Raw genomic sequence first — 72089 nt, forward strand, 5'->3', positions numbered from 1 at the left:
TGGCCTCACAATGGGCCTCATCACAGTATTTCTGTGCATTCAAATTGCCATTGATAAAATGCAAGTCTATTCATTGTCTGTAGCTTATGTCTGCCCATACCAGAACCCCAACACCACCACGAGGCACTCTGTTCACAACGTTGACATCAGCAAACCGCTCGCCCACACGACACCATACACGCTGTCTGCTGTTGTGAGGCGGTTGGACATACTGCCAAATTCTCTAAAATGACGTTGGAGGCAGATTATGGTAGAAAAATTAATATTAAATTCTCTGGCAACAGCTCTGGTGGATATTCCTGCAGTCAGCATGCCAATTGCACGCCCCCGCAAAACATGATCTGTGGCATTGTGTTGTGTGACAAAACCGCACATTTTGGTGGCCTTTTATTGGCCCCAGAACAAGGTGCACCTGTGTAATGATCATGCTGTTTAATCAGATTCTTGATATTCCACACCTGTCACGTGGATGGATTATCTTGGCAAAGGAGAAATTCTCCCTAACAGGGATGTAAACAAATTTATGCACAAAATTTGACATAAATAAGCGTTTTGTGGGTATGGAACATTTCTGGAATCTTTTATTTCACCTCATGAAACATGGGACCAATACTTTTCATTTTGGGTTTATATTTTTTGTTCGGTATAGTATATCGAATCATAGGCTATGTACAAAACTTGATGAGGTATCTTCAGCCAGGTAAGATTAATACACAGGACAAAATTGGTCATTTTCAAGAATTATGTGAAAATAGATGTTTATGTCTGTTCCAAGAATTGGGATCTATAAGTCCTGGTTAAAACATGGCCACTGCATTTAACTTGGTTTGGAAAGTACATTTAAGACATAATATGAAGAGGTAAGAAGATATGTTTACACACTAGACCTATGTATCAATCAGAATATGTAGCTATCCAGCCCCATTTCAATGTACCAGCTCGTCCCATCCCGCCCCCTTTGAATGTACCAGCTCGTCCCATTTGAATGTACCAGCTTGTCCCATCCCATCCCATTTGAATGTACCAGCTTGTCCCATCCCGCCCCATTTGAATGTACCAGCTTGTCCCATCCGCCCCATTTGAATGTACCAGCTTGTCCCATCCCATCCCATTTGAATGTACCAGCTTGTCCCATCCCGCCCCATTTGAATGTACCAGCTTGTCCCATCCCATCCCATTTGAATGTACCAGCTTGTCCCATCCCATCCCATTTGAATGTACCAGCTTGTCCCATCCCATCCCATTCGAATGTACCAGCTTGTCCCATCCCGCCCCATTTGAATGTACCAGCTTGTCCCATCCCGCCCCATTTGAATGTACCAGCTTGTCCCATCCCATCCCATTTGAATGTACCAGCTTGTCCCATCCCGCCCCATTTGAATGTACCAGCTTGTCCCATCCCATCCATTTGAATGTACCAGCTTGTCCCATCCCATCCCATTTGAATGTACCAGCTTGTCCCATCCCGTCCCATTTGAATGTAACTACCATTAGTGATACAAGCATATGTATTTTTGTTTGGAGTGATTTTACAAGCCTCGTCCTTTACCTTGTTCTCACCTGCAGAAACATACACACGTCGCCAGTCCACAAGACGCAGCACTATGAGTAGGGCTGGAGGAGTAGTACATTGGCCTGGCTGTAAGCTGTGAAACATACACATTTTGTATCTGAAAGCAATCGATCTTGTGGGTTAAAACCCACATACATTTTCCAACAGGACTTGTACAAATGGGTTAGCCATCGAAATCTACCTACAACTCTTGATGAAATGAAAGTTGACAGCAAAATATTTTCAATGAATAATAGCTACAAAGGATGTCACTCTAGACCTAAACTCGTATGCGTTTTTCCTACAGTCACATACAATAGCCTACATGTTTTGCAGGATGCCAGCTTTTTGTTGTTGCATTGGACAAGGTCTAGCTGTCTGTTCCCAATGGTTTATCCCTAATGTTGATGCTTCATTACAGTCAATGTGACTTTGATGAGAGTTATTTAAGGAGTCATCCAGCCCTGATTATGATTCAGTGTTGTTGACAGTTGTTCGTGAGTCCTGGCTGAATACTCAAATCAACAATTAGTCCTCATTTAGACACACACACACACAGACAGATCTGTGCTCTATCATCACATTTTCATTATTCATTTGCATCTCAAATATGCATCTACATTGTTGTCATTGCAGCTCCAGTAACGACACCTTCACAGTCCAGTGCCAACCTACAAGAGAAAATATATTTTAGCTCCATTCCACAGTTCTGTAATGTAACAAGCATTTCGCTACACCCGTAATAACATCTGCTAAACATGTGTATGTGACAATTCAAATTTGATTTGATTTAATGCTCCATTTCCTACCAAACACCCCCCTCTACTGGCTGACATTGGTACTGTTCATAATGAATGGAATTGATTGAAACTGTAGCAAAGACCGTACAGAATGGAGATAGGCAGAACATGCTTCTCCAATAGAAATCCCCGATCACGCTCGTAGGCGATGTCATGGCGACGTTGGCTATCTAAGCTCATGCGCAGACACACGTCATCGGGTCCAACGGTTGTCTCGTGCCGAACTGCGCATGTGCTGTCAAAATCAAATCAAATGTTATTAGTCACATGCACCGAATACAACAGTGAAATGCTTACTTACAAACCCCTAACCAACAATGCAGTTTAAAAAAATATGGATAAGAATAAGAGAAAAGTAACAAGTAATTAAAGAGCAGCAGTACAAATATAACAATATATACAGGGGGGTGCCGGTACAGAATCAATGTGCGGGGGCACCGGTTAGTTGAGGTAGTATGTACATGTAGGTAGAGTTAATTAAAGTGACTATGCATAGATGACAACAGAGAGTGGCAGTGGTGTGGAGAGGAAGGGGGGCAATGCAAATAGTCTGGGTAGCCATTTGACTAGATGTTCAGGAGTCTTATGGCTTGGGGGTAGAAGCTGTTTAGAAGCATCTTGGACCTAGACATGGCGCTCCAGTACAGTCTATGACTATGGTGGCTGAAGTCTGACAATTTTTAGGGCCTTCCCCTGACACCGCCTGGTATAGAGGCCTGGTATAGAGGAAGCTTGACCCCAGTGATGTACTAAGCCGTTCGCACTACCCTCTGTAGTGCCTTGCAGTCAGAGGCTGAGCAGCTGCCATACCAGGCAGTGATGCAACCAGACAGGATGCTCTTGATGGTGCAGCTGTAGAACCTTTTGAGGATCTGAGGACCCATGACAAATCTTTTCAGTCTCCTAAGGGGGAATAGGTTTTGTCGTGCCCTCTTCACGACTGTCATGGTGTGCTTGGACCATGCAAGTTTGTTGGTGATGTGGACACCAAGGTACTTGAAGCTCTCAACCTGTTCCACTGCAGCCCCGTCGATGAGAATGGGGGCGTGCTCGGTCCTCTTTTTCCTGCAGTCCTCAATCATCTCCTTTGTCTTGATCACGTTGAGGGAGAAGTTGTTGTCCTGGCACCACACGGCCAGGTCTCTGACCTCCTCCTTATAGGCTGTCTCGTCGTTGTCGGTGATCAGGCCTACCACTGTTGTGTCATCGGCAAATTTAATGATGGTGTTGGAGTCGTGCCTGGCCGTGCAGTCATGACTGAACAGGGAGTACAGGAGGGGGCTGAGCACGCACCCCTGAGGGGCCCCTGTGTTGAGGATCAGCATGGCGGATGTGTTGTTACCTACCCTTACTACAAAACAAATGCACTCCTGCGATATAAAGGGTGCGTTCGTAAATTCACTCTGGCTATTGACTCCGATTTCAGAGCCCTCTCGTCGGAGTGTGCCAGAGCGCAGAGTAACTGATGCATTTTACAAATGCAATACCCAGTTGAATTTCACCGGTGTCAGTAAACGTCGGCAAAAAAACATAATTCAATTGTTGCCAGCAGCACAGTTACAACAGCAGCACAGTCACCAACAATCTGGATAACATGAAAAAAGCCTAACCAGCTCTGCTAGGGCGAGTAAAATGGTCAGAGTGAGGTGTTATCTCATTTGTGTCTGGAAGTAGCTAGCAAGCTAGACAATTTTACCAAGTTAGTGTGGGTGCTGGACTGCCGTTGTGAGGTCAGAGCACTCAGATCAACCCTACTCCTCGGCCAGAGCGTCCAGTGAACCTCTGAATGCGAAACGCTCTGAATTTACAAATGGACAATCTGACAACACTCAATTTAAGAATGCCCAGAGTGCACTCCGAGCGCACTCTGGCACTCCAGAGTGAATTTACGAACACACCCAAAGTTGTTTTAGTTGAAAATGAAAACGTGTCAGTTTGTCACTTTCGCAAGGTTGGAGTAACATGAACAAAAATATAAACTTAACATGCAACAATTTCAAAGATTTTACTGTGTTACAGTTCCGATAAGGAAATCAGTCAATTCAAATAAATAAATTAGGCCCTAATCAATGGATTTCACATGACTGGGCAGGGGTGCAGCCACCCACTGGGGAGCCAGGCCCAGCCAATCAGAATTAGTTTTTCCCTACAAAAGGGATTTATTACAAACAGAAATACTCCCCAGTACCCTCCCCTCCCCCCATGAAATATGGGAAAAACTATTTCTAGGTTGCATTTATATTTTGGTTCAGTGTAGGTGGCACCTTTTAGATTTGGAGAAGATTTTAAACCTAAGGAATACATTTTTCACTTCTCTCATTGACTTCTCAAAACCCAAACTCCGGCTTGGTCTGCTTGGTTTATTTTGCAAGCGTTCCCAGAAGTCTCATGATGTTGCGCATCTGGGTTTAGAAGTTCTATGACTGTTGCCTACACTGCTCTTTGACAAATAATCTCAGCACACAGCTACCCATGGTCACAAGCCATTCATTCATTCATTCATTCATTCATTCATTCATTCATTCATTCATTCATTCATTCATTCATTCATCTCAAGCAGTCATTGTGCTTGACACAATGCATCACTGTTGGACAAGATCTAATAATATGAGACCCATTAGCAGTGACAGTTGAATAATTGAAGCCATAGCCTAATTTGATTCCATCGTAGGCTTTTTGGGAAAGCAAGTATTTATAATTGGTGTAAACAATACCTGGGTGAAAACAAAAAAACCCACACAGTCATTAAAAAACATGGAATCTCTCTCTTCCAAACAGGGAAGAATGGTAGCAGATATTTCACATTGGCTTCCTGGGGAGCAATGTGAACCAATGATGCCTCATCACCAAAGAGGAAGGATATTACATTACATGTAGTTTACTAGTCTAATTTTAAACTGCAAAGGAAAAAAAAAATCAATTTAATTTCTCAAGATATGCAGATTCACATAAATACCTCTCTCTCTCTCTCTCTCGTGATGAAATGAGTGGATGAGTAGCGTGCAAGAGAAGATAATTTAGGTCAGTGTAATGCTGTGCTGTGTGGATAGAGATAATTTAGGTCAGTGTAATGCTGTGCTGTGTGGATAGAGATAATTTAGGTCAGTGTAATGCTGTGCTGTGTGGATAGAGATAATTTAGGTCAGTGTAATGCTGTGCTGTGTGGATAGAGATAATTTAGGTCAGTGTAATGCTGTGCTGTGTGGATAGAGATCATTTAGGTCAGTGTAATGCTGTGCTGTGTGGATAGAGATAATTTAGGTTAGTGTAATGCTGTGCTGTGTGGATAGAGATAATTTAGGTCAGTGTAGTGCTGTACTGTGTGGATAGAGATAATAACCCATATAGCCAGCGACTGAAGTGTTTGGACTTCAGCATGCCTGTTTGGCCCTGTCCGGGGGCATCATTGGATGGGGCCACAGTGTCTCCTGACCCCTTCTGTCTCAGCCTCCAGTATTTATGCTGCAGTAGTTTATGTGTCGGGGGGCTAGGGTCAGTCTGTTATATCTGGAGTATTTCTCCTGTCTTATCTGGTGTCCTGTGTGAATTTAAGTATGCTCTCTCTAATTCTCTCTTTCTTTCTTTCTCTCTCTCTCTCTCGGAGGACCTGAGCCCTAGGACCATGCCTCAGGACTACCTGGCATGATGACTTCTTGCTGTCCCCAGTCCACCTGGCCGTGCTGCTGCTCCAGTTTCAACTGTTCTGCCTGCGGCTATGGAACCCTGACCTGTTCACCGGACGTGTTACCTGTCCCAGACCTACTGTTTTCAACTCTCTACAGACAGCAGGAGCGGTAGAGATACTCTCAATGATTGGCTATGAAAAGCCAACTGACATTTACTCCTGAGGTGCTGACCTGTTGCACCCTCGACAACTACTGTGATTATTATTATTTGACAATGCTGGTCATTTATGAACATTTGAACATCTTGGCCATGTTCTGTTATAATCTCCACCCGGCACAGCCAGAAGAGGACTGGCCACCCCTCATAGCCTGGTTCCTCTCTAGGTTTCTTCCTAGGTTTTGGCCTTTCTAGGGAATTTTTCCTAGCCACCGTGCTTCTACACCTGCATTGCTTGCTGTTTGGGGTTTTAGGCTGGGTTTCTGTACAGCACTTTGAGATATCAGCTGATGTAAGAAGGGCTATATAAATACATTTGATTTGATATTATTGCCTAGATAATATGAGAAAGACTGCCAGGCTGCTACACTGCCTTACCAACACACCACCAAGACTCAGCTGCCAGGCTGCTACACTGCCTTACCAACTCACCACCAAGACTCAGCTGCCAGGCTGCTACACTGCCTTACCAACTCACCACCAAGACTCAGCTGCCAGGCTGCTACACTGCCTTACCAACTCACCACCAAGACTCAGCTGCCAGGCTGCTACACTGCCTTACCAACTCACCACCAAGACTCAGCTGCCAGGCTGCTACACTGCCTTACCAACTCACCACCAAGACTCAGCTTTCAATTTAGAGAGGAGCTAAGAGGAGATAAGAGATTAGATGAGATAGTAGAGATACTGTCAATAACCTTAGATGTGATTTGTCTTAGCGATACAGGGTCTGGAATTGAAGTGAATCCACCAAAGCAATATTTTTACGTTTATGTACTTATTCAAATATGTCTGACATATTTGTTAGTTTAAGGATGAAATGTTTTGTACATTGTTTTTAACCACATTTCTTACCACTTCTTTGTTTGGAGGGCATTGTTGGCTTTTCCAGTCAGTTAGATTTAACCACAGATTTCAACAACAAGAGCTCTCAAATATTCCAAATGATAAAGTTGATGGAGCTTCTAGAATGTCTTACATCACTCTCAGCTGGAGACTCATATTGTCTTAGATTATTCATGCTGAACTGGCATGAAATTCAACCCCTCCTAAAAATCAGAAACTGGTAGAGTTGCACTAACAGGGAGGGAGGGAGGGAGAGAAAGGGGGAGAGAGAGAGAGAGGGAGAAAGATTACTATAAACATTAAAGTATAGCAGTGTGTTTGTTTGTACAGGAACAGCTTGGTTTAAAAACAGGAACTAAGGACTCTCTACGGAGGATTAATGGCATCTGTTGTTGTCATTAGTCAGCAGTCCAACTCACTCTGAAATGTTTCATCCATTTGGATGTTTGTTTCCAAATACATTATGAAATGGGTTGAATAAACACAACAAAATAGCCTACACTCACCCACATGTTGCCCAAGCCGAAGCCACAACAACACACAACAGCCATTTTCTACATGGGAAATGAAAATCTCACATTAAAAGAAAAAAAAAGCTTGCTGAAAGAATCAGCAACAGCAGTGGCACACAGTTTTCAATCCCTTCTGTTTGAATCCCACTCACTGAAGCTGCTCCCACCCTCCCCCCATGCGGCTGCTTAGCAACCCCTCTCCAGCACAATGCAGTGAATTATCATGTAGGGTAAAGCATGACCAGTGTTGGCTTCTTACATCCCAGAATCACCTTTATTCACCAAATACATTTGAATGTACAGTAATTTGACTTGGTGAAATTATCCACCAGTCAGGGAGAAAATCTCTCCACACTGACTCAAACAACCAATGTCCTATCAGAGAGACCAGGGATGAAGAGTTTATATTACTTCAAAAGATTTAACAGCTTTCACTGCTTTTTTCTATTGATCTACTGAAGAGAATACAGGCCTACTAAAGAGAATACAGGCCTACTAAAGAGAATACAGGCCTACTAAAGAGAATACAGGCCTACTAAAGAGATTACAGGCCTACTAAAGAGATTACAGGCCTACTAAAGAGAATACAGGGCTACTAAAGAGAATACAGGCCTACTAAAGAGAATACAGGCCTACTAAAGAGAATACAGGCCTACTAAAGAGAATACAGGCCTACTAAAGAGAATACAGGCCTACTAAAGAGAATACAGGCCTACTAAAGAGAATACAGGCCTACTAAAGAGAATACAGGCCTACTAAAGAGAATACAGGCCTACTAAAGAGAATACAGGCCTACTAAAGAGAATACAGGCATACTAAAGAGAATACAGGCCTACTAAAGAGAATACAGGCATACTAAAGAGAATACAGGCCTACTAAAGAGAATACAGGCCTACTAAAGAGAATACAGGCATACTAAAGAGAATACAGGCCTACTAAAGAGAATACAGGCCTACTAAAGAATACAGGCCTACTAAAGAGAATACAGGCATACTAAAGAGAATACAGGCCTACTAAAGAGAATACAGGCATACTAAAGAGATTACAGGCCTACTAAAGAGTACAGGCATACTAAAGAGAATACAGGCCTACTAAAGAGTACAGGCATACTAAAGAGAATACAGGCCTACTAAAGAGAATACAGGCCTACTAAAGAGAATACAGGCCTACTAAAGAGAATACAGGCCTACTAAAGAGTACAGGCCTACTAAAGAGAATACAGGCCTACTAAAGAGTACAGGCCTACTAAAGAATACAGGCCTACTAAAGAGAATACAGGCCTACTAAAGAGAATACAGGCCTACTAAAGAATACAGGCCTACTAAAGAATACAGGCCAACTAAAGAATACAGGCCTACTAAAGAGTACAGGCCTACTAAAGACTAAAAAACCAAGAGCATAGGCTACTATTTACAAGCATATGACTATATACGACTGAGAAACAATTGCCCATACAAGCCGTCCTTAAAAGAACAAACAAGATAATATGTTAACGTGCATTGCAATATAGGAGCTATTTAAAGATAGTTACTGTAACAAGTAGGCCTAAGTACTCACTCATGGCCACCATCATGGATTGTAAGCCAACGCATGCGCAGCCAATGGGCTACTCACTTATTCCAGTAGAGCACAACAGTATGAGTCAAAAGAACCTTATAAAACCTAGCGGTCAAACAGGGAAATGGTTCCAATCGGTTTTCCACTATTCATTTTTAGGGGATTTTAGAAACACATAAAATAAGGGCTGTGTTTCATGTATTCTTACCCTGGCGTGATGTTTTGATAACCATGTAAATCTCTCCAGGACAAGGTGATGTTTATCAATATATTCGCATACCCCCCCCCCCCCCAAAAAAATTAAATTCTAATTAGCTGCTAATGTGACTATCATAAAGAATGTCAAATGCCATGATGAGACTGAAGAATCGAGGCAAAGGTAAGAATCTCTAGATTAACTATCTAATGTTAGCTACATTTAGTAATTAATAAATTGGCTACATTTCTTAACATTTACAATTCTGTGAACTGTCTTGTGCAAGTTTCAAATGGACACAATACCTGTTAGCAAAGCTTGCAGGGATTTGTAGTTTTGCATGATGTCTACTTTGATGCTAATTAACATTTTCGAATCTGAGAGTAAATAGAGACAAATATATTGATAAAAATCACCTTGTCCGAGAGAGATTTACATGGTTATCAAAACGTAACGCCAGGGTAAGAATACATGAAACACAGCCCTTATTTTATGTGTTTTAAAAAAAATTCAATTTATGGGGGCAAACGATTGGAACCATTTCTCTGTTTGACCTCTAGGTTTTATGGGTATTATGACATCTCCACTGAGGGGTTCTATGGCCACTTGCAGCCGAACGGTACCTTTCCACGGTGTTGAAGTGACGCCCACTCACCCAGTCCAATCACTGTTCCATAGCGCAGCATAACCTCGCAGCTTGAAATAGCTGGTGATAGACAATGAAGACATTATTCATCAGCATAGATAAATCATGGGAAGCAACAAAACGGATAGTGGGGTTATTTAGTTTTTGCTAATTATATCATACACGTTTTTTAATTAGTCACCTGATATGTTTCAGCATATGGAAATCCCCAAATTAAATTCAAACTCAAATGTTATTATAGCCTATTAGGCTACTTTGCAGAGTGTTAATATATTTTCTATGGAATGTCATTCAGAATGTAGGCTACGCTACGTCGCACGTTTTCAAAAAATAATTTCCCTTTAAGATGATGATGTAAGACGTTACTTCCCATTATGTTTTTTTCCACGCACCGCTGGAAAAACATAATCGTAACCGTTTTCACTCCAGTGCCAGCCTGAGCGTTATTTCTGCTCTCTTCTCTGCACAGCAGTTTGGAGACGTGGAGATGGGAGCGCGCTGCACCGGCGTCCGGATTCCATCTTCACTTTCAGAAAAGAACAGCACGCGCACGGCAATTTCAGCACCGTCTCTGTGGACAGCGAACGTGCCATTGATTCTGGCAGATAAAGTTACACTGGATTGTTAAAAAACAAGGACAGGAGCTTGCCTTGCTGAATCAAAGAAGTTGGACATTTTTATCCAGAACGGAGTGAAGTGCAGAGGTGATCAATTATATTTTCGATTGATTATGGAATAATGGTGATTTCACTGTAGGATTATATTAATGGACTCACAGCAATGGATGTGTGTAAAAATATGCGTGCACTGCATGTGGTGACCGATTTAATTCAATAGAAGACATGCACATTCCATCCCATATAGATTGAAAACTTTTTGGGAACATCTGCGCGCCGCACCTTGACCGGGATTTGGTTTTATGCATGAACTAAAAATGGCACTGAGTGAGAATTGTAAAACCCAGCCGGCTAAAGAAACAGGGTCCGTGCAAAACCCGCCGTCTGATGTTATTGAACTAAACGTAGGAGGACAAGTATACTATACTCGTCTACATACTTTAACAAGCATCCCCAATTCTTTACTGGGACGGTTATTCTCCACCAAGAAGGGGTCCTCGTCGAACGACTTGGCGCGGGACCTCAGGGGACGTTATTTTATCGACAGAGATGGTTTTCTGTTCAGATATGTATTGGATTATTTGAGAGATAAGCAGGTCGTCCTACCCGATCACTTCCCGGAGAAAGGAAGGTTAAAACGGGAAGCAGAATACTTTGAACTGCCCAAACTGGTCAAACTGTTGGCGTCCGAGGAATCTAAACATTTTCAGGACGACCCGTTTCACAGTGATTTCGACGACGCGTCGCTCAGCAGCGACCAGAGGATATATTCCTCATACTCTCTGGACGGGAGATATGGATACATAACCGTCGGTTTCAAAGGCACGTGCGCGATTGACCCCAAATCCAAAAAAGTAGTACCCAGAATCTTCATCAGCGGAAGGATCGGCCTCGCCAAAGAGGTGTTTGGAAACACCCTGAATGAGAGCCTAGACGCAGACCGGGCTGGGGACAGGTACACCTCCCGGTTCTTCCTCCGGTTCTGTCACCTGGAGCGGGCCTTTGACATGCTGTCAGAGAGCGGGTTCCACATCGTTGCCTGTAACTCGTTGCTCACCGCCTCTTCCATCAGCCATTACGCACCTGAGAAAGTATGGTCCAATTTCACGCAGTACGTCTTCTACCGTAAGTGATAGCTTATTTCTCACATAAAACACTCAAAACCTTATTTAATAGTGTCGTTTAGGTTAGACCACCTGGTTGACGCCATGTCACAATAGATTGTTTAAGTGGATTATTTAGGTTAGGCCACCTGGTTGATGCCATGTCACAATAGATTGTTTAAGTGGATTTAGTAAAGAGAATAGTGAAGTAGGTTATACTATGGATGTCTGATAGACTCACTAGGAGAGATATAGGTTGGATTAGGCCTATATGGTTCCCTTTGCTATCATTCCTGCACCTTGTTTAAAATAGCTTTTAAAGTTTGATTATATACACTGAGTGTACAGAACATTAGGAACACCTTCCTAATATTGAGTTGCACCCCGTTTTGCTCTCAGAACAGCCTCAATTCATCGGGTCATGGACTCTACAAGGTGTCAAAAGCGTTCCACAGGGATCCTGGCCCATGTTGACTCCAATGCTTCCCACAGTTGTGTCAAATTGGCTGGTAGTGGATCTATACTACGAATAGCTGGCTCCATCTCATCCCACAACCACTCAGTTGTATTGCGATCTGATGACTGGGCAGGCCACTGCAGTATGTGTTCATGGAACTATTCCTGGACAATCCTAGCCTTGTGGCATGGAGCTTTATCCTGCTGAAAATAATCATCTATTTGCAGATGGATACACTGTTGCCATGAAGGGATGCATCTGATTGGCAATGATGTTCAGATATGTGGCATTCAAACGTTGCTCCATTTTTCTTATCAAGGGGCCCAATATGTGCCATGAAAACACACCCCACACCATCCTGTAATGTTGACACATGGCAGATGCATGTGTTTTTCTCCGTACCCTAGTCCTCCCCATCAGCGTGAAACAGCAGGGACCGGGATTCATCAGAACAGTAAATGTTTCTCAAATGATAAAATGTTCGTTCCTTAGCCCACTTTAACCGTATTTTCTAGAATTTTGCTGAAAGAAGTGGAGCTCTGTAAGGTCGTGGGCTGCCAAGCCCCGTTCGTGTCAGTGTACGACGAGTTGTGCATTCTTTTATGGGTCTTTGTGCACCAATGTTGTACTGGACTGTCAGTTGACTAATTGTAGACAGTCTGCTGCTCTGCACAATTCGTGCCACCCTCCTAAGTCCTCTTTTATCAATGAACCATTTTCGACCACTGGCCAGCTGTTGGCTGTATGTCCTATGGGTGGAAGAACATTCTGGATACACACAGGAAACTTTTGAGCGTGAAAAACCCAGCAGCGTTGCAGTTCTTGACACAAACCGGTGCGCCTGACACCGACTACCATACCCCCCGTTCAAAGGCTCCTCCTATATGTTTCGCCATCTTGAATGGCACACATACACAATCCATGTCTCAATTGCTTCAAGGCTTAAAAATCCTTCTTTAACCCGTCTCCTCCCCTTCATCTACACTGATTGAAGTGGATTTAACAAGTGACATCAATAAGGGATCATAGCTTTCACCTGGATTCACCTGGTCAGTCTGTCATGGAAAGAGCAGGTGTTCTTAATGTTTTGTACACTCAGTGTAAGTGCACTATGTTATACTGGGATGTAACCAATCAGAGATCAATCCCCAGCCGCCTGCATGAGGGAAGAAGACTTAGAACACTGATTTAAAGCACCAGGCATCACTTCAAGTCTCAGGCAAGGTACAGAGCACGCAAGCCTATTCTACAAACCTCTGATTTAAAGCACCAGGCATCGCTTCAAGTTTCAGGCAAGGTACAGACCACGCAAGCCTATTCTACAAACCTCTGATTTAAAGCACCAGGCATCGCTTCAAGTTTCAGGCAAGGTACAGACCACGCAAGCCTATTCTACAAACCTCTGATTTAAAGCACCAGGCATCGCTTCAAGTTTCAGGCAAGGTACAGACCACGCAAGCCTATTCTACAAACCTCTGATTTAAAGCACCAGGCATCGCTTCAAGTTTCAGGCAAGGTACAGACCACGCAAGCCTATTCTACAAACCTCCTCTGCCACACACACACAGACATCATTTCACATCCTTTCCCTACTTGGTCTTAGCCAGACATTTGTGCCGTTTAGCTGAAGGAGGAAAGACAGTTTGGCCACTAACGACTGACTACCTACCTTCATTAGTAACTAATTTGGCTCATCCCTCGCTTTCTCTCTCCTCATCCCTCGCTTTCACCTGCGGAGAGAGGAGGGAGATGTTGCACCATATGGCCAATTAAAATACACCTTGTTCGCCATTCCAAATGGTTCCCCTCGGATTCCTGAATGAGATTCAGTTGGCAGGTCAAGCTTGGGGGTTGGGGGGCTTTAAGGAGGTGGAGTAACCGCAGCAAAGGATAACACATGGTTGGCTAATGATTTGCCTATGGAGTCGTTAATATAATACTAATATAATAGGTGGGTGGAGATTGGGAACACGGTGTGGGTGATCACTGATGTCCTCTATCCTCATTGACAGGCGCTTCTCCTGGACAGAGACAGATAGAGACAGACCGACAGAGACAGACAGAGAGACAGACCGACAGAGACAGACAGAGACAGAGACAGACAGACAGAGACAGAGACAGACAGACAGAGACAGAGATAGACCGACAGAGACAGACAGAGACAGACAGAGACAGACAGAGACAGACAGACAGAGACAGACAGACAGAGACAGACAGAGACAGAGAGACAGAGAACAGCGGTCTACCTCTCTCTCTTCCTCTCCCTCTGTCCAGGAAAAGGAGACTGAGAAGGAAATGGATGAGGCAGAATGATGAAGACTAGGTCAAAAGAGAGAGAGAGGTAGAGAGAGAGAGAGAGAGAAAAACACTGAGGAAGAACACTAGCGAGGGAGTGAGATGTTTCAGTCTTTGATTCTAATAAGGACTCTGGTGAACAGGATTTATAGATGAAAAGGACCAGTTACTACTGAAGTTAATATAACAAAACAAACCGTATGTGTAAGCAGACAGAACACAGCACACTGATTGGAGCTCCCAGAGTGTTCTGACAGAACACAACACACTGATTGGAGCTCCCAGAGTGTTCTGACAGAACACAGCACACTGATTGGAGCTCCCAGAGTGTTCTGACAGAACACAGCACACTGATTGGAGCTCCCAGAGTGTTCTGACAGAACACAGCACACTGATTGGAGCTCCCAGAGTGTTCTGACAGAACACAGCACACTGATTGGAGCTCCCAGAGTGTTCTGACAGAACACAGCACACTGATTGGAGCTCCCAGAGTGTTCTGACAGAACACAACACACTGATTGGAGCTCCCAGAGTGTTCTGACAGAACACAGCACACTGATTGGAGCTCCCAGAGTGTTCTGACAGAACACAGCACACTGATTGGAGCTCCAGAGTGTTCTGACAGAACACAGCACACTGATTGGAGCTCCAGAGTGTTCTGACAGAACACAGCACACTGATTGGAGCTCCAGAGTGTTCTGACAGAACACAACACACTGATTGGAGCTCCCAGAGTGTTCTGACAGAACACAGCACACTGATTGGAGCTCCAGAGTGTTCTGACAGAACACAGCACACTGATTGGAGCTCCAGAGTGTTCTGACAGAACACAGCACACTGATTGGAGCTCCAGAGTGTTCTGACAGAACACAGCACACTGATTGGAGCTCCCAGAGTGTTCTGATTCATGCTGTTTGTTAGTGAGACTATATTCTGAAGGTGTGTCCCACATTCACAACAGCCCTCTCTCTGTCTGGCTCTCTCTCTTGCTCTCTCTCTCTCTGTCTCTTTCTCTTTGCCTCAAACTTCTCTCTCTGTTTCTTTCCCCTGAGTCCCCTCTCCTCTTCCTCCTATTTCCTCTCTCTTTCAGTCTCATCTCGCTCTCTCTCTCTCTCTGTTTACTTTCCTCTCCTTCTCTCCTCTCTGTCTCTCTTAACCTCTCCCTCTAACCCATGTTCTTCTCCCTCTCCCTGGCTCCAGAGTAGTTGGTTTAATTCGAGAAGGAAAATAAAGTAAGAGACAAAGAGAGTGCATTGTGCAGTCCTGTGCTGCTGGTCCCTATAGTTCTTTTACAGACTCCTCTTAGCATCTGTGTTGGACTACAACTCCCAACAGACACCAGAGCCTACATTAGCATATGGATGGGTTGACTTCATTTTCCAGCAGGCACCAGAACAGCTGTTTTACCTATTTACTTTACTTCCTGGTCTGAGTGATTGATAATGACTCATCTGTGGTGAGTCTGACAGTCGTAAGATTCAGTCCCTTGTTAACCCTAACCCCTGGTTACGAAAAGGCATTGCTGTTCTGTCAATGATTATCATCATGTTGTCCCAAATGGCACCCTGTTCCCTTTATAGTGCACTACTTTTGACCATGGCTGATAGGGCTTTAGTGCCATTAGGCTGCAATTTGGGACGCATGCTCAGTTTATCTTTTGTTCAGAGCATTACAAAAGGGTGAACACAGCGGCAGGCAGCGGCATACACTGAGACATTCGGTATGGATGAGTTCTCACACTAAGACATTAGGTATGGATGAGGACTCACACTGAGACATTCAGTATGGATGAGTTCTCACACTAAGACATTAGGTATGGATGAGGTCTCACACTGAGACATTAGGTATGGATGAGGTCTCACACTGAGACATTAGGTATGGATGAGGTCTCACACTGAGACATTAGGTATGGATGAGGTCTCACACTGAGACATTAGGTATGGATGAGGTCTCACACTGAGACATTAGGTATGGATGAGGTCTCACACTGAGACATTAGGTATGGATGAGGTCTCACACTGAGACATTAGGTATGGATGAGGTCTCACACTGAGACATTAGGTATGGATGAGGTCTCACACTGAGACATTAGGTATGGATGAGGTCTCACACTGAGACATTCAGTATGGATGAGTTCTCACACTGAGACATTAGGTATGGATGAGGTCTCACACTGAGACATTAGGTATGGATGAGGTCTCACACTGAGACATTAGGTATGGATGAGGTCTCACACTGAGACATTCAGTATGGATGAGGACTCACACAGACATTCAGTATGGATGAGGACTCACACAGACATTCAGTATGGATGAGGTCTCACACAGACATTCAGTATGGATGAGGTCTCACACTAAGACATTCGGTATGGATGAGATCACACGCACATTCATTTACACTACCTTTCAAAAGTTTGGGGTCACTTAGAAATGTCCTTGTTTTCCATGAAAACATACATGAAATGAGTTGCAAAATGAATAGGAACTATAGTCTTGACATTGACAAGGTTATATCCTCTGTCCAGTGTCTGTGTTATTATTCCCATCTTAATCTTTTCTTTTTATTGGCCAGTCTGAGATATGGCTTTTTCTTTGCAGCTCTGCCTAGAAGGCCAGCATCCCGCAGTTGTCTCGTCACTGATGACGTTGAGACTGGTGTTTTGCGGGTACTATTTAATGAAGCTGCCAGTTGAGGACTTGTGAGACGTCTGTTTCTCAAACTAGACACTCTAATGTACTTGTCCTCTTGCTCAGTTGTGCACCGGGGCCTCCCACTCCTCTTTCTATTCTGGTTAGAACCAGTTTGCGCTGTTCTGTGAGGAGAGTAGTACACAGCGTTGTACGATATCTTCAGTTTCTTGGCAATTTCTTGCATGCAACAGCCTTCATTTCTCAGAACAAGAATAGACTGACGAGTTTCAGAAGAAAGTTATTTGTTTCTGGCCATTTTGAGCCTGTAAATCGAACCCACAAATGCTGATGCTCCAGATACTTAGTCTAAAGAAGGCCAGTTGTATTGCTTCTTTAATCAGAACAACAGCTTTCAGCTGTGCTAACAATTGCAAAAGGGTTTTCTAATGATCAATTAGCCTTTTAAAATGATAAACTTGGATTAGCTAACACAACGTGCCATTGGAACACAGGAGTGATGGTTGCTGATAATGGGCCTCTGTACACCTATGTAGATATTCAATTTTTTTTTTTAAATCAGCCGTTTCCAGCTATAATAGTCATTTACAACATTAACAATGTCTACACTGTATTTCTGATCAATTTGATGTTATTTTAATGGACAAAAAAAATTGAAAAACAAGGACATTTCTAAGTGACCCCAAACTTTTGAACGGTAGTGTATATATGGACCTCGCTTTGTGCACCGGGGCATTGTCATGGTGGAACAGGAAAGGGCCTTCCCCAAACTGTTGCCACAAATTTGGAAGCACAGAATCATCTAGAATGTCATTGTATGCTGTAGCGTTAAGATTTCCCTTCACTGGAACTAAGGGGCCCGATCCATGAAAAACAGCCCCAGACCATTATTCCTCCTCCACCAAACTTTACAGTTGACACTATGCATTCGGGCAGGTAGTATTCTCCTGGCATGCGCCAAACCCAGATTCGTCTGTCAAACTGCCAGATGGTGAAGCGTGATTCATCACTCCAGAGAACACGTTTCCACTGCTCCAGAGTCCAATGACAGCGAGCTTTACACCACTCCAGCCGAAGCTTGGCATTGCGCATGGTGATCTTAGGCTTGTGTGCGGCTGCTCGGCCATGGAAACCCATTTCATGAAGCTTCCGACAAACTGTTCATGTGCTGACGTTGCTTCCAGAGGCAGTTTGGAACTCAGTAGTGAGTGTTGTAACCAAGGACAGATCATTTTTATGCGCTATACACTTCAGCACTCAGCGGTCCCGTTCTGTGAGCTTGTGCGGTCTACCACTTCACGGCTGAGCAGTTATTGCTCCTAGACGTGTCCACTTCATAATAACAGCACTTACAGTTGACTTGTTAGAGAGGTGGCATCCTATGACGGTGCCACATTGAAAGTCCCTGAGCTCTTCAGTACAGGCCATTCTACTGCCAATGTGCCTCTTTGGAGATTGCATGGCTATGTGCTTGATTTTATACAGCTGTCAGCAACGGGTGTGGCTGAAATAGCCGAATCCACTCATTTGAAGGGGTGTCCACATGCTTTTGCCCATGTAGTGTATGAGCATATTTGCTAAAAGTAGAGATGTAGGTTGTTAATTTTAATGGGGACTTTAGGTCTTAGATTAAGGAGACAGAGTATGTCTAATCATCTCAGGCGAAGGCTAGAATGTTTTCCAAAAGCAGAACAAAATATTACCCTGTAAGTCTCGTAATGATACACTGGAAGGCTTCCACATCATTATCAAGACTTCCACATCATTATCAAGACTTCCACATCATTATCAAGACTTCCACATCACTATCAAGACTTCCACATCACTATCAAGACTTCCACATCATTATCAAGACTTCCACATCACTATCAAGACTTCCACATCATTATCAAGACTTCCACATCATTATCAAGACTTCCACATCATTATCAAGACTTCCACATCATTATCAAGACTTCCACATCACTATCAAGACTTCCACATCATTATCAAGACTTCCACATCATTATAAAGACTCTCACATCATTATAAAGACTCTCACATCATTATCAAGGCATCCACATCATTATAAAGACTCTCACATCATTATAAAGACTTCCACATCATTATCAAGACTTCCACATCATTATAAAGACTCTCACATCATTATCAAGGCTTCCACATCATTATCAAGGCTTCCACATCATTATAAAGACTCTCACATCATTATCAAAGGCATTTCTGGGGACCTTTTAAAGAGAGAAATCATTTTTGAAGAGTGACACTAAAATGGTTCCAGTTTAAAGTAAGAAACTACAACTTGTAAAGACTTTAAATACACTAACTAAGACTTTAAATACACTAACTAAGACTTTAAATACACTAACTTGTAAAGACTTTAAATACACTAACTTGTAAAGACTTTAAATACACTAACTTGACAAGGACTTTAAATACACTAACTTGACAAGGAAATGGTTTCACTTCGCTATTCATATTGGGGTTATTTAAAAGTGAGCCTGGGTCTACTTCACACGTGAAGGCCTACTAATTAGGTAGTGTTATTTTCAGGTAACGAACCCTCATAACACTCACTGCTGCGTCCAAAATGCCACCCTGTTCCCTACATGGTGCACTATGGGCCCTGGTCCAATAGGGTGTTATTTCAGACACCGGGTCCTTTCTATATAATTTCCCCTCCAGTACTGCAGTGAGATAGAGATTGGCGTTATTGAACAGCAGCCAGCAGGAAGAAGGTCTGTAATGACAAAGACAATTACATTTTCCACTATAACTCTACCAATCTGTGCAAACCAACGGGAGGGAGCCTGTCAGGTATTTTCTCAGAGAAAGATTACTCCCACCCCATGTGTACTCTGCTCTGGTAATACAAATGGGATATCGTTCATTATGGCTCTGAATGGGAGTGGCCATAATTGATTCATGAACAATGGCAAAAGGGGGACCGGGGGAGAGAGGGAAGGAGGGGAAAGAGAGAGAGGGACAGGTTCATGGGGGACTGGGGAGAGAGGGAAGGAGCGAGAGAGGGAGAGAAGGGTTCAGGGGGGACTGGGGAAAGAGGGGAGGAGAGGCAGGGAAGTAGAGGGGGAGAGAGAGGGAGAGGAGGAGAGGAACACAGGTACGAGGGGAGAGGGGAGGATGTAATCAATCGCTCCCTGGTAATAGAGTCTATGATTGGGCTGACCCGGCGCCGTGGGAGCAACATTGGAGTCTGGGTGGATAGATCCGCGATGGATACATCTGGGATGGATTGGCACTACGCTACTCTACAGGAGATGCATAGTGATTCTCTACATAAACCCAAGTGCATCCCAAATAGCACCCTATTCCCTATATAGTGCACTACTTTTGACCAGGGTCCATAGGCCTTTGGTCAAAAGTAGTGCACTAATAGGGAATTAGATGACATTTTGGAGATACCCTCAATGAGAGAACACCTGGTGTGAGAGAGGCGCAGGGGTATGTAACTGACGTCTGTCTTGACTCAAAATGGCTGCCATGTATCATCTTGTAGGTGAGCTTGGGGGAGTTAAGCATTTTGAACATTGTGTAAAGGGGAAGCTGAGGTTTGAAAGGATGGCCCTGCGAGATTAGGTGATGATATGCTAAATAGATTATTTTTTTAAAATATTAAAATGCAATTTATCATCACAACTAACATACACTCTCAGAATTTTGATTACTTTTTTAAATGCCATTTTTTTTACCAAGTTAGCCTTAAAGGTGCTCAGCAATATGATGCAGAAAGTAAATAGCATAGTGGGTCAATTTCTGCAACAACTAAAAGCTTTGAAGCACGAGGCTCAACTTCTTCACTGTTTTTTTCCCGTGGCTATCACGCTCTAACAGCATGAAGAGAACCCGGCAAATGTGCAGATATTGTGTGTGACTGTGTGAGAGCGAAGTCTTGCTAGCTTTTCTTACACAAATCCTGCCATGTTGGCATTTTATCGCTGTGCTGCTGACGGTGATGGTGAGACGAGGCAGGAGGAGGTGAGATCAGTGAGAGGAGGTGTGAGGAGGCAGGAGGAGTTGTGAGGAGGCAGGAGGAAGTGAGAGGAGGTGTGAGGATGTAGGAGGAGGTTTGAGGAGGTGAGAGGAGGCAGGAGGACTTGTGAGGAGGCAGGAGGAGGTGTGAGGAGGCAGGAGGATGTGACGGCAGTGAGAGGAGGGGTGAGGATGTAGGAGGAGGTTTGAGGAAGTGAGAGGAGGTGTGAGGAGGCAGGAGGAGGTTTGAGGAGGCAGGAGGAGGTTTGAGGAGGCAGGAGGAGGTTTGAGGAGGCAGGAGGAGGTTTGAGGAAGTGAGAGGAGGTGTGAGGAGGCAGGAGGAGGTGTGAGGAGGCAGGAGGAGGTGTGAGGAGGCAGGAGGAGGTGTCAGGAGGCAGGAGGATGTGTGATAGCACTCATGTACTGACATAATTAACTCCTTCATGGAACCAAAGGAGATACAGGAACACACTGATAACAGACCTCCAGGAGATACAGGAACACTGATAACAGATCCCCAGGAGATACAGGAACACTGATAACAGACCTCCAGGAGATACAGGAACACTGATAACAGACCTCCAGGAGATACAGGAACACACTGATAACAGACCTCCAGGAGATACAGGAACACTGATAACAGATCCCCAGGAGATACAGGAACACACTGATAACAGACCTCCAGGAGATACAGGAACACTGATAACAGACCTCCAGGAGATACAGGAACACTGATAACAGACCTCCAGGAGATACAGGAACACACTGATAACAGACCTCCAGGAGATACAGGAACACTGATAACAGATCCCCAGGAGATACAGGAACACTGATAACAGACCTCCAGGAGATACAGGAACACTGATAACAGATCCCCAGGAGATACAGGAACACACTGATAACAGACCTCCAGGAGATACAGGAACACACTGATAACAGACCCATAGGAGATACAGGAACACTGATAACAGACCCATAGGAGATACAGGAACACTGATAACAGACCTCCAGGAGATACAGGAACACTGATAACAGACCTCCAGGAGATACAGGAACACTGATAACAGACCTCCAGGAGATACAGGAACACTGATAACAGACCTCCAGGAGATACAGGAACACACTGATAACAGCCTTGACACACAGCACAGCGGGAGGAACACGCATGGAATCTGTGTTTGTGTGTGTGTGTGGAGCCTCCCTCCCTCCCTCCCTCCCTCCCTCCCTCCCTCCCTCCCTTCCTTCCTTCCTTCCTTCCTTCCTTCCTTCCTTCCTTCCTTCCTTCCTTCCTTCCTTCCTTCCTTCCTTCCTTCCTTCCTTCCTTCCTTCCTTCCTTCCTTCCTTCCTTCCTTCCTTCCTCCCTTCCTTCCTCCCTTCCTCCCTCCCTTCCTTCCTTCCTTCCTTCCCTGCATCTCTGTAAGTGAAGTAAAGTAAAGTGAAGTAAAGTGAAGTAAAGTGATGTAAAGTGCGTTAAAGCAGAAATCCATCGACCCTGAATCTCATCACCGCCAATTAGCAGCTGCAGAACAGCTGACATCCTTGCTCCTGGCCGTTCCCTACCCTCCCAGTAACCTCTACCCCCCCTCCATCCATCTTCACTCCCTCCCTCCCTCCATCTCTCCCTCCATCCTCCCTCACTCTCTCCATCTCCCTCCCTCCCTCCCTCCCTCCCCCTCCCTCCCTCCCTCCCTCCCTCCCTCCCTCCCTCCCTCCCTCCCCTCCCTCCCTCCCTCCCTCCCTCCCTCCCTCCCTCCCTCCTCACCTATAATGGACCAATTATTATTTTCATCCATGTCCCAAATGACACTCTATTCCCTACATAGTGGACTAGTTTTGACCAGAAGTAGTGCACTATCTAGGGAATAGGGTGCCATTTGGGTTCCAGATGGTATCATTGATCTCATCCAGGTCCCTGGTCTGAATGATGTCTTTGTTAGACAGTGATTGTAATCAGTCTGTTCTCACCTAGAGGTGGAAACCTGGCCGTGTTTTTGGGGATAAATGACCAGTGAAGGTTTGAGTTTAGGCCAGCGGCGTAGCGTAGTTCTGAGTGGCTCAGGCTATATGCATTATTTAGTTGTAATGGTTGATTGTTGTGTTTGTAGAATGGATGTATTTTGTATCTTGTTGGTAGTTAGCTATATACAGTCGGTCTCTCGCTCTCTCTCTCAGGACATAATCTACGTGATGACAAGAGCTCTCAAAACTCTCCAGACACTATCCTTCTCTCCCTGCCTAATACTGCTTCCTCTCTCTTTCTCACCCTCTCTCCCTGCCTCATCCCTCTCTCCCTGTCTGTGTCTCATCCCTCTCTCCCTGTCTCCCTGTCTCATCCCTCTCCCTGTCTCACCCCTCTCTCCCTGTCTCACCCCTCTCTCCCTGTCTCACCCCTCTCGCCCTGCCTCATCCCTCTCTGCCTGCCTCATCCCTCTCTCCCTGCCTCATCCCTCTCTCCCTGCCTCATCCCTCTCTCCCTGCCTCATCCCTCTCTCCCTGTCTCATCCCTTTCTCCCTGTCTCCCTGTCTCATCCCTCTCTCCCTGTCTGTATCTCATCCCTCTCTCCCTCTCTCATTGTCTCATCCCTCTCTCCATCTCATCCCTCTCTCCATCTCATCCCTCTCTCCATCTCATCCCTCTCTCATTGTCTCATCCCTCTCTCCATCTCATCCCTCTCTCCATCTCTTCCCTCTCTCCATGTGTCATCCCTATCTCCGTGTCTCTTCCCTCTCTCCATGTGTCATCCATCTCTCCCTGTCTCATCCCTCTCCCTGTCTCATCCCTCTCTCCCTCTCTCATTGTCTCATCCCTCTCCCTGTCTCATCCCTCTCCCTGTCTACTATATAGACTGGTGGGCTTCTAACCATCTAACTCTACTATATAGACTGGTGGGCTTCTAACCATCTAACTCTACTATATAGACTGGTGGGCTTCTAACCATCTAACTCTACTATATAGACTGGTGGGCTTCTAACCATCTATCTCTACTATATAGACTGGTGGGCTTCTAACCATCTAACTCTACTATATAGACTGGTGGGCTTCTAACCATCTAACTCTACTATATAGACTGGTGGGCTTCTAACCATCTAACTCTACAATATAGACTGGTGGGCTTCTAACCATCTAACTCTACTATATAGACTGGTGGGCTTCTAACCATCTATCTCTACTATATAGACTGGTGGGCTTCTAACCATCTAACTCTACTATATAGACTGGTGGGCTTCTAACCATCTAACTCTACTATATAGACTGGTGGGCTTCTAACCATCTATCTCTACTATATAGACTGGTGGGCTTCTAACCATCTAACTCTACTATATAGACTGGTGGGCTTCTAACCATCTAACTCTACTATATAGACTGGTGGGCTTCTAACCATCTAACTCTACTATATAGACTGGTGGGCTTCTAACCATCTAACTCTACTATATAGACTGGTGGGCTTCTAACCATCTAACTCTACTATATAGACTGGTGGGCTTCTAACCATCTAACTCTACTATATAGACTGGTGGGCTTCTAACCATCTATCTCTACTATATAGACTGGTGGGCTTCTAACCATCTAACTCTACTATATAGACTGGTGGGCTTCTAACCATCTAACTCTACTATATAGACTGGTGGGCTTCTAACCATCTAACTCTACTATATAGACTGGTGGGCTTCTAACCATCTAACTCTACTATATAGACTGGTGGGCTTCTAACCATCTAACTCTACTATATAGACTGGTGGGCTTCTAACCATCTAACTCTACTATATAGACTGGTGGGCTTCTAACCATCTAACTCTACTATATAGACTGGTGGGCTTCTAACCATCTAACTCTACTATATAGACTGGTGGGCTTCTAACCATCTAACTCTACTATATAGACTGGTGGGCTTCTAACCATCTAACTCTACTATATAGACTGGTGGGCTTCTAACCATCTAACTCTACTATATAGACTGGTGGGCTTCTAACCATCTAACTCTACTATATAGACTGGTGGGCTTCTAACCATCTAACTCTACTATATAGACTGGTGGGCTTCTAACCATCTAACTCTACTATATAGACTGGTGGGCTTCTAACCATCTAACTCTACTATATAGACTGGTGGGCTTCTAACCATCTAACTCTACTATATAGACTGGTGGGCTTCTAACCATCTATCTCTACTATATAGACTGGTGGGCTTCTAACCATCTAACTCTACTATATAGACTGGTGGGCTTCTAACCATCTAACTCTACTATATAGACTGGTGGGCTTCTAACCATCTAACTCTACTATATAGACTGGTGGGCTTCTAACCATCTAACTCTACTATATAGACTGGTGGGCTTCTAACCATCTAACTCTACTATATAGACTGGTGGGCTTCTAACCATCTAACTCTACTATATAGACTGGTGGGCTTCTAACCATCTAACTCTACTATATAGACTGGTGGGCTTCTAACCATCTAACTCTACTATATAGACTGGTGGGCTTCTAACCATCTAACTCTACTATATAGACTGGTGGGCTTCTAACCATCTAACTCTACTATATAGACTGGTGGGCTTCTAACCATCTAACTCTACTATATAGACTGGTGGGCTTCTAACCATCTAACTCTACTATATAGACTGGTGGGCTTCTAACCATCTAACTCTACTATATAGACTGGTGGGCTTCTAACCATCTAACTCTACTATATAGACTGGTGGGCTTCTAACCATCTAACTCTACTATATAGACTGGTGGGCTTCTAACCATCTAACTCTACTATATAGACTGGTGGGCTTCTAACCATCTAACTCTACTATATAGACTGGTGGGCTTCTAACCATCTAACTCTACTATATAGACTGGTGGGCTTCTAACCATCTAACTCTACTATATAGACTGGTGGGCTTCTAACCATCTAACTCTACTATATAGACTGGTGGGCTTCTAACCATCTAACTCTACTATATAGACTGGTGGGCTTCTAACCATCTAACTCTACTATATAGACTGGTGGGCTTCTAACCATCTAACTCTACTATATAGACTGGTGGGCTTCTAACCATCTAACTCTACTATATAGACTGGTGGGCTTCTAACCATCTAACTCTACTATATAGACTGGTGGGCTTCTAACCATCTAACTCTACTATATAGACTGGTGGGCTTCTAACCATCTAACTCTACTATATAGACTGGTGGGCTTCTAACCATCTAACTCTACTATATAGACTGGTGGGCTTCTAACCATCTAACTCTACTATATAGACTGGTGGGCTTCTAACCATCTAACTCTACTATATAGACTGGTGGGCTTCTAACCATCTAACTCTACTATATAGACTGGTGGGCTTCTAACCATCTAACTCTACTATATAGACTGGTGGGCTTCTAACCATCTAACTCTACTATATAGACTGGTGGGCTTCTAACCATCTAACTCTACTATATAGACTGGTGGGCTTCTAACCATCTAACTCTACTATATAGACTGGTGGGCTTCTAACCATCTAACTCTACTATATAGACTGGTGGGCTTCTAACCATCTAACTCTACTATATAGACTGGTGGGCTTCTAACCATCTAACTCTACTATATAGACTGGTGGGCTTCTAACCATCTAACTCTACTATATAGACTGGTGGGCTTCTAACCATCTAACTCTACTATATAGACTGGTGGGCTTCTAACCATCTAACTCTACTATATAGACTGGTGGGCTTCTAACCATCTAACTCTACTATATAGACTGGTGGGCTTCTAACCATCTAACTCTACTATATAGACTGGTGGGCTTCTAACCATCTAACTCTACTATATAGACTGGTGGGCTTCTAACCATCTAACTCTACTATATAGACTGGTGGGCTTCTAACCATCTAACTCTACTATATAGACTGGTGGGCTTCTAACCATCTAACTCTACTATATAGACTGGTGGGCTTCTAACCATCTAACTCTACTATATAGACTGGTGGGCTTCTAACCATCTAACTCTACTATATAGACTGGTGGGCTTCTAACCATCTAACTCTACTATATAGACTGGTGGGCTTCTAACCATCTAACTCTACTATATAGACTGGTGGGCTTCTAACCATCTAACTCTACTATATAGACTGGTGGGCTTCTAACCATCTAACTCTACTATATAGACTGGTGGGCTTCTAACCATCTAACTCTACTATATAGACTGGTGGGCTTCTAACCATCTAACTCTACTATATAGACTGGTGGGCTTCTAACCATCTAACTCTACTATATAGACTGGTGGGCTTCTAACCATCTAACTCTACTATATAGACTGGTGGGCTTCTAACCATCTAACTCTACTATATAGACTGGTGGGCTTCTAACCATCTAACTCTACTATATAGACTGGTGGGCTTCTAACCATCTAACTCTACTATATAGACTGGTGGGCTTCTAACCATCTAACTCTACTATATAGACTGGTGGGCTTCTAACCATCTAACTCTACTATATAGACTGGTGGGCTTCTAACCATCTAACTCTACTATATAGACTGGTGGGCTTCTAACCATCTAACTCTACTATATAGACTGGTGGGCTTCTAACCATCTAACTCTACTATATAGACTGGTGGGCTTCTAACCATCTAACTCTACTATATAGACTGGTGGGCTTCTAACCATCTAACTCTACTATATAGACTGGTGGGCTTCTAACCATCTAACTCTACTATATAGACTGGTGGGCTTCTAACCATCTAACTCTACTATATAGACTGGTGGGCTTCTAACCATCTAACTCTACTATATAGACTGGTGGGCTTCTAACCATCTAACTCTACTATATAGACTGGTGGGCTTCTAACCATCTAACTCTACTATATAGACTGGTGGGCTTCTAACCATCTAACTCTACTATATAGACTGGTGGGCTTCTAACCATCTAACTCTACTATATAGACTGGTGGGCTTCTAACCATCTAACTCTACTATATAGACTGGTGGGCTTCTAACCATCTAACTCTACTATATAGACTGGTGGGCTTCTAACCATCTAACTCTACTATATAGACTGGTGGGCTTCTAACCATCTAACTCTACTATATAGACTGGTGGGCTTCTAACCATCTAACTCTACTATATAGACTGGTGGGCTTCTAACCATCTAACTCTACTATATAGACTGGTGGGCTTCTAACCATCTAACTCTACTATATAGACTGGTGGGCTTCTAACCATCTAACTCTACTATATAGACTGGTGGGCTTCTAACCATCTAACTCTACTATATAGACTGGTGGGCTTCTAACCATCTAACTCTACTATATAGACTGGTGGGCTTCTAACCATCTAACTCTACTATATAGACTGGTGGGCTTCTAACCATCTAACTCTACTATATAGACTGGTGGGCTTCTAACCATCTAACTCTACTATATAGACTGGTGGGCTTCTAACCATCTAACTCTACTATATAGACTGGTGGGCTTCTAACCATCTAACTCTACTATATAGACTGGTGGGCTTCTAACCATCTAACTCTACTATATAGACTGGTGGGCTTCTAACCATCTAACTCTACTATATAGACTGGTGGGCTTCTAACCATCTAACTCTACTATATAGACTGGTGGGCTTCTAACCATCTAACTCTACTATATAGACTGGTGGGCTTCTAACCATCTAACTCTACTATATAGACTGGTGGGCTTCTAACCATCTAACTCTACTATATAGACTGGTGGGCTTCTAACCATCTAACTCTACTATATAGACTGGTGGGCTTCTAACCATCTAACTCTACTATATAGACTGGTGGGCTTCTAACCATCTAACTCTACTATATAGACTGGTGGGCTTCTAACCATCTAACTCTACTATATAGACTGGTGGGCTTCTAACCATCTAACTCTACTATATAGACTGGTGGGCTTCTAACCATCTAACTCTACTATATAGACTGGTGGGCTTCTAACCATCTAACTCTACTATATAGACTGGTGGGCTTCTAACCATCTAACTCTACTATATAGACTGGTGGGCTTCTAACCATCTAACTCTACTATATAGACTGGTGGGCTTCTAACCATCTAACTCTACTATATAGACTGGTGGGCTTCTAACCATCTAACTCTACTATATAGACTGGTGGGCTTCTAACCATCTAACTCTACTATATAGACTGGTGGGCTTCTAACCATCTAACTCTACTATATAGACTGGTGGGCTTCTAACCATCTAACTCTACTATATAGACTGGTGGGCTTCTAACCATCTAACTCTACTATATAGACTGGTGGGCTTCTAACCATCTAACTCTACTATATAGACTGGTGGGCTTCTAACCATCTAACTCTACTATATAGACTGGTGGGCTTCTAACCATCTAACTCTACTATATAGACTGGTGGGCTTCTAACCATCTAACTCTACTATATAGACTGGTGGGCTTCTAACCATCTAACTCTACTATATAGACTGGTGGGCTTCTAACCATCTAACTCTACTATATAGACTGGTGGGCTTCTAACCATCTAACTCTACTATATAGACTGGTGGGCTTCTAACCATCTAACTCTACTATATAGACTGGTGGGCTTCTAACCATCTAACTCTACTATATAGACTGGTGGGCTTCTAACCATCTAACTCTACTATATAGACTGGTGGGCTTCTAACCATCTAACTCTACTATATAGACTGGTGGGCTTCTAACCATCTAACTCTACTATATAGACTGGTGGGCTTCTAACCATCTAACTCTACTATATAGACTGGTGGGCTTCTAACCATCTAACTCTACTATATAGACTGGTGGGCTTCTAACCATCTAACTCTACTATATAGACTGGTGGGCTTCTAACCATCTAACTCTACTATATAGACTGGTGGGCTTCTAACCATCTAACTCTACTATATAGACTGGTGGGCTTCTAACCATCTAACTCTACTATATAGACTGGTGGGCTTCTAACCATCTAACTCTACTATATAGACTGGTGGGCTTCTAACCATCTAACTCTACTATATAGACTGGTGGGCTTCTAACCATCTAACTCTACTATATAGACTGGTGGGCTTCTAACCATCTAACTCTACTATATAGACTGGTGGGCTTCTAACCATCTAACTCTACTATATAGACTGGTGGGCTTCTAACCATCTAACTCTACTATATAGACTGGTGGGCTTCTAACCATCTAACTCTACTATATAGACTGGTGGGCTTCTAACCATCTAACTCTACTATATAGACTGGTGGGCTTCTAACCATCTAACTCTACTATATAGACTGGTGGGCTTCTAACCATCTAACTCTACTATATAGACTGGTGGGCTTCTAACCATCTAACTCTACTATATAGACTGGTGGGCTTCTAACCATCTAACTCTACTATATAGACTGGTGGGCTTCTAACCATCTAACTCTACTATATAGACTGGTGGGCTTCTAACCATCTAACTCTACTATATAGACTGGTGGGCTTCTAACCATCTAACTCTACTATATAGACTGGTGGGCTTCTAACCATCTAACTCTACTATATAGACTGGTGGGCTTCTAACCATCTAACTCTACTATATAGACTGGTGGGCTTCTAACCATCTAACTCTACTATATAGACTGGTGGGCTTCTAACCATCTAACTCTACTATATAGACTGGTGGGCTTCTAACCATCTAACTCTACTATATAGACTGGTGGGCTTCTAACCATCTAACTCTACTATATAGACTGGTGGGCTTCTAACCATCTAACTCTACTATATAGACTGGTGGGCTTCTAACCATCTAACTCTACTATATAGACTGGTGGGCTTCTAACCATCTAACTCTACTATATAGACTGGTGGGCTTCTAACCATCTAACTCTACTATATAGACTGGTGGGCTTCTAACCATCTAACTCTACTATATAGACTGGTGGGCTTCTAACCATCTAACTCTACTATATAGACTGGTGGGCTTCTAACCATCTAACTCTACTATATAGACTGGTGGGCTTCTAACCATCTAACTCTACTATATAGACTGGTGGGCTTCTAACCATCTAACTCTACTATATAGACTGGTGGGCTTCTAACCATCTATCTCTACTATATAGACTGGTGGGCTTCTAACCATCTAACTCTACTATATAGACTGGTGGGCTTCTAACCATCTAACTCTACTATATAGACTGGTGGGCTTCTAACCATCTATCTCTACTATATAGACTGGTGGGCTTCTAACCATCTAACTCTACTATATAGACTGGTGGGCTTCTAACCATCTAACTCTACTATATAGACTGGTGGGCTTCTAACCATCTAACTCTACTATATAGACTGGTGGGCTTCTAACCATCTAACTCTACTATATAGACTGGTGGGCTTCTAACCATCTAACTCTACTATATAGACTGGTGGGCTTCTAACCATCTAACTCTACTATATAGACTGGTGGGCTTCTAACCATCTAACTCTACTATATAGACTGGTGGGCTTCTAACCATCTAACTCTACTATATAGACTGGTGGGCTTCTAACCATCTAACTCTACTATATAGACTGGTGGGCTTCTAACCATCTAACTCTACTATATAGACTGGTGGGCTTCTAACCATCTAACTCTACTATATAGACTGGTGGGCTTCTAACCATCTAACTCTACTATATAGACTGGTGGGCTTCTAACCATCTAACTCTACTATATAGACTGGTGGGCTTCTAACCATCTAACTCTACTATATAGACTGGTGGGCTTCTAACCATCTAACTCTACTATATAGACTGGTGGGCTTCTAACCATCTAACTCTACTATATAGACTGGTGGGCTTCTAACCATCTAACTCTACTATATAGACTGGTGGGCTTCTAACCATCTAACTCTACTATATAGACTGGTGGGCTTCTAACCATCTAACTCTACTATATAGACTGGTGGGCTTCTAACCATCTAACTCTACTATATAGACTGGTGGGCTTCTAACCATCTAACTCTACTATATAGACTGGTGGGCTTCTAACCATCTAACTCTACTATATAGACTGGTGGGCTTCTAACCATCTAACTCTACTATATAGACTGGTGGGCTTCTAACCATCTAACTCTACTATATAGACTGGTGGGCTTCTAACCATCTATCTTGTCCTTGGATTAGTTCAATGAGCTCCTTATTAAATCAACCTCTGGCGGTTCCCACCCCCGATCATTCCGGAACCATCTCAGTGTCCCGTCAGCTCTTTCTCTCATTGCTACGCATCCTATTTAGTGTGTGTGTGTGTGTGTGTGTGTGTGTGTGTGTGTGTGTGTGTGTGTGTGTGTGTGTGTGTGTGTGTGTGTGTGTGTGTGTGTGTGTGTGTGTGTGATTAAGGGTTGCTCTAGAGTGGGTGGGCTGGTCATTTAGGATTCAGTTATTTTAATCTATGCACATATTATTCCAGGCATCATTAAACCCAGTTGTAGAGACATAATGATGTACTTTAGCCATAGGTCTGGGAGGGGGCGGGGCGACCTCCTCAAATGAACCTTGCTCTTCCTGTGTTAGATTAATGCTGATCTAGGATGCATTTTGCCTTAGATTATAATGACTGAGATTACATGGACAGATGGGGACTGATCCTAGATCAGCCCTCCTACACTGAGACACTATGAATACTACCCCTACTTTTTGTGGCTAGCTGTCTGAGTATTATAGGTTTCTCTGTCTCTCTGTCTGTCTCTGTCTGTCTGTCTAAGGACATTAATCCCTGCTGTCTCTGCCAGGCTTGATAGCTTATCCCCATGCAAGGACACTCTGGCCTAATTTGTGATTTAATAAGCACGTAAACAAGGCTTGGCCTAAGGCAGTGGCAGGGACGGAGGAACTCACTGGAGTCAGATGAAGGAACTCACTGGAGACAGAGGGAGTCACTGGAGACAGAGGGAGTCAGATGGAGGAACTCACTGGAGACAGAGGAACTCACTGGAGACAGAGGGAGTCAGATGAAGGAACTCACTGGAGACAGAGGGAGTCAGATGGAGGAACTCACTGGAGACAGAGGAACTCACTGGAGACAGAGGAACTCACTGGAGACAGAGGGAGTCAGATGAAGGAACTCACTGGAGATAGAGGGAGTCAGATGAAGGAACTCACTGGAGACAGAGGAACTCACTGGAGACAGAGGAACTCACTGGAGACAGAGTGAGTCAGATGGAGGAACTCACTGGAGACAGAGGAACTCACTGGAGACAGAGGGAGTCAGATGAAGGAACTCACTGGAGACAGAGGGAGTCAGATGAAGGAACTCACTGGAGACAGAGGAACTGACTGGAGACAGAGGGAGTCAGACGGAGGAACTGACTGGAGACAGAGGGAGTCAGACGGAGGAACTCCCTGGAGACAGAGGGAGTCAGATGGAGGAACTCACTGGAGACAGAGGGAGTCACTGGAGACAGAGGAACTCTCTGGAGACAGAGGGAGTCAGATGGAGGAACTCTCTGGAGACAGAGGAACTCACTGGAGACAGAGGAACTCACTGGAGACAGAGGAACTCACTGGAGACAGAGGGAGTCAGATGAAGGAACTCACTGGAGACAGAGGAACTCACTGGAGACAGAGGGAGTCAGACGGAGGAACTGACTGGAGACAGAGGAACTCACTGGAGACAGAGGGAGTCAGACGGAGGAACTCACTGGAGACAGAGGGGGTCAGATGGAGGAACTCACTGGAGACAGAGGGAGTCACTGGAGACAGAGGAACTCTCTGGAGACAGAGGGAGTCAGATGGAGGAACTCTCTGGAGACAGAGGAACTCACTGGAGACAGAGGAACTCACTGGAGACAGAGGAACTCACTGGAGACAGAGGGAGTCAGATGAAGGAACTCACTGGAGACAGAGGAACTCACTGGAGACAGAGGGAGTCAGACGGAGGAACTGACTGGAGACAGAGGAACTCACTGGAGACAGAGGGAGTCAGACGGAGGAACTCACTGGAGACAGAGGGGGTCAGATGGAGGAACTCACTGGAGACAGAGGAACTGACTGGAGACAGAGGGAGTCACTGGAGACAGAGGAACTCTCTGGAGACAGAGGGGGTCAGACGGAGGAACTCACTGGAGACAGAGGGAGTCACTGGAGACAGAGGGGGTCAGATGGAGGAACTCACTGGAGACAGAGGAACTCACTGGAGACAGAGGAACTCTCTGGAGACAGAGGGAGTCAGATGAAGGAACTCACTGGAGACAGAGGGGGTCAGATGGAGGAACTCTCTGGAGACAGAGGGGGTCAGACGGAGGAACTCTTTGGAGACAGAGGGAGTCACTGGAGACAGAGGGGGTCAGATGGAGGAACTCACTGGAGACAGAGGGAGTCACTGGAGACAGAGGGGGTCAGATGGAGGAACTCACTGGAGACAGAGGGAGTCACTGGAGACAGAGGGGGTCAGATGGAGGAACTCACTGGAGACAGAATATCTGATCAAAGAGACACAGTCTGTAGTTTATATGTGTGTGTTAGAGAGAGAAAGTGTGTGTGTGTGTGTGTGTGTGTCATTAAGGATGCACACCCTCTGTTTATTCACTGCGTTCAGCTTTGATTTTTCCACCAGTGGTTTTGTGTTGGTTTGGAGAACACTACCGTTCAAAAGTTTGGGGTCACATAGAAGTTTCCTTGTCTTTGAAAGAAAATAAAAATACAAATTGTCCATGAAAATAACATCAAATTGACCAGAAAAACAGTGTAGACATTGTTAATATTGTAAATGACTATTGGAGGTGGAAATGGCAGATTTTTTATGGAATATCTACAGAGGCCCATTATTAGCAACCATCACTCCTGTGTTCTAATGACACGTTGTGTTAGCTAATCCAAGTTCATAATTTTAAAAGGATAATTGATCATTTTCATCATTGATCATTTCCAGCTACAATAGTCATTTACAATATTAACAATGTCTACACTGTATTTCTGATCAATTTCATGTTATTTTAATGGGCTTAAAAAAATTTTTTTTTAAAGAAGGACATTTCTATGTGACCCCAAACTTTTGAGCGGTAATGTATATAAAAGCCTTTGTTATTTGAAACAAGGACACACAACAAACCCAACCAACACCTGATAAGAAACAAACACGTTTGTTGTTTTCAGAAATGGAAAAAGTTCAGCAAGATTTAAAGCAAAAACATTTCCAAGAACCTTCTATCGTTAAGGAAAGAAATGCAGTTAAGAACAAATGTCTTCTTAAGAAGGTTTTGTAAATCTGGGCCTAGGCTGCCATTGAAAACTAAACATTGAAGAACAGGCATGTCTGGGTGTCTGAGACTTCAGTGTGTGTGTGTGTGTGTGTGTATATGTGTGTGTTTGTGTTTGTGTTTGTGTGTCTGTGCTGGTCTGGTTGTCTGAGGCTTCAGACTGATGATGGATGGAATTGTCTGCTGTTAGGGCCTGCAGAGTTCACACTGTGTGTGTGCGCATATCTGGGTGTGTCTGTCTGGGTGTGTCTGTCTGTCTGGGTGTGTATGTCTGTCTGGGTGTGTCTGTCTGTTTGGGTGTGTCTGTCTGTCTGGGTGTGTCTGTCTGTCTGGGTGTGTCTGTCTGTCTGGGTGTGTCTGTCTGTCTGGGTGTGTCTGTCTGGGTGTGTCTGTCTGGGTGTGTCTGTCTGGGTCAGGAGTGGAGCAGCAGATTACTTTTGAAAAAAATCATAAGTTTACATTTTTTTAAATTTCATAAAAAATAAATAATAATAATGATTTTGAGCAGCAGATTACTCTCGCTTAAGGTATTATTATGAGCTAATGTAGTGGTCGTCTAGGAACAAGGCGCGGTCGTCTAGGAACAAGGCGCGGTCGTCTAGGAACAAGGCGCAGTCGTCTAGGAACAAGGCGCGGTCGTCTAGGAACAAGGCGCGGTCGTCTAGGAACAAGGCGCGGTCCTCTAGGAACAAGGCGCGGTTGTCTAGGAACAAGGCGCGGTTGTCTAGGAACAAGGCGCGGTCGTCTAGGAACAAGGCGCGGTCGTCTAGGAACAAAGCGCGGTCGTCTAGGAACAAGGCGTGGTTGTCTAGGAACAAGGCATATAAAATATTAAAAGATATAAAGATTTAAAACGTGTATGTCAGGTTATGGATGCAGTTCCTGAAAGGACATGTTTTTTTCTGTACTGTTAAAGTTTGTTTCCATCATGGATGTTCTGTATAGAAAACAAACCTTCAACAGTAACTGCCCTGAAATGTGTATGACGCTATTATGGGGTTTCTAGGAGAGTGAGAGATCAAGAGACAGAGGGGGTGGTGAATGCCCTTGTGAATGCCCTTAACCACTTCCCTCTGCAACTGGATCCTGGACTTCCTGACAGGCCGCCCCCAGGTGATGAGGGTAGGTAGCAACACATCTGCCACGCTAATCCTCAACACTGGCGCCCCTCAGGGGTGCGTGCTCAGTCCCCTCCTGTACTCCTTGTTCACCCATGACAGCATGGCCAGGCACGACTCCAACACCATCATTAAGTTTGCTGATGACACATCAGTTGTAGGCCTGATCACCGACAACGACGAGACAGCCTATAGGGAGGAGGTCAGAGACCTGGCCTAACAACCTATCCCTCAATGTAACCAAGACTAAGGAGATGATTGTGGACTACAGGAAAAGGAGGGCCGAGCACGCCCCCACTCTCATCGACGGGGCTGTAGTGGAGCAGGTCGAGAGCTTCAAGTTCCTTGTTGTCCACACACCAAGACAGTCGTGAAGAGGGCACGACAAAGCCTATTCCCCCTCAGGAAACTAAAAAGATTTGGCATGGGTCCTCAGATCCTCAAAAGGTTCTACAGCTGCAACATCGAGAGCATCCTGACTGGTTGCATCACTGCCTGGTACGGCAACTGCTCAGCCTACGACCACAAGGCACTACAGAGGGTAGTGCGTACGGCCCAGTACATCACTGGGACCAAGCTGCCTGCCCTCCAGGACCTCTATACCAGGCGGTGTCAGAGGTAGGCCCTAAAAATTGTCAAAGACTCCAGCCATCCTAGTCATAGACTGTTCTCTCTGCTACCGCACGGCAAGCAGTACCGGAGCACCAAGTCAAGGTCCAAAAGGCTCCTTAACAGCTTCTACCCTCAAGCCATAAGACTCCTGAACAGTGAATTATAAGTGAAATAATGTGTCTGTAAACAATTGTTGGAGAAATGACTTGTGTCATGCACAAAGTAGAGGTCCTAACCGACTTGCCAAAACTATAGTTTGTTAACAAGAAATTTGTGGAGTTGTTGAAAAATGAGTTTTAATGACTCCAACCTAAGTGTATGTAAACTTACGACTTCAACTGTATATATTACCTCAATTAGCCCAACCAACCAGTGCCCCCGCACATTGGCTACCCGGGCTATCTGCATTGTGTGCCCCCCCAACCCCTCTTTTACGCTACTGCTACTCTCTGTTTATCATATATGCATAGTCACTTTAACCATATCTACATGTACATACTACCTCAATCAGCCTGACTAACCGGTGCCTGTAAATAGCCTCGCTACTGTTATTTTTCACTGTCTTTTTACTGTTTCGATTTGTTTACTTACTTATTGTTCTCCTAATACCGTTTTTTTTATTAGAAATTGCACTGTTGGTTAGAGCCTGTCAGTAAGCGTTTCACTGTCAGGTCTACACCTGTTGTATTCAGCGTTTCACTGTCAGGTCTACACCTGTTGTATTCAGCGTTTCACTGTCAGGTCTACTACACCTGTTGTATTCAGCATTTCACTGTCAGGTATACCTGTTGTATTCAGCGTTTCACTGTCAGGTCTACACCTGTTGTATTCAGCATTTCACTGTCAGGTATACCTGTTGTATTCGGCGCACGTGACAAATAAAGTTTGATTTGACATGCTCTGTTATTTCTCAGTACAGAGATCATCTCCGATGAGGAGATGTAATTATTTGGTCTCTGGCCTTGTTCCTAGCCAACCACTATATTTTATCTCTGCCTCTACATTAACCATGATGTTGATGTGATGCAGCGACCATCCATTTAAAACAATACTCACTAGCATCCACTCTTCTTTCCCTCCTTGTTTCTCTCTCTCCCTCCCTCTGTTTCTCTCCCTTCGTTTCTCTTCCTCCCTCCATCTTTGATTCCCTCTCTCTCTCCCTCTATCCCTGTTTCTCTCCCTCTTTCTCTCTCTCCCTCCCTGCCTGTTTCTCTCCCTCCCCCTCACTCCCTCTGTTTCTCTCTTTTCCTCCTTGTTTCTCTCCCTCCGTTTCTCTTCCTCCCTCCATCTTTGATTCCCTCTCTCTCTCCCTCTATCCCTGTTTCTCTCCCTCTTTCTCTCTCTCCCTCCCTGCCTGTTTCTCTCCCTCCCCCTCACTCCCTCTGTTTCTCTCTTTTCCTCCTTGTTTCTCTCCCTCTGTTTCTCTCATCCCTCCCTCTGTTTCTCTCCATCCCTCCCTCTCTATTTCTCTCCCTCTTTCTCCCTCCCTCTCTGTTTCTCTCCCTCCCTGCCCCCCTCTGTTTCCCTCCCACCCTCCCCCCTCTTTGGGTGTTGGTGGGCACGGCTCCCAATGCAGTCTGATTCTCTCTATGAGGAGACATTGATGGTCTGATATGCCTCTTTACTCAGTTCCCGTCCCAAATGGCACCCTATTCCCTATTACAGTGCCCTACTTCTGACCAGGACTCATAGGGCCTTGATCAAAAGTAGTAGACTATATAGGGACTAGGGTACCATTTGGGACTCAGCCATGGATTAGCCATTAAAAAGCTGTTAGCCTCTCTCTCAATTCAATTCAAGGGGCTTTATTGGCATGGGAAACTCTCTCTCTGCTATCAGACTAATGCAGTCACATCACTATGCAGAGATGAGGCTGTTATTACAGTAAAAAGCTGAGAGGCTCAAATCCCTGTTGAACTACACTCCCTGTTCATATCAATTGATGTATGCACTGGGCTTGCATACCAAATGACACCCTATTCTCTATATAGTGCACTACTTTTGACCAGAGCTCTATGAGCCCTGGACAGAAGTAGTGCACTGTGTCGGGAATAGGGTGTTATTTGGGACGTAAACACTGTCTGCAGGTAATGGCCCAATGATTACTCATTTTGAGACATGTTATTGCTGTTGACACTAGAGCCTTGTATGGGGAAAACAATTACATGTCCATTTACACTGTCTATGCTTGAGTAGTTGTATTATTGTTTTATATAGTTTTATTCCTGTAAGCCATGGAGATCAGAGAGAAGTCATTGGGGATGTCTTCCCTTCCAGGATATAGAAAATTAAAAAACTGAAATTGGAACGTTGAAATGGAATAATGTTTCTTCAGGGCAGATACAAGGTCCTCAAAGACATGCGTGAATATAAAACAAATTTGAAAATAAATGAATAATTGAATGCTTGTAGTCTGTAAAGCCACAAAGCCAGGGCCTGTATTCACAAAGAGTCTCAGAGTAGGAATGCTGATCTAGGATGAGGTTCCCCCGTCCATTTAATCCTCCTAACCTTCCCAGTCGTAGTCTTCTGTTTTCCTCCTAACCTTCCCAGTCGTAGTCTTCTGTTTTCCTCGTAACCTTCCCAGTCGTAGTCTTCTGTTTTCCTCCTAACCTTCCCAGTCGTAATCTTCTGTTTCCCTCCTAACCTTCCCAGCTGTAGTCCTAACCTTCCCAGCTGTAGTCTTCTGTTTTCCTCCTAACCTTCCCAGTCATAGTCTTCTGTTTTCCTCCTAACCTTCCCAGCTGTAGTCTTCTGTTTTCCTCCTAACCTTCCCAGTCGTAGTCTTCTGTTTTCCTCCTAACCTTCCCAGTCGTAGTCTTCTGTTTTCCTCCTAACCTTCCCAGCTGTAGTCTTCTGTTTTCCTCCTAACCTTCCCAGTCGTAGTCTTCTGTTTTCCTCCTAACCTTCCCAGTCGTAGTCTTCTGTTTTCCTCCTAACCTTCCCAGTCGTAGTCTTCTGTTTTCCTCCTAACCTTCCCAGTCGTAGTCTTCTGCTTTCCTCCTAACCTTCCCAGTCGTAGTCTTCTGCTTTCCTCCTAACCTTCCCAGTCGTAGTCTTCTGTTTTCCTCCTAACCTTCCCAGTCGTAGTCTTCTGTTTTCCTCCTAACCTTCCCAGTCGTAGTCTTCTGCTTTCCTCCTAACCTTCCCAGTCGTAGTCTTCTGTTTTCCTCCTAACCTTCCCAGTCGTAGTCTTCTGTTTTCCTCCTAACCTTCCCAGTCGTAGTCTTCTGCTTTCCTCCTAACCTTCCCAGTCGTAGTCTTCTGTTTTCCTCCTAACCTTCCCAGTCGTAGTCTTCTGTTTTCCTCCTAACCTTCCCAGTCGTAGTCTTCTGCTTTCCTCCTAACCTTCCCAGTCGTAGTCTTCTGCTTTCCTCCTAACCTTCCCAGTCGTAGTCTTCTGCTTTCCTCCTAACCTTCCCAGTCGTAGTCTTCTGCTTTCCTCCTAACCTTCCCAGTCGTAGTCTTCTGTTTTCCTCCTAACCTTCCCAGTCGTAGTCTTCTGCTTTCCTCCTAACCTTCCCAGTCGTAGTCTTCTGCTTTCCTCCTAACCTTCCCAGTCGTAGTCTTCTGTTTTCCTCCTAACCTTCCCAGTCGTAGTCTTCTGTTTTCCTCCTAACCTTCCCAGTCGTAGTCTTCTGCTTTCCTCCTAACCTTCCCAGTCGTAGTCTTCTGTTTTCCTCCTAACCTTCCCAGCTGTAGTCTTCTGTTTTCCTCCTAACCTTCCCAGTCGTAGTCTTCTGTTTTCCTCCTAACCTTCCCAGTCGTAGTCTTCTGTTTTCCTCCTAACCTTCCCAGTCGTAGTCTTCTGTTTTCCTCCTAACCTTCCCAGCACCTTGGCCTTCTTTCATTTGCTAGTCTGGCCTCAGGTTCAGAAGACACATTTTACCTTGGTAAGACGTCTACTGAAAAACATCCTATTCAGAGCATATCCAGAGGCTGTGTGTGTGTCTTTGTGTGATTGTGTGTGTGTGTGTGTGTCTATGTGTGAGTGTGTTTGTGCGTGTGTGTGTAAGGGCATATCCACAGGCAGTTGAACCACTGTCAGTTTTACTGCTCGTATCAATCCTCACTGACAGCAGGTCAAAAAACCAGTCTGACCCATACACACACACACATGCACGCACGCACGCACACACTTCGTTCCTCCCCCATCTCAGCAACCTCATTCTGCTGCTACTGCATGTGTAACACCCAGGATTAATGATGTCTTAGGTTTCGTCCCAAAAGACAACCTATTCCCTAAACATCGTCAAAAGTAGTTCACTATGTATACTGATAGAAAAAAGGGTTCCAAAAGGGTTATTTGGCTGTCCCCATAGGAAAACCCTTTTTGGTTCCACGTAGAACCCTCTTTGGGGAGAGGGAGAGCGGGAGAGGGAGAGAGAGAGAATCTGTGTGTACTGTATAAAGTTGCTACAGTGATGGTTTTAATGAGAAATGTCTAGTGGGCATGTAGGACAAATTCAGACTGACTTTGGTTTCAGAGGCGAGGACGAGAAGTGGTTACGAAGGGAACGGAGGGTGTTAGGCTGTCTAGAGGAGGTCTAGAGGAGAACTAGAGGAGGTTTAGTGGAGGTCTAGAGGAGGTTTAGAGGAGGAGGTCTAGAGGAGGTCTAGAGGAGTTCTAGAGGAGGTCTAGAGGAGGTGGTCTAGAGGAGGTGTAGAGGAGGAGGTGTAGAGGAGGTGTAGAGGAGGAGGTCTAGAGGAGGTCTAGAGGAGGTCTAGAGCAGGTCTAGAGGAGGTGTAGAGGAGGTCTAGAGGAGAACTAGAGGAGGTTTAGAGGAGGAGGTCTAGAGGAGGTGTAGAGGAGGTCTAGTGGAGGTCTAGAGGAGGTCTAAAGGAGAACTAGAGAAGGTTTAGAGGAGGAGGTCTAGAGGAGGTTTAGAGGAGGTCTAGAGGACAACTAGAGGAGGAGGTCTAGAGGAGGTGTAGAGGAGGAGGTCTAGAGGAGGAGGTGTAGAGGAGAACTAGAGGAGGTTTAGTGGAGGTCTAGAGGAGGAGGTCTAGAGGAGGAGGTCTAGAGGAGGAGGTCTAGCGGAGGAGGTCTAGCGGAGGAGGTCTAGAGGAGGAGGTCTAGCGGAGGAGGTCTAGAGGAGGAGGTTTAGAGGAGGAGGTGTAGAGGAGGTGGTGTTGAGGAGGTGGTGTTGAGGAGGTGGTGTTGAGGAGGTGTAGAGGAGGAGGTGTAGAGGAGGAGGTGTTGAGGAGGAGGTGTAGAGGAGGTTTAGTGGAGGTCTAGAGGAGGAGGTCTAGAGGAGGAGGTCTAGAGGAGGAGGTCTAGAGGAGGAGGTCTAGCGGAGGAGGTCTAGCGGAGGAGGTCTAGAGGAGGAGGTTTAGAGGAGGAGGTGTAGAGGAGGTGGTGTTGAGGAGGTGGTGTTGAGGAGGTGGTGTTGAGGAGGTGTAGAGGAGGAGGTGTAGAGGAGGAGGTGTTGAGGAGGAGGTGTAGAGGAGGTTTAGTGGAGGTGTAGAGGAGGAGGTGTAGAGGAGGAGGTCTAAAGGAGGACGTCTAGAGGAGGACGTCTAGAGGAGGACGTCTAGAGGAGAACTAGAGGAGGTTTAGTGGAGGTGTAGAGGAGGAGGTTGTCACGGAATTCTAGGACCAGTGGAGATGCGGAATCAGGGGCAGGAGACAGAGGGCCGGAGCAACAGAGTTTTAATGCAACGGGCAAAACACAATAGCCGAAAGGCACAGGGCGCTCAAAAAGTCCGCCAGGGAAAACACATTCCCAAAATAAACACGAGGGAAAAAGCGCACAGGGCGCAGCCCGGCAATAAAGCTTACACAGGCCATCGAAACAGGCTACACACACAACTGTCCTGAGTGGACAATAAACAATCCCGCACGAGAACCCAAACTGAAAATACACACTAAATAACCCCCCACTAATGACAGACACAAAACAGGTGCGGGATAGACAGACAAAACCCAAAGACACAGAAACAACGATCGATGGCAGCTAATAGGCCGGCGACGACGACCGCCGAGCGCCGCCCGACCGAGGAGGGGCGGCACCTTCGTTGGATACTGTGACAGAGGTGTAGAGGAGGAGGTGTAGAGGAGGAGGTGTAGAGGAGGAGGTGTAGAGGAGGAGAACTAGAGGAGGTGTAGAGGAGGAGGTGTAGAGGAGGAGGTGTAGAGGAGGAGAACTAGAGGAGGAGAACTAGAGGAGGAGAACTAGAGGAGGAGAACTAGAGGAGGTCTAGAGGAGGAGAACTAGAGGAGGAGAACTAGAGGAGGAGAACTAGAGGAGGAGAACTAGAGGAGGTCTAGAGGAGAACTAGAGGAGAACTAGAGGAGGTCAGAGCTGTAGCTTTCTTTAACTGAAAGAGAAATGTTTAAAACCCCTCACTTCTACACACACACACACACACACACACACACACACACACACACACACATACACACACACACACACACACATACACACATACACACACACACTCAAAGATTCCGTAATGAAAGGTCAGTGATGCTGCCACTCTCCCTACATCCTGTGGAAGATGTCTTGATGACATTCCATTATAAATCTGTCAGGGTTTGTCGGTTCAGTAACCGGTCTGTTTGATTACACATCTGTCAGTGTAGGCTGAGAGAGCGTTAGCTAATAATAATGTATTGTGTGAGGATTCTCTTGTCACAACAATTTATTCACGTCTATGATAACTGATGAATTCAATATGTCATTTGTGAACTGTAGCCTGCAGTCTCTATCTACTTCTGTCACTTCAGTTATGGAAATCAGTTGTTAGGAGAATTTTGCTCATTCAAGATGAAACTCAATGTTTGTGTGTGTGTGTGTGTGTGTGTGTGTGTGTGTGTGTGTGTGTGTGTGTGTGTGTGTGTGTGTGTGTGTGTGTGTGTGTGTGTCACCACACGTCTCTTCTCCAGGTGGCCCATCCAGGTGGTCTTCGTCCCACTGCGACTGCTGCTGCAAGAGCCACAAGAGTGAGCGCGAGGGAGAGAGCGGCACATCTTTGAACGAGCTCTCTACTTCCTGCTCCGAGACCCAATCAGAAGCCAGCTCCCCTCAGGGCACAGTCATCTGTGGTTCCGTCAGCCGTCAGCCTCACCCCGTCGCCCAGACCCTGGACCGGCCACTGAAGAAAGGTGTGGGTGTACCTCCTTTTTGTATCCCTTGGGTGACTTTGGGTGCTTTGAAAGGTGTCTGTCTAATAAAATGTCTTCTTCTCTCTCCTTCCCTAAAGGGCCCGTTCAGCTGCTCCAGCCGTCGGAGGTGAGGAGGAAGACGGACCTGCTCCGGGTGAGGACCATGGGGATCAGGGAGCACCGCGAGGCTGCAGCCAAGAGGAAAGCCAACAAGGAGAAGTTAACACCGGAGCAGGAACTGGAGAGCTGCATCCAGGACTTCCACAGGATCAGGATTCCTGAACGCTTCCCGGAGAGGAAGTACATGTGGCAACAAGAACTGCTGAGGAAGTACCGTCTCTAAGGAGAAGGAGGGAGCGAGCAATACAAATCAAATTGTATTGGTCACATACGCCGAATACAACAGGTGTAGACTTTACAGTGAAGTGCTTATTTACAAGCCCATTCCCAACAGTGCAGAGTTAAAAAGTACGACAAATATTTGGAAAAATGTATATAAGGAAATAGTAACACATTTACCACAATTACACAAACTGAGTCAATGTGCAGGGGTACGAGGTAGTTGTGAGGCTATATATAAGGAGTACCAGTACTGAGTCAATGTGCAGGGGTACGAGGTAGTTGTGAGGCTATATATAAGGAGTACCAGTACTGAGTCAATGTGCAGGGGTACGAGGTAGTTGAGGTATTACAGTATTACATGTGGATAGGTATCAAAGTGACAAGGCAATCAGGAAATAGTAACACAGGAAATAGGAACACAATAAAAACAATAGCGAGCCTATATACAAGGGACAGGAAGAGAGAGAGAAAGAGGGATGGAGGGCTCCATTTCTTTGCAGGGTATTAGCTGAAGACTAATAGACTGTAGCACTCTCTACGACAATCATGTACTGTATTAAAGAAAATGAAGAAATCAAGGCCACTGTATTGCCAGCATGTATAGCAGAGCACAGTGAATCTAGCACAAAACGAGGCCACATTTGTCAAGGGTTTGTGATGTGTGCACAGTGTCTTTTTGTGATATGCACGTGTGTTAACCAGGTTGGGGTTCAAATCCCAGTCACGGCAGGGGACGCTTTAGCCCCACCCCATGTGGCTAACCATGTGAAGTCATGGTTAGCCTGTCAAGCTAAAGGCTACATCACCTGTTCAAGCAACAAGCCAACCTCAGGGCCAATGGGATACACCGCAATCAGCTCACCAAGCTCCATCACGATCACAAGCTCCATCAACAAAGGTGCAGTTTCAGCTAGCTAATGCTTTTTGTGGAACAAATTAGTAGTCACGATGTCAGTGATTTTCTATTGGTGTATCAGTGTGTACAGAAGGAAAGGACTATCGCTGCGTCTCCGGTTCACAGTTAGTCACAGTGTGTCTATGGGAAGTGTCAGAATGGGTTTGTGGTTCTGTCAGGCAGAATCATCACAGAAGACGGGACTCTGGAACTCTCACATCTGTTTATTGTACTACAACTACAGCCCTGCATGTCATTTCATGGTATGAGACTCATATCAATAGATTATGGTGTCTGTAATATGGTATGAGACTCATATCAGTAGATTATAGTGTCAGTAATATGGTATGAGACTCATATCAATAGATTATAGTGTCTGTAATATGGTATGAGACTCATATCAGTAGATTATAGTGTCAGTAATATGGTATGAGACTCATATCAATAGATTATAGTGTCAGTAATATGGTATGAGACTCATATCAATAGATTATAGTGTCAGTAATATGGTATGAGACTCATATCAATAGATTATAGTGTCTGTAATATGGTATGAGACTCATATCAGTAGATTATAGTGTCAGTAATATGGTATGAGACATATCAGTAGATTATAGTGTCAGTAATATGGTATGAGACATATCAGTAGATTATAGTGTCTGTAATATGGTATGAGCATCATATTTAATAGATGCCGTTCATTTGTTATGTGGTGGATAAATCCAAGGGTGCCTCCGAAGTTGCATTCTATTCCCTATATAGTGCACTACAGAGGGAATAGGGTGCCATTTTGGGAAGCCACCCAATACAGTATGTCATGGTGACTGAGTGAGGCCAACTTCATTGATGAGAGCACTGACTGATTGTCTGTTTGCTATTGTAAACATTCTTGTCTGAATTTGTCGACAAGTCATGTATGTGTAGCATAGGGAAACATGTAGGTAGGCTACAGTAGTAATGCTGATGGGTATTCTAAGATCCTCCCCCTGGTGGGTGTTCTAAGATCCTCCCCCTGGTGGGTGTTCTAAGATCCTCCCCCTGGTGGGTGTTCTAAGATCCTCCCCCTGGTGGGTGTTCTAAGATCCTCCCCCTGATGGGTATTCTAAGATCCCCTGATTGTAAGTGTGCAACAAATCTATTAAATGAGTTGAAAATGCAATTACTTGTGTGACTCTACGGACTCTTTGCCAGCGTAGCTGACTGAACTAAACAGGTGACTGTGCAGTTGTGTTTCTAGGATAAAAAAATGAAATAAGTACAGGGTTAGGTCTCAAATAGAACCCTATTCCCTCTGTAGTGCACTATGGCACCCTATTCCCTCTACAGGTCACTATGGCACCCTATTCCCTCTACAGGGCACTATGGCACCCTATTCCCTCTGTAGGGCACTGCTGTTGACTGCTCTTGTCTAAAGTATTGCGGAATAGGGTGTCTTTTCACACCACAGGCCTAATTTATTTCAGAAGTTATTTTCAGTTATATTCCCTCTGATCCTCATGCTACCCCTCTCACTCAGTTGAGTTGACAGAATTAAATATTAGCTGGGATAATACAAAATGATCCAAAGAGGATTCAGTAGGTTTCTTCCCTGACAATGAGGCAGAGTTTGGAGAGTTTCTGCCTAATTTCTCTGGATAAGTCGCTCCGTTGGATTCCTGTCAAAAATCCTCCCCCTCTAGTCTGCGTTTTTAAATGGCACCCTATTCCCTCTGTATGTACTGCACTACTTTGAACCAAAGCCCTATAGGTCCTCATCAAAAGTAGTGTACAGTAGTGAATAGGGGGTCTTTTCAGACATGACCACTACTTTCGTCCTCCCACACTCCCTAGTCTTGCACTCTCTCCCAAATGTTTTTGGGAGTTTAGAAGAAGTGAAAAGAGTCCTGATGTCTTAATGTATTTATCTCTTCCTGTTGAGAGGTTCTCAGAGAAATGTGAAGAAGAAGAAACATAGGCTTGCATCCCAAATGACACCCAATTTCCTATATAGTGCACTACTTTTTACCAGAGTGAAGGTATTGCACTATATACAGTACAATTGAAGTTGGAAGTTTACATACACTTAGGTTGGAGTCATTAAAACTAGTTTTTCAACCGCTCCACAAATTTCTTGTTATTAACAAACTATAGTTTTGGCAAGTCGGTTAGGACATCTACTTTGTGCATGACACAAGTAATTTTCCCAACAATTGTTTACAGACAGATTATTTCACTTATAATTCCCTGTATCACAATTCCAGTGGGTCAGAAGTTCACATACACTACGTTGACTGTGCCTTTAAAAAGCTTGGAAAATTCCAGAAAATGATGTCATGGCTTTAGAAGCTTCTGATAGGCTAATTGACATAATTTGCGTCAATTGGATGTGTACCTGTGGATGTATTCCAAGGCCTACCTTCAAACTCAGTGCCTCTTTGCTTGACATCAGAAATCAGCCAAGACCTCAGAGAAAAAATTGTAGACCACAAGTCTGGTTCATCCTTGGGAGCAATTTCCAAACGCCTGAAGGTACCATGTTAATCTGTACAAACAATAGTACGCAAGTATAAACACCATGGGACCACACAACCGTCATACCGCTCAGGAAGGAGACACGTTCTGTCTCCTAGAGATGAACGTACTTTGGTGCGAAAAGTGCAAATCAATCCCAGAACAACAGCAAAGGACCTTGTGAAGATGCTGGAGGAAACAGGTACAAAAGTATCTATATCCACAGTAAAACGAGTCCAATATCGACATAACCTGAAAGGCCGCTCAGCAAGGAAGAAGCCACTGCTCCAAAACCACCATCAAAAAGCCAGACTACGGTTTGCAACTGCACATGGGGACAAAGATTGTACTTTTTGAATAAATGTCCTCTGGTCTGATGAAACAAAAATAGAGCTGTTTGGCCATAATGACCATCGTTATGTTTGGAGGAAAAAGGGGAGGCTTGCAAGCCGAAGAACATCATCCCAACCGTGAAGCACGGGGGTGGAAGCATCATGTTGTGGGGGTGCTTTGCTGCAGGAGAGACTGGTGCACTTCACAAAATAGATGGTATCATGAGGTAGGAAAATTGTGTGGATATATTGAAGCAACATCTCAAGATATCAGTCAGGAAGTTAAAGCTTGGTCGCAAATGGGTCTTCCAAATGGACAATGACCGCAAGCATACTTCCAAAGTTGTGGCAAAATGGCTTAAGGACAACAAAGTCAAGATAATGGAGTGGCCATCACAAAGCCCTGACCTCAATCCTATAGAAAATTTGTGGGCAGAACTGAAGAAGCGTGTGCGAGCAAGGAGGCCTACAAACCTGACTCAGTTACACCAGCTCTGTCAGGAGGAATGGGCCAAAATTCACCCAACTTATTGTGGGAAGCTTGTGGAAGGCTACCCGAAACGTTTGTCCCAAGTTAAACAATTTAAAAGGCAATGCTACCAAATACTAATTGAGTGTATGTAAACTTCTGAACCACTGGGAATGTGATGAAAGAAATAAAAGCTGAAATAAATCATTCTCTCAACTATTATTCTGACATTTCACATTCTTAAAATGAAGTAGTGATCCAAACTGACCTAAAACAGGGAATTTTTACTAGGATTAAATGTCAGGAATTGTGAAAAGCTGAGTTTAAATGTATTTGGCTATGGTGTATGTAAACCTCCGACTTCAACTGTAGGTAATAGGGTGCCATTTGGGACCTAGTCGTAGCTATGCATCACGCTTCGGGATCGGTGTCCCCCTCCGCGGGATGGTTGAGCTAACGTAGGCTAATGTGATTAGCATGATGTAAGTAACAAACAAAAAAATCCCAGGACATAGACATATCTGATATGGGCAGAAAGTTTAAATTCTTGTTAATCTAACTGTCCATTTTACAGTAGCTATTACAGTGAAAAAATACCATGCTATTGTTTGAGGAGAGTGCACAATTATGAACTTGAAAATGTATTAATAAACCAAATAGGCACATTTGGGCAGTCTTGATACAACATTTTGAACAGAAATGCAACAGTTCATTGGATCAGTCTAAAACGTTGCACATACACTGCTGCCATCTAGTGGCCAAAATCTAAATTGCACCTGGGCTGGAATAATACATTATGGCCTTTCTCTTGCATTTCAAAGATGATGATTAAAAAATAAATAAATAACGCATGTTTTTTTCTTTGTTGTATCTTTACCAGATCTAATGTGTTTTATTCTCATACATTAATTGCCCTTTCCCACAAACTTCAAAGTGTTTCCTTTTAAATGGAACCAATAATATGCATATCCTTGCTTCAGGTCCTGAGCTACAGGCAGTTAGATTTGGGTATGTCATTTTAGGTGAAAATTGAAAAAGGGTCAGATCCTTATGAGGATATTATAGGAAATAACTATTTTTAGCTGGTAATAGAATCTGCAGTGTCGCCACATTACATCCGCTTAGGAAGAGGCTCGGGGACCACAGAACCGCAACCCCAAAAACCGAGTGTGTGTGTGATGGATGAAGCGTGTGTGCGTGTGTGTGTGTGATGGATGAAGAACTGTCTCTCTCTTGGGGGAACGATGACGATGTTTGTCCTCCAACAAAAGTTCACTCGAAAAGCTTTTTGTTTTGTAGCTACTAAAGGACACACACTACTGGGTAAAGTATAGGCCAACAGTACAGAATAACAGTGTTTCCAATACTGGGTAATGTATAGGTCTACAGTACAGAATAACAGTGTTTCCAATACTGGGTAAAGTATAGGCCAACAGTACAGAATAACAGTGTTTCCAATACTGGGTAAAGTATAGGCCAACAGTACAGAATAACAGTGTTTCCAATACTGGGTAATGTATAGGTCTACAGTACAGAATAACAGTGTTTCCAATACTGGGTAATGTATAGGTCTACAGTACAGAATAACAGTGTTTCCAATACTGGGTAATGTATAGGTCTACAGTACAGAATAACAGTGTTTCCAATACTGGGTAATGTATAGGTCTACAGTACAGAATAACAGTGTTTCCATAGTCTTATAAACTGAAGGTATACTGCTGGGTCTATATTGTTTTGTAGCTAGCCTACTAAAGGGCATACAAGCTAGACTGTGTAGTATACAAGCTAGACTATGTAGAATACAAGCTAGACTGTGTAGTATACAAGCTAGACTATGTAGAATACAAGCTAGACTGTGTAGAATACAAGCTAGACTGTGTAGAATACAAGCTAGACTGTGTAGAATACAAGCTAGACTGTGTAGAATACAAGCTAGACTATGTAGAATACAAGCTAGACTGTGTAGTATACAAGCTAGACTGTGTAGAATACAAGCTAGACTATGTAGAATACAAGCTAGACTATGTAGAATACAAGCTCGACTGTGTAGAATACAAGCTCGACTGTGTAGTATACAGCAGAGAATAAGAGTTTTTCTATAGTCTTATAAACTAAGCTTAGGGCTGAGTCACTTTTCTTACTTTTGAACAGGTATGAATGGAATGAGACACATAAGCCAGGTCACTAAAGACCAAGGATTCACATCCATCTATGTTATATGCAGCAGCAGCATCAAAAGAAAATAAATGTGAAAATCATCTCCCATATTCTCAGGGCTTAATTCTCCTGGTTGAGCTTTGTGAACTTGTATTGAAATAGAGATTTGAACTAAACAAAACAAGATATAAGAAGCCAAATATAGGGAGAGGGTATTGTGTCCTCCAGTGGAACAACACATGTCTAAAGATGCTGAGACTTCAATATATTCAACTGGATTTTAAAACAACACTGTATATTGAATGTTATTCTCCTGGTTTCTATCTCTTCACCCTCCCCACCTCTATTCAATAGAATCCTAGCGGCAAACCTCAGTAATGAAACCCAACACTTCTTTCTCTCATCTTTGAAACCAGATTTCCATCCAACCATCACATGGCATTTTAACCCCGCTGTTAGCATGAGCCCAACCTTCTAATACCGTGATGACAAATCGATGCTTCTGATGTTGCATATCAAATATATCCCGGCAACCAGCATCAAAGACATGGCCTTTGGTCGCACCATTTTCCTGGATGATGATAATGGTCCCTGATGGCCCCTGACGGGCCCACTGGCCTATCCCACAAACCCATCTAACCCCCTCGCCTCCTCTCCTCACCTCTCCTCTCCTCTCCTCTCCTCTCCTCTCCTCTCCTCTCCTCTCCTCTCCTCTCCTCTCCTCTCCTCTCCTCTCCTCTTTTCTTCTCCTCTACAGGGTCTATTACCAGTATAGATCAATACAGTGGAACTCTGGACCTAACCCTTTTAGAGTAGTGCACTAAATAGGTAATAGAATGCCATTTGGGGCCTAACCCTGGTCTATAGACTGGATGCCTGCCTGGAGCTCTTGGCAGACTCCTCAAGGATGCAAAGGTACATTAATTAAAGGCTCAATCACAAAGACGTGTTGGATTGTTATGCCACTACGATGGTTGGTATCTATTATCTACTGGGTTTGGGGGTCATACTGGCCAAGTATCTATTATCTACTGGGTCTGAGGGGTCATACTGGCCTGGTATCTATTATCTACTGGGTCTGGGGGGTCATACTGGCCTAGTATCTATTATCTACTGGGTCTGGGGGGTCATACTGGCCTGGTATCTATTATCTACTGGGTCTGAGGGGTCATACTGGCCTGTATCTGTTATCTACTGGGTCTGGGGGGTCATACTGGCCTGGTATCTATTATCTACTGGGTCTGGGGGGTCATACTGGCCTGGTATCTATTATCTACTGGGTCTGGGGGGTCATACTGGCCTGGTATCTATTATCTACTGGGTCTGGGGGGTTATACTGGCCTGGTATCTATTATCTACTGGGTCTGGGGGGTCATACTGGCCTGGTATCTATTATCTACTGGGTCTGAGGGGTCATACTGGCCTGGTATCTATTATCTACTGGGTCTGGGGGGGTCATACTGGCCTGGTATCTATTATCTACTGGGTCTGAGGGGTCATACTGGCCTGGTATCTATTATCTACTGGGTCTGAGGGGTCATACTGGCCTGGTATCTATTATCTACTGGGTCTGGGGGGTCATACTGGCCTGGTATCTATTATCTACTGGGTCTGGGGGGTCATACTGGCCTGTATCTATTATCTACTGGGTCTGTGGGGTCATACTGGCATGGTATCTATTATCTACTGGGTCTGAGGGGTCATACTGGCCTGTATCTATTATCTACTGGGTCTGGGGGGTCATACTGGCCTGGTATCTATTAGCTACTGGGTCTGGGGGGTTATACTGGCCTGGTATCTATTATCTACTGGGTCTGGGGGGTTATACTGGCCTGCTATCTATTATCTACTGGGTCTGGGGGGTCATACTGGCCTGGTATCTATTATCTACTGGGTCTGGGGGGTCATACTGGCCTGGTATCTATTATCTACTGGGTCTGGGGGGGTCATACTGGCCTGTATCTGTTATCTACTGGGTCTGAGGGGTCATACTGGCCTGGTATCTATTATCTACTGGGTCTGGGGGGTTATACTGGCCTGCTATCTATTATCTACTGGGTCTGGGGGGTCATACTGGCCTGGTATCTATTATCTACTGGGTCTGGGGGGTCATACTGGCCTGGTATCTATTATCTACTGGGTCTGGGGGGTCATACTGGCCTGTATCTGTTATCTACTGGGTCTGGGGGGTCATACTGGCCTGGTATCTATCTACTGGGTCTGGGGGGTCATACTGGCCTGGTATCTATTATCTACTGGGTCTGAGGGGTCATACTGGCCTGGTATCTATTATCTACTGGGTCTGGGGGGTTATACTGGCCTGGTATCTATTATCTACTGGGTCTGGGGGGTCATACTGGCCTGGTATCTATTATCTACTGGGTCTGAGGGGTCATACTGGCCTGGTATCTATTATCTACTGGGTCTGGGGGTTCATACTGGCCTGGTATCTATCTACTGGGTCTGGGGGGTCATACTGGCCTGGTATCTACTATCTACTGGGTCTGAGGGGTCATACTGGCCTGGTATCTATTATCTACTGGGTCCGGGGGGGGGGGTCAAAAAGCCTCGAGGCTTTGTATGAAACTGAGCGACATAATGTTACAATTAGGTGACATTCTAGACCAAAAGTCACCGAAAAGGTGGAACGACCGAATCCAACTGTTTGCTACTCACTACAGACTCTACGGCTGGATCAAATGAGGAGTTATGTACAATATGTACTTGGTCTGTAAAAAAAAAAACATATTTAATGTTGAGCCTTGACTGCATGATGAGGAGCAGTCCTCTAGCCTGCAGCCGATGGACAGAAATAGAACAAGGACTGCTTCCCAAATGGAACACTATCCCCTATGGGCTCTTGTCAAAAGTAGTGCACTATATAGGGAATAGGGTGTCATTTGGGATTGACTCAAGAAATAACCAACATGTTGTTTAGGTGCTCAATTATCAAATTGTAGATGACTGATGTGTGTATACAGTGTGTATGTCTTTACAGTGTGTGTGTGTGTGTGTGTGTGTTTGTTGTTTATGTGTTCCATCATTTAATCTGAGATGGTTCCAGGGTCTATAGGGTGGTGCATCATACACAGAAAATAAATATTTCACACAGAGGATGCCTTTGCCTGAGTCTGAAATGGCTCCCTATTCCCTACATAGTGTGGTACCCTAAAAGGGCCCATGGCCAATAGTAGCAATAGGGAACAGGGAGCCATTTGGGACACAACCATTCCCCTGCCTCGGAAACCTTTTCCTGTTTATATCACTTTATTAGTTTTGACAGAAAATGTCCCAATTAAAATGAGCAGTGATGATGGGACTGACAGATGGGATACGAAGGATCTTTTCTCTTCTAGGGAGGAAGCGGTGGAGATAATTAGCTATATGAACACTAGGGCTATGTTCCTTATTCCCGATATAGTGCACTACTTTAGACCAATAAGGTACCATATGAGAAGCCAGCAGAGAGACACACAGATTAAATCAACAGCCCAGGGGGCCTTTATAAACGTTTTGTATGCACAAAAGATACCCCAAAACATGCGTAGTAGTCGGTGTTCCTCAAGGTTTCGTTTTTGGACCACTATTGTTTTCACTATATATTTTACCTCTTGGTGAAGTCATTCGGAAATATAATGCTAATTTACTGCTAGAATACTACTAGACTGCTTGACTACTACTTGGCCACGAACAGACTACTACTAGACCGCTTGACTACTACTTGGCTACTACTAGAATACTACTGGGCTGCTTGACTACTACTAGACTACATCTAGACTACTACTAGGCTGCTTGGCTATTACTAGACTACATCTAGGCCACTACTAGACTACTACTAGACTGCTTGACTACTACTAGGCCACTATTAGATTACTACTAGGCTGCTAGACTACAACTAGGCTGCTAGACTACTACTAGGCTACTACTAGACTACAACTAGACTGCTTCTAGACTACTACTAGACTACTACTAGGCTGCTAGACTACTACTAGGCTGCTCGACTACTACTAGACTACTGCTAGACTACTACTAGACTACTACTAGGCTGCTAGACTACTACTAGACTACTGCTAGACTACTACTAGGCTGCTAGACTACTACTAGACTACTACTAGATTACTACTAGATTACTACTAGGCTGCTAGACTACTACTAGACTACTACACTACTACTAGACTACTACTAGATTACTACTGGACTACTACTGGATTACTACTAGGCTACTACTAGACTACTACTAGATGACTACTAGATTACTAATAGGCTGCTAGACTACTACTAGACTAATACTAGACTGCTTCTAGACTACTACTAGACTACTACTAGACTACTACTAGACTGCTAGACTACTACTAGACTACTACACTACTACTAGACTACTACTAGATTACTACTGGACTACTACTGGACTACTACTAGACTACTGGACTACTACTAGACTACTACTAGATTACTACTAGATTAAAACTAGGCTGCTAGACTAGTACTAGAGTACTACTAGACTACTACAAGACTACTACTAGGCTGCTAGACTACTACTAGACTACAACTAGACTGCTTCTAGACTACTGCTAGATTACTACTGGACTACTACTAGACTGCTAGACTATTACTAGGCTACTACTAGGTCACTACTAGACTACTACTAGACCACTTGACTACTACTTGGCTACTACTAGACTACCACTAGGCTGCTAGACTACACTTGACTACATCTAGAGTATTACTAGGCCACTATTACTAGGCCACCAGACTACTACTAGATTACTACTAGGCTGCTAGACTACTACTAGACTACTACTAGACTGCTAATAGATGACTACTAGACTACTACTAAGCTGCTAGACTACTAATAGACTACTACTAGACTACTACTAGGCTGCTAGACTACTACTACTAGACTACTACTGGACTACTACTGGACTATTACTAAGCTACTACTAGACTACTTCTAGACTACTTCTAGTAGCCTAGTAGTAGTCTAGTAGTAGTCTAGTACTAGTCTAGTAGTAGTCTAGCAGTAGTCTAGCAGCCTAGTAGTAGTCTAGTAGTAGTCCAGCAGTAGTCTAGTAGTATCTTTGTAGTAGTCTAGTAGTAGTATTTTAGTAGTCTAGTAGTAGTCTATTAGTAGTCTAGCAGCCTAATAGTAGTCTAGCAGTAGTCTATTAGTAGTCTAGTAGTCTAGTAGTAGCATTTTAGTGGTCTAGCAGTCTGGTAGTAGTCTAGTAGTAGTCTAGTTGTAGTCTAGTTGTAGCTTAGTAGTCTAGTAGTAGTTGAGTAGTCTAGTAGTAGTCTAGTAGTTGTCTGGCAGCCTAGTAGTAATCTAGTAGTAGTCTAGTAGTAGTCTAGCAGTCTAGTAGTCATCTAGTAGTAGTCTAGTAGTAGTCCAGTAGTAGTCTAGTAGTAGTCTAGTAGTCTATTAGTAGTCTATTAGTAGTCTAGTAGTAGTCTAGCAGTAGTCTAGTAGTAGTCTAGTACTCTAGTAGACTAGTAGTAGTCCAGCAGTAGTCTAGTAGTCCAGTAGTAGTCTAGTAGTAGTCTAGTAGTCTAGTAGTAGTCTAGTAGTAGTAGTCTAGCAGCCTAGTAGTAGTCTAGTAGTAGTTAAGTAGTAGTCTAGTAGTAGTCTATTAGTCTTAGAGTTGTCTAGCAGTAGTGTAGTAGTCTAGTAGTAGTCTAGTAGACTAGTAGTAGTCTAGCAGTAGTCCAGTAGTCTAGTTGTAGTCTAGTGGTAGTCTAGTAGTAGTCTAGTAGTAGTCTAGTAGTAGTCTAGTAGTAGTCTAGTAGTCTAGTAGTAGTCTGGTTGTAGTCTAGCAGTAGTCTGGTTGTAGTCTAGCAGTAGTCTGGTAGTGTAGTTGTCTAGTTGTGGTCTAGTAATCTAGTAGTAGTCTAATTGTTGTCTAGTAGTTTAGTAGTAGTCTAGTAGTAGTCTAGAGCCTAGTAGTAATCTAGTAGTCTAGTAGTAGTGTAGTAGTCTAGTAGTTTAGTAGTAGTCTAGTAGTAGTCTAGTAGTAGTCTAGTACTAGTCTAGTAGTTGTCTAGTGGTAGTCTAGTAGTTGTCTAGTGGTAGTCTAGTAGTAGTCTAGCAGTAGTCTAGTAGTTTAGTAGTAGTCTAGTAGTAGTCTAGTAGTAGTCTAGTACTAGTCTAGTAGTTGTCTAGTGGTAGTCTAGTAGTAGTCTAGCAGTAGTCTAGTAGTTTAGTAGTAGTCTAGTAGTAGTCTAGTAGTAGTCTAGTACTAGTCTAGTAGTTGTCTAGTGGTAGTCTAGTAGTAGTCTAGCAGTAGTCTAGTAGTAGTCTAGCAGTAGTCTGGTAGTGTAGTAGTCTAGTAGTGGTCTAGTAGCAGTCTAGTAACAGTCTCGTAATCTGGTAGTAGCCTAGTAGTAGTCTAGTAACAGTTTAGTAATCTAGTAGTAGCCTAGTAACAGTCTAGTAATCTAGCAGTTGCCTAGTAGTAGTCTAGTTGAGGTCTAGTAATCTAGTAGTAGTCTAATTGTTGTCTAGTAGTCTAGTAGTAGCATTTTAGTGGTCTAGTAGTAGTTTAGTAGTCTAGTAGTAGTGTAGTAGTGTAGTAGTAGTGTAGTAGTCTAGTTGCGGTCTAGTAGTCTAGTAGTAGTCTAGTAGTCTAGTAGTAGTCTAGTAGTCTAGTAGTAGTCTAGCAGTAGTCTGGTTGTAGTCTAGTAGTAGTCTAGTAGTCAAGTAGTAGTCTAGTAGTAGTCTAGCAGTAGTCTGGTAGTCTAGTAGTGGTCTAGTAGTTGTCTAGTAGTGTAGTAGTAGTCTAGTAGTAGTCTGGTAGTGTAGTTGTGGTCTAAACCACCCCCTGGTTTATAATGCACCGTGGCCTCTGGGCTCCACCCCCTGGTTTATAATGCACCGTGGCCTCTGGGCTCCACCCCCTGGTTTATAATGCACCGTGGCCTCTGGGCTCCACCCCGTGGTTTATAATGCACCGTGGCCTCTGCCTGTATCTAGCACCGTGGCCTCTGTACTCCATCCCCTGGTTTATAATGCACCGTGGCCTCTGCCTGTATCTAGCACTGTAACGGTGATGCACAGGCCCTCTCAGTTAGTATGTGTGTATCTGTGTAGAGCTGACACTCTCAGTTTGTGTGCTCCTTCTTATACAGGGGGCTGTGTGTGTTGTGTGAATATGCGGCGAGCCGTGACAGTGCTGATCAGTAGCTCTAGGAGGTGATTTATGAGCAAAGGAATTTGTGGTCAGAAGTCTTAATTTAACCAGTATATTCCCCAGGGTAGTCCTTGAGAAAGGACTGGGTAATGAGGGTGAAAATGACCAGAGAACAGCTGCAGGCAGAGAGAGAGACAGTAACACTGAATATACCAGAGAACAGCTGCAGGCAGAGAGAGAGACAGTAACACTGAATATACCAGAGAACAGCTGCAGGCAGAGAGAGAGACAGTAACACTGAATATACCAGAGAACAGCTGCAGGCAGAGAGAGAGACAGTAAAACTGAATATACCAGAGAACAGCTGCAGGTAGAGAGAGAGAGACAGTAACACTGAATATACCAGAGAACAGCTGCAGGCAGAGAGAGAGAGACAGTAACACTGAATATACCAGAGAACAGCTGCAGGCAGAGAGAGAGACAGTAAAACGGAATATACCAGAGAACAGCTGCAGGCAGAGAGAGAGAGACAGTAACACTGAATATACCAGAGAACAGCTGCAGGCAGAGAGAGAGAGACAGTAACACTGAATATACCAGAGAACAGCTGCAGGCAGAGAGAGAGAGACAGTAACACTGAATATACCAGAGAACAGCTGCAGGCAGAGAGAGAGAGAGACAGTAACACTGAATATACCAGAGAACAGCTGCAGGCAGAGAGAGAGAGACAGTAACACTGAATATACCAGAGAACAGCTGCACGCAGAGAGAGAGAGACAGTAACACTGAATATACCAGAGAACAGCTGCAGGCAGAGAGAGAGAGACAGTAAAACTGAATATACCAGAGAACAGCTGCAGGCAGAGAGAGAGAGACAGTAACACTGAATATACCAGAGAACAGCTGCAGGCAGAGAGAGAGAGACAGTAACACTGAATATACCAGAGAACAGCTGCAGGCAGAGAGAGAGACAGTAAAACTGAATATACCAGAGAACAGCTGCAGGCAGAGAGAGAGACAGTAACACTGAATATACCAGAGAACAGCTGCAGGTAGAGAGAGAGAGACAGTAACACTGAATATACCAGAGAACAGCTGCAGGCAGAGAGAGAGAGACAGTAAAGCTGAATATACCAGAGAACAGCTGCAGGCAGAGAGAGAGACACAGTAACACTGAATATACCAGAGAACAGCTGCAGGCAGAGAGAGAGAGACAGTAACACTGAATATACCAGAGAACAGCTGCAGGCAGAGAGAGAGAGACAGTAAAACTGAGCGAAGGGGAGGAGGAGAGGCAGGAAGAGAGGAGAGGAGGAGAGGGGTGAGGGGGAGGAGGAGAGGCAGGAAGAGAGGGGTGAGGGGGAGGAGGAGAGGGGGGAGGAGGAGAGGCAGGAGAGGAGGAGAAGTGGCGCCTCAGAGTGGAAGAGAGGAGACCACAGAGTACTCAACACTTGCTGGGGTCAGCACGATGGACTGGCACCTGCAACTAAAGATCTCCATGTGTGTGTGTATGCGCGCGCGTGTGTGTGTGTGTGTGTGTGTGTGTGCGCATACTATATGTGCGTGGCTGTGTTTTTCATACTTACAGTATTTTAAAAAAGAAAGAGATTGGATGGCCTATTGTTCTGCGAGAGACTGTCCCACCATCCTCTGTGTGTAGAACTGAGGAAATAAATGTGGCAGGCTATATTAAAGAGCCACTTGGCAAAACAATCTTAATCCCTGTCAACATCCTCCCTCTGCTCTGCAATTAAGGCTTGCATGGCCAAACCATACCCAGAGGTGCTGTTGTTTTAATAAAAGCTCCTCTAAAATAGCTTCAGAGAATTCTTCCCTGTGTTGCCCTTTGCAGTGTGTGAGCGAGATAAAGACTCCGTTTTCTGTTCATTTCTTTCATGGCTGTTAACGAGCGCCTAGGGAGGAACTAGAGACCGCATCCTAAACGGTACCCTATTCCCTGTGTAGTGCACTACTTTTGAACAGGATTTTATGGGTCCTATGGGTCACGGTCAAAAGTAGTGCGCTACATTTAAAAAAAATAATGTTTTATTTCACCTTTATTTAACCAGGTAGGCTAGTTGAGAACAAGTTCTCATTTGCAACTGCGACCTGGCCAAGATAAAGCATAGCAATTCAACAACACAGAGTTACACATGGAATAAACAAAACATACAGTCAATAATACAGTAGAACAAAAGAAAACAAAAAGTCTATATACAGTGAGTGCAAATGAGGTAAGTTAAGTGAGTTAAGGCAATAAATAGGCCATGGTGGCGAAGTAATTACAATATAGCAATTAAAAACTGGAATGGTAGATGTGCAGAAGATGAATGTGCAAGTAGAGATACTGGGGTGCAAAGGAGCAAGATAAATAAATAAATACAGTATGGGGATGAGGTAGATAGATGGGCTGTTTACAGATGGGCTATGTACAGGTGCAGTGATCTGTGAGCTGCTCTGACAGCTGGTGCTTAAAGCTAGTGAGGGAGATATGAGTCTCCAGCTTCAGAGATTTTTGCAGTTCGTTCCAGTCATTGGCAGCAGAGAACTAGAAGGAAAGACGACCAAAGGAGGAATTGTGTGTCATTTAGGAAGCACCCTGGGTTCTGAATGCACTACTGAGATATTAATACAGAGGAAGCAATCTGGACACCAAAATAGAGCATTCAATTTGACTCCCAGGCAGAGTTGGTATTAGGAACGCAACAGTCTCAGGTTTAATTAAACCTAATCCTTCACACTGGTCACATGACGGGGGTGGGTTTCCAAGTGAAATTAGTCTATGGCTGGAGTCCTAACATCACACTATCATTTAACGGTAAGGTTAGGGTTAAGGTTAGGGTAAGGTTAGGGTCAGGTTAGGAGTTATGAGTCTATGGCTGGCCTCCTAACATCACACTATCATTTAACGGTAAGGTTAGGGTTAAGGTTAGGGTTAGGTTAGGGTTAGGGTTAAGGTTAGGGTTAAGGTTAGGGTTAAGGTTAGGGGTAAGGTTAGGGTAAGGTTAGGGGTTATGAGTCTATGGCTGGCCTCCTAACATCACACTATCATTTAACGGTAAGGTTAGGGTTATGGTTAGCGTTAAGTTTAGGGTAAGGTTAGGGTAAGGTTAGGTTAAGGTTAGGTTAAGGTTAGGGTTAGGTTAAGGTTAGGGTTAAGGTTAGGGTTAAGGTTAGGGGTAAGGTTAGGGGTTATGAGTCTATGGCAGTCATCCTAACATCACACTATCATTTAGGACTATAATAATAGAGCCAGTTAATTGAAAACTGTTTTTATGTTGTTGTTAAATGAGACACCAATTATTATTGATTATGGTCTGAACGCAACAATAGACCAGTCACTGTGATGTTTCTTCAGCATAGGGAGCTCAATAACATATAGCCTTAGACTGAGGGCTATTTGATGCGCTAAGTTAACTGGAGTTAAAATGTGTTATTGATGACCAAGACACACCGTTATTTCTGTAGTTTAACAGATGCAGCGTATTATAAAGGGTTGTGCATGCAGATTGTGTAGGTTTGTAAAAAGTAAGGGTAACCCTTAAATCTATTGGGGTATTAAACAGATGACCAGATATGTGTTTTCCATGTCATTGTTACCCAGTTTGGAGAAACTGCTCCTGTAGCTGGGAAAAATGAACAGAAATGGACCTTGCTATAGTTTCCGTTATTTTCTATGAATGTGACTGAAAAGATCTTATAGTCTCCAATAGTGATAATGCTTGGTCAGCCGTTGAAGCGATAGAGTACATGACAGTGTTATCGGCATGTAAATGAATTTGACACTTTCTTAAAAAAAAAAAAAATGATCCCCAATTTTGTGGTATCCAATTGGCAGTAGTTACATCTCTGCAACTCCCGTACGGACTCGGGAGAGGCGAAGGTCGAGAGCCATGCGTCCTCCGAAACACAACCCAACCAAGCCGCACTGCTTCTTGACACAATGCCCATCCAACTCGGAAGCCAGCCGCACCAATGTGTCGGAGGAAACACCGTACACCTGGCGACCTGGTCAGCGTGCACTGCGCCCGGCCCGCCACAGGAGTCGCTAGTGCATGATGAGACAAGGATATCCCTGCCGGCCAAACCCTCCCTAACCCGGACGACGCTGGGCCGATTGTGCACCGCCCCATGGGCCTCCCGGTCGCGGCCGGCTGCGACAGAGCCTGGGCTCGAACCCAGAATCTCTGGTGGCACAGCTAGCACTGTGATGCAGTGCCTTAGACCACTGCGCCACCCGAGGGGCTGGAATTTGACTCTTTCTTATCTCATCACCGATATTTTTAATGTAGATAGTGAACAGTAATGGACCAAGTATAGAACCTTGTGGGACCCCTTTAACCAACTCCAATGGCTCCGACTGGATGCCGTCGACTCTAACAACCTGACTTCTATCCTTTAGATAGTCATGAAACCAACGACAGGCATCCAATCCCAGTCCTATTGACGACAGCTTACCCAAAAGTATCGCATGGTTTACAGTGTCAAAAGCTACACGTACAGTGGCCGTAATAGTGCTGTGTTTAGGTCTGAAGCCAGATTGATTACTAGAAAGAGTATCGTTAACAGTAAAAAGATTGTAGTTGCCTATTCACCAATGACTCTAGAATGTATGCCAAACAGGAGAGCTTAGAGATGGGCTGATAATTCTCCAATTCACTACCATCACCTCCCTTGAGGAGTGGTAAAACAAAAGCTGTTTTCCAGGATTTAGGAATCTTTCCTACGACAAATGTTTGATTAAAGATATGCGTCACTACACCAGCAATAATAGGTGCTGCACACTTAGGTAAATATGGATCCAGATTGTCAGCGCCTAATGATTTCTTAGAATCTATAGCAGATAGTGCAGATAAGACCTCATCTTCTGTGACTTTTTGAAAAAACAGGCTTACTGTTTTCCACATCAGCTGAAGGCTGAGGGACTGAAGCAATAGACCGGTCAGGATCATGTTGGCCATTTTTTCTCCTTATATCTATGGTCAGAATATGACCCTGGATCAATAACATAGTGAACCATGTTGGACTGGTGCACCACAGAATACGACCCTGGATCAATAATATAATGAACCATGTTGGACTGGTGCACAACAGAATACGACCCTGGATCGATAATATAATGAACCATGTTGGACTGGTGCACAACAGAATACGACCCTGGGTCGATAATATAATGAACCATGTTGGACTGGTGCACCACAGAATACGACCCTGGATCGATAATATAATGAATCATGTTGGACTGGTGCACCACAGAATACGACCCTGGATCGATAATATATTGAACCATGTTGGACTGGTGCACCACAGAATACGACCCTGGATCAATAATATAATGAACCATGTTGGACTGGTGCACCACAGAATACGACCCTGGATCGATAACATAATGAACCATGTTGGACTGGTGCACCACAGAATACGACCCTGGATCGATAACATAATGAACCATGTTGGACTGGTGCACCACAGAATACGACCCTGGATCGATAACATAATGAACCATGTTGGACTGGTGCACCACAGAATACGACCCTGGATCGATAACATAATGAACCATGTTGGACTGGTGCACCACAGAATACGACCCTGGATCGATAACATAATGAACCATGTTGGACTGGTGCACCACAGAATACGACCCTGGATCGATAACATAATGAACCATGTTGGACTGGTGCACCACAGAATACGACCCTGGATCGATAACATAATGAACCATGTTGGACTGGTGCACCACAGAATACGACCCTGGGTCAATAACATAATGAACCATGTTGGACTGGTGCACCACAGAATACGACCCTGGATCAATAATATAATGAACCATGTTGGACTGGTGCACCACAGAATACGACCCTGGATCAATAATATAATGAACCATGTTGGACTGGTGCACCACAGAATACGACCCTGGGTACGCGCAATGCCGTCGGGGGTATGCCAAATTAAAATTAGATTTTTTGTTTTAATGTGAAAAAAATATAAATAAATCTTCACATTTTCAAACAGTCCATTTATATTTCCCAACTAGGTTATACATTTGGGGGAGTTTTTTTTCTCGCCTGAGTAGCCTCATTTCACTGCCCAAAATATAATTAAACTATCTAGTGTTCAGTGAAATAACAACACAATGTCAAATACAGGTAGCCTAGTCAAATAATTAACATCCAATCACATTAACCGTTACTCTCTCGCGGGAATTCCACTAACGGTCCGTATGTTACCAAACGTAGTTGCAGCTCATTCTGTTTGCTCGAAAAGTAAGGTCCATGTCCATAGAGACACATACCAGCTCTACTGGTAGTACTGCTACTACCAGCAGTACTACACCTGCACCTGTTGACGACAGAAGTTGTTCTGCTTCCACGAGCACATCCAATGCTAACATCAGTAATTCTACATTTGTTGTTAGCCCAGCTAGCATGAACACTGACAGTTGTGAATCTGATGCAGCCGAGAGCTACTGCCTCCTTACCCGGGAAAGCACCGAACATCAGACAGGGACATTGGACCATCGAAGACGTGCAAATATGATGAGAACTACATTGACTTGGGGTTCAATTATATTGGGAGTGGTGCCTTTCCTCAGCCACAGTGTGTTATATGTGCAAAAGTACTATCTCACAACTCGATGAAACCTTCACTCTTGCGCAGACATTTAGAAACAAAACATGCCAATTAGAAAAATAAGCCATGGGAGTTTGAGTGAGAATTAAGACGACTTTCGAGTAGTAAGACGTTTATAAAAGAAACAGATACCATTAATAAAAGGGGCTAGAAGCGTCTTATATGGTGAGCTACCAAGTGGCTAGGATAGGCAGGCCCCATACTATTGTGGAGGACTTAATTCTTCCTGCTGCCATGGATATGGCTGGGATAATGCTGAGGGAAAAGGCCCAAAAAACTATACAGACAATTTCATCATCAAACAACACTGTTTCATGACGCATCAGTGACATGGCAGGAGATATTTTGAAACAATTACTGCTTCGCAGACAAGCCAGTGAATTCTATGCGTTACAGCTGGATGAGTCAACAGACGTGGCTGGCCTGGCACAGCTCCTGGTATATGTCTGTTACGTTTATGGGGTGTGTTGGTATCTGTACTGATGGCGCTAAAGCCATGACAGGGAGACATAGCGGAGTGGTAACGTATGTGCAAGCAGTTGCTCCCGACGCCACTTGGGTCACTGCAGCATCCACTGAGAGGCTGTTGCTGCCAAGGGAATGCCTGACAGCTTGAAAGACGTTTTGGACACTATAGTGAAAATGGTTAACTTTGTTAAGCAAGGCCCCTGAACTCGTGTATTTTCTGCACAATGCAATGATATGGGCAGCGACCATGTAACGCTTTTACAACATACAGAAGTGCGCTGGTTATCAAGGGCAAAGTATTGACACTTTATTTTTTAAATTGAGAGACAAGCTTAAAGTTTTCTTTACTGACCATAATTTTCACTTGTCTGACCGCTTGCATGATGACAAGTTTCTCACGTGACTGGCCTATCTGGGTGATGTTTTTTCTCGCCTGAATGATCAGAATCTAGGATTACAGGGACTCTGTCAGGGATGCGTACTGGCGGCAGAGAAGTCAGACGCAGGAGAGCAAAACTGTGTTTCCAACGGCTCAGTTTAATCATCAAAACCCACCGGATACAGAACAATGAAATAAATGGGTACATAACCCGACGCACACCAGAACATAACATGCACAAGCACTGACAACAAACAATTACGGACAAGGACATGGGGGTTAAATACACAACATGTAATTGATGTAATTGATGTAATTGGAACCAGGTGTGATGGAAGACAAGACAAAACCAATGGAAAATGAAAAGTGGATTGGCGATGGCTAGAAGGTCGGTGACGTCGACCGCCGAACGTCGCCCGAACTAGGAGAGGGACCGACTTCTGCGGAAGTCGTGACAGACTCTCCGCAACTATAGTCAATGTGCAGGACAAAATTGAGGCTATGATTAAGAAGTTGGAGCTCTTCTCTGTCTGCAATAACAAGGACAACACACAGGTCTTTCCATCATTGTAGGATTTGTGTGAAAATGAACTCAAGCTTACGGACAATGTCAAATGTGATATAGCGAAGCACCTGAGTGAGTTGGTTGCGCAATTACACAGGTACTTTCCCGAAACGGACGACACAAACAACTGGATTCCTTATCCCTTTCATGCCCTGCCTCCAGTCCACTTACCGATATCTGAACAAGAGAGCCTCATCGAAATTACAACAAGCGGTTCTGTGAAAATGTTATTTAAATCAGAAGCCACTGCCAGATTTCTGGATTGGGCTGCACTCAGAGTATTCTGCCTTGGAAAATCGCGCTGCTAAAACACTGATGCCCTTTGCAACCACGTACCTATGTGAGAGTGGATTCTCGGACCTCACTAGCATGAAAACTAAATACAGGCAGACTGTGTGGAAAATGGTTTAAGACTGAGACTCTCTCCAATACAACCCAACATTGCAGAGTTATGTGCATCCTTTCAAGCACACCCTTCTCATTAACCTGAGGTGAGTTATTTACAATTTTCGATGAACAAATTAGGTTTTATATGTAAATGGCTAAATAAAGAGCAAAATTATTGATTATTATTATATTATTACTGGTGACCTGGTCCTATAAGAGCTCTGTCACTTCCCACGAGCCGGGTTGTGATAAAAACACACTCATTCTTATGTTTAATAAATGTATGGTATAGTATGTGTGTGTAGCAGGCTTACAATGATGGCCAAAAACAACATTCGAGAGTGCGCTGACCCTGGTGACCCCGCAGCTGGAGGTTGAATGTTTGAAGGGGTCCGGGACTATAAACAGTTTGGGAACCACTGGAGGCTGAATGTTTGAAGGGGTCCGGGACTATAAACAGTTTGGGAACCACTGGAGGTTGAATGTTTGAAGGGGTCCGGGACTATAAACAGTTTGGGAACCACTGGAGGTTGAATGTTTGAAGGGGTCCGGGACTATAAACAGTTTGGGAACCACTGGAGGCTGAATGTTTGAAGGGGTCCGGGACTATAAACAGTTTGGGAACCACTGGAGGTTGAATGTTTGAAGGGGTCCGGGACTATAAACAGTTTGGGAACCACAGTCTTGACCGGATAACACAGTGTGCATGTAGGGCTGTTACACCAGTGTATGATGCTATGGCTAAAAAAGACTACGGTGGCTTGTATACAGCAGAGACATTTTCATATACAGGATGCCCTTTTCCCCTACCTGCCGTTTAGGGGCCTTAATGTAATGACCTTATCTTACTAAGGCTATCTCCAAACACACGTAACTATAGCTACAATGTCTCCCCTTCCCTCCAACACTACACTCTTACAAAATAGGGTTCTGGGGAGAACCCTTTTTGGATCCACATAGAACCCTTTTGGGTTCCATGTAGAACCCTCTATGGAAAGGGTCCTACAAGGAACCCAAAAAGTTTCTACCTCGAACCAAAAGGGTTCTACCTGAATCCAAAAAAGGGTTTTTAAAAGGGTTCTCCTATGGGGACACTTTTAGGAGTGTAGCTGTGAGAAGCTGCAGACCCCTGCCCCCTCATTAATCTCTATTGGAGCATGTCACAGGTAAGAGAGGAGGGCTAGAATACTCCTATCCCAGCCAAGGAACCTCATTTACCCACCTGTCTAGAGTCATTATCTAGCCATCAAGAAAACAGATGGAAAACAAATGATATTTACCTTATAGGACGATATTAGGTGGGCTGGAGGTGTGTGTGTGAATGTGTGTGTGAAGTGTGTGTGTGTGTGTATGTGTATGACTGTGGTCTGTGGAGGATGAAAACTCATCATAGTAACTTCAGATCACTACCTGGAAGCAGTGTACAGGAAGCAAGGCCATTATCCTTCACTCTGGAACAGAACAGGGGTAGCCTTCAGGACCAGGTAAAGAAGGATTCGACAAAGATCCATGCCATCAGCGTCTGGGTAATCCCTCTTCATCTCATCCTACAGTAGAGCTGGTCTGTATCCCAAATGGCACCCTATTCCCTTTATAGTGCACTACTTTTGACCAGAGCCCTACAGTATGTGCACTACATAGGGAATAGGGTGTCATTTGGAACGTGTCCCTGAAGTAGCTAGGAACAGGAAGGAAGCGATTTCCGCAGCAACGTCCTCCATCAAACATTCCAAGAGTTAGGGTGCCTGAAGGATTGGGAATACAGCACTCCAAATGAAATGGCACTCTATGTTCCCTATATAGTGCAAAAATGTTGACCAAAAGTAGTGCACTACATAGGACGTGGGGTACCGCCTCACAGGACGGAAGGTGCCGCCTCACAGGACGGAAGGTGCCGCCTCACAGGACGGAAGGTGCCACCTCACAGGACGGAAGGTGCCACCTCATAGGACGGAAGGTGCCACCTCATAGGACGGAAGGTGCCACCTCATAGGACGGAAGGTGCCACCTCATAGGACGGAAGGTGCCACCTCATAGGACGGAAGGTGCCACTACATGGACAAAAGGTGCTACTACATGGACAAAAGGTGCCACTTCAGACACATCCTAGATGATGTGGGTTTGATTGTGAATACTGTAACTAATGGTAACTCAACAAAACATGGTGGTGAAGACAGTCTCCCACTAATGTAGATCAGACTCACTTCTTTCCACATTATACTGGGAGACTACATTACACTGGGAGACTTCATTCTACTGGGAGACTTCATTCTAATGGGAGACTTCATTCTAATGGGAGACTTCATTCTAATGGGAGACTACATTATACTGGGAGACTCCAGACTACATTATACTGGGAGATTCCAGACTACATTATACTGGGAGCCTCCAGACTACATTATACTGGGAGACTCCAGACTACATTATACTGGGAGCCTCCAGACTACATTATACTGGGAGACTCCAGACTACATTATACTGGGAGAGTACATTATACTGGGAGACTCCAGACTACATTATACTGGGAGACTCCAGACTACATTATACTGGGAGACTCCAGACTACATTATACTGGGAGACTCCAGACTACATTATACTGGGAGACTCCAGACTACATTATACTGGGAGACTCCAGACTACATTATACTGGGAGAGTACATTATACTGGGAGACTCCAGACTACATTATACTGGGAGACTACATTATACTGGGAGACTCCAGACTACATTATACTGGGAGAGTACATTATACTGGGAGACTCCAGACTACATTATACTGGGAGACTCCAGACTACATTATACTGGGAACCTTCAGACTACATTATACTGGGAGACTACATTATTTACATTTACATTTAAGTCATTTAGCAGACGCTCTTATCCAGAGCGACTTACAAATTGGTGCATTCACCTTATACTGGGAGACTACATTATACTGGGAGACTACATTATACTGGGAGACTACATTATACTGGGAGACTCCAGACTACATTATACTGGGAATGTACATTATACTGGGAGACTCCAGACTACATTATACTGGGAGACTCCGGACTACATTATACTGGGAGACTCCAGACTACATTATACTGGGAGACTCCAGACTACATTATACTGGGAGACTACATTATACTGGGAGCCCGAGGACTACATTATACTGGGAGAGTACATTATACTGGGAGACTCCAGACTACATTATACTGGGAGACTCCAGACTACATTATACTGGGAGACTCCAGACTACATTATACTGGGAGACTACATTATACTGGGAACCTCCAGACTACATTATACTGGGAGACTCCAGACTACATTATACTGGGAGACTACATTATACTGGGAGAGTACATTATACTGGGAGACTACATTATACTGGGAGACTCCAGACTACATTATACTGGGAGCCTCCAGACTACATTATACTGGGAGACTCGAGACTACATTATACTGGGAGACTCGAGACTACATTATACTGGGAGACTCCAGACTACATTATACTGGGAGCCCATAGACTACATTATACTGGGAGACTACATTATACTGGGAGAGTACATTATACTGGGAGACTACATTATACTGGGAGCCTCCAGACTACATTATACTGGGAGACTCCAGACTACATTATACTGGGAGCCTCCAGACTACATTATACTGGGAGCCTCCAGACTACATTATACTGGGAGCCTCCAGACTACATTATACTGGGAGACTCCAGACTACATTATACTGGGAGCCCATAGACTACATTATACTGGGAGACTACATTATACTGGGAACCTCCAGACTACATTATACTGGGAGACTCCAGACTACATTATACTGGGAGACTCCAGACTACATTATACTGGGAGCCCATAGACTACATTATACTGGGAGACTACATTATACTGGGAACCTCCAGACTACATTATACTGGGAGACTCCAGACTACATTATACTGGGAGACTCCAGACTACATTATACTGGGAGCCTCCAGACTACATTATACTGGGAGACTCCAGACTACATTATACTGGGAGACTCCAGACTACATTATACTTGGAGACTCCAGACTACATTATACTGGGAGACTCCAGACTACATTATACTGGGAGACTCCAGACTACATTATACTGGGAGACTACATTAAACTGGGAGCCCCCAGACTACATTATACTGGGAACCTCCAGACTACATTATACTGGGAGACTCCAGACTACATTATACTGGGAGACTACAGACTACATTATACTGGGAGACTCCAGACTACATTATACTGGGAGACTACATTATACTGGGAGCCTCCAGACTACATTATACTGGGAGACTCCAGACTCCAGACCTGGCACCGTATTACGGATATAGTCCAATACTTTTGTCCAGAGCCAGATGGACCCAGCAAGCCTGCTGTCTAGTCACTGTCTCATTTACTCGCTGCTTCTGAACTGGCCCCCAATTTCCTATATAGTCCACTACTTTTGACCAGAGACCTATGGACCTTGGCAATAGGCGCTGGTCAATAGTAGTGCACTATATAGGTAATAGTGTGCCATTTCAGACACACCCTCCAGTCTCAAGGTGAAACAGTAGGGAAGGAGGGATGAGAACGAAGTAGTACTCAGCACGTCTTGATACTGAAAGTCTTTGAGACAGAGCCAGGTAGAAATCCATAGACTGGGGCTCCAACCATGACTAGAGGACAGGCTACAGTGTATGATTCACTTCAGATGGAGCAGTCAGGAGACCTGATGACCTGTCTGTCTGTCTGAGTGTGAGAGAGAGGAGCGAAGAAGAGAGGAAGAGAGAAGAGAGGGAGAGGAAGAGAGGAAGGCAGGAGAGATGGAGAGAGGAAGAGAAAAGAGAGAAGAGTGGGAGAATAGAGGAAGAGAGGAAATGAGAAAGAGAAGAGAGGAAGAGGAAGAAAAGAGAGGAAGAGAGAAGAGAGGAAGAGAGAAGAAGAGACGAGAGGTAGAGAGATGGAGAGAAAGACAGAAGAGAGGAAGAGGAAGAGAAAGAGAGGAAGAGAGAGAGTGTGAGAGCAGCCAGGAGACCCGATGGCCTGCCTGTCTGGACCAAGAACAAAGCTTCTCAGGGTGTCAGAGACCAGACTTACATATTTATAAAGCATCTCTCTGTGTGTGTGTGTACTGTATGTGGTCTTGCTCTTGCACCACGGTGAGAATAACAAGTCTGTCTGAGTGTCTGCAGCCACAGCAGGGTTAGTGGCTGGTCACAGTCTCCAACTCAATCTGTTATGTTCAGGATAAATGATGAGAGATGATTACAGATAATGATGTACTTCCATCCCCTTTATGCCAGCTTATATTTTCAACCCAACATGACATGGAAAACATGAGCGAGCAACTAGTTTTGACTTATAAACTATATGAATGCAGATAAAGAATGTCGTTCGCTGTGTGTGTGTATGTGAGAGTGTGTACGAGTGTCCATTGGTTTGTGTCATGAACCCACAGACCAGTCTGTGACCCTTGAGCCAACTCCTCAGATCTGGGAGGCATTGGTGACATTTGAGTGTTATTTCAGCATGTTCAGAGAGAGAGTAGGTGTGTGTGTGTGTGTGTGTGTGTGTGTGTGTGTGTGTGTGTGTGTGTGTGTGTGTGTGTGTGTGTGTGTGTGTGTGTGTGTGTGTGTGTGTGTGTGTGTGTGTGTGTGTGTGTGTGTGTGTGTGTGTGTGTGGAGCACATTATATCCATGGTTCAACAGGACAAGATGTCCTCTACGCACTCTGAATGACACTCTGCATTACCATGATCAGTTATGACACACTGTTCACCACCACCGAGGC

At 44.2% G+C, this 72089-nt stretch overlaps 1 protein-coding gene and 1 long non-coding RNA gene across 2 annotated transcripts; one reads left to right on the forward strand and one right to left on the reverse strand.

Annotated features, from left to right (window-relative positions):
• Window positions 1-1199: 1199 nt before the first annotated feature.
• LOC106604223 (uncharacterized) lies at window positions 1200-9169 on the reverse strand. Its single transcript, XR_001328630.2, has 3 exons — window positions 9111-9169; window positions 2441-2587; window positions 1200-2223 (listed from the first exon to the last, which is right to left on the reverse strand). It is a non-coding gene; the product is annotated as an uncharacterized lncRNA (long non-coding RNA).
• A 795-nt stretch (window positions 9170-9964) lies between these two features.
• Window positions 9965-46564, forward strand: LOC106604222 (BTB/POZ domain-containing protein KCTD16). Its single transcript, XM_014198676.2, has 3 exons — window positions 9965-11694; window positions 43849-44067; window positions 44166-46564. The coding sequence occupies exons 1-3, from the start codon at window positions 10872-10874 to the stop codon at window positions 44408-44410; spliced, it is 1287 nt and encodes a 428-aa protein (XP_014054151.1). The 5' UTR covers window positions 9965-10871; the 3' UTR covers window positions 44411-46564.
• The last annotated feature ends 25525 nt before the right edge of the window (window positions 46565-72089 follow it).

The sequence above is a fragment of the Salmo salar genome, chromosome ssa05 (assembly GCF_905237065.1).
Source record: "Salmo salar chromosome ssa05, Ssal_v3.1, whole genome shotgun sequence".
Classification (NCBI taxonomy): Eukaryota; Metazoa; Chordata; class Actinopteri; order Salmoniformes; family Salmonidae; genus Salmo; species Salmo salar.

Bases quoted from the DNA above. Each gene is read 5' to 3' on its own strand.
- LOC106604222 (XM_014198676.2), top strand. From the start codon at position 10,872: ATGCATGAACTAAAAATGGCACTGAGTGAGAATTGTAAAACCCAGCCG. The intron at 11,695-43,848 runs GTAAGTGATAGC...TCTCTTCTCCAG, and splicing joins CACGCAGTACGTCTTCTACC to GTGGCCCATCCAGGTGGTCT. The intron at 44,068-44,165 runs GTGTGGGTGTAC...CCTTCCCTAAAG, and splicing joins GGACCGGCCACTGAAGAAAG to GGCCCGTTCAGCTGCTCCAG.